We start from the raw sequence: 72,089 nt of genomic DNA on the forward strand, positions 1-72,089 counted from the left end.
CATCGAAAAGTCTATATTCTTATTTACTTAATTATAACTTTAACAATTAACCGATACTTATGATGTTGGTCTTCAGAGAACTGTGACAGGTTCATCAGAGGGCGGATGACATTAGGAACTAATTTAGTTTTGATATTTTTAGTAACTGATAAAGGGACAAACTTCATGAATCAACTTGAAATTTGACAAGCTTTAAATTTCAGGAGTTTTTTTTCAATCCCATGTTGGAGTTACACTTGTCAAATCTTCGAATTCGAACACCATGAGCTAGAGATTTTGTGAAGGAAATAAAATACGCAAAGGAAAAATATAAGCACAAGCAGAAGACTCAACAATGGCTATATAAAAGAAATTTATCAAACTAGAGAGAGAATGTAGGAGATTTTACTTAATAACTCAAAACTCTTGAATCTCACTACAATAAAAATATGTGACATAACATCCCTATTTATAATACTAGAAATCAAAATAGACTAGGACTAGAAAAACCTATTCCAATATGGATTTGATAAATAAATCCTAACTAAACATGAATTAAATAAACTAAATCCTAAACAACTTAGGTTCCTACTCTTGGTTTATTTCCTACATTTTATGTGTTTAGCTATAATTTTCGTCCAAATTTTATTCTGCCTTAAAAAGTGAGTATATCTACATTTGAAACAGTAACTAAATATTTACAAATAGTCTAAAAACTTATCATCCACCTAGAAAATGGATTTAATCCAAAATACAATTTGATTTTGAGAATTAGTCAAGCTGTTATCATCGATAGATAGAATAAGCACATCATTTTGGTATAGAAGTAGTTGAAAGTTCATTTTATGATCATTGAAGATTTCGCGCAATCAGTGTTTTAAAAGGCGTTTTCGGGGCGAGCCCTGGGGCGGGGCGTACCAAAAATGCCCCAGGGCGATGGGTCGGGGCGTAAGTCTCCAAAGGCGTACGCCCAGCAATTCGGGGCGTACGCCCGGGCGTTTGGGGCGAGTTTTTTTTGTTGGGGCGTAAGCCCAGAAAACTTCTTCAAACTAAAACGAAATTTGTTAAATAAGTCCTTAATATAATGCCCAAATTCTCAAAAGTCAACATGTAATTACTCAAATGTTTTAAAAAGGAACTGAAACATTAAATTTAAAAGTCAAGACCTTTTTTTATTGCTAGAAAGCCTAATATATATTCTTTTCCAATTATTTATCTTGTCTTCTACTATCTTAAAAAAGTAACGAGCAGTCACTTGTACTTGTAAGTAGCATATAATAGATTGTTCTAATTAGTTTTTTTGTAGGGGTGGAGCATATATATATATATATATATATATATATCACTTATTTATAATTTTCTTCAATTTTTTACGATATTTCACCTATTTAAAATTATTTATTGTAATTATATCATTTTATAAAATACTAAAAATTAAAACCCCATGGGACTTACGCCTTACTGAGGCAGACGTAAAACGCCTCGCCTTACGCCCTCGTCTTTTAAAACACTGCGCGCAATATAATATCTAGCCAATTAAACTATCCTATATCAATGTCGGCAATAAAATTTAGAAAATCTGACTTTTGTTCACTGCCGGCTGAACCATAAGGCAACCAAAGCAAGCGCTTGGGGCCAAACTTTTTGAGGGCCCCACTTTTTTCTACATTTATGCTATATATTATTTTTCAAAGAAAAAATAGTGTGTGTAAACTTGTTTCGGGTTAAATTTCTAAAGTAATTTTTGGGAAGAAAGTAAATAACTTTTTACCTTTTAATATGTGACTGTTGCACTAATTAGGTAATTTTAATATTCTTCCTTATGTGATACAACTAACATGGACCCACATTATTATTCTTATAGTTACCTGATTCGTTCACCCTATCACTATTCTTATTTTCAATATCCTGAAGTCTCCCAACTCTCAAATGACAGTGAAACTTATTGCGTCTGCTTACAAAATATCAAGATTGGGCTTTTGGTGTATTTTTCTAATTTCCAAGCATCAACAAGCAATTATTATATTGAAGCAACGCAATACTATTTCGATATCATTATATCAACTTATCAATTTTGAAGCTAGATTTTATTATTCTAACGTTTTATTTTATATATATATTAGAATTTATTTTAGTTTTTGAGCTAGATTTTATTATTCTTGTTTTAGTTATTATTAAAATTTATTCAATTTAAATATATCAATTAGAAAATATGAATCCAGTTATGCAAAAAGAGAAAAAATAGAAAATTTGAAGAACTAATTAATCAAGATTACGTATATTATCAATTGAAAAGAAATTGTTAGAACAGATATATTAGAAAACAGTAATTAATGACTTGATATCTAAAAAAATAGAGAAGCGGACTTCAAATAAAAATATATATATGACGATCTTTTTTTTTTTTTTTTTTTTTTAAGTTTGGCTTTAGGCCCCAAATATTGTTAAGTTTGAGGATTACTGTTGTACTATTAGGAGATCATATAATATTTTAATATAATATAGGTTACTTTTCAAAACATTGAAAATAAAAAAGAAAAGACGGAAGTTATAAAGACCAGACTGTTATGAAATATATTATGGATGTCCAATACACAAATATAATGCTTCTCCTCCACCATCTTAATGGTTCCTTCATTTTCCTCCACCATCTTAATGGTTCCTCCATTTTCCTCCACCATCTTAATGGTTACTCCATTTTCCTCCACCATCTTAATGGTTCCTCCATTTTCTCATATATTGAATGCATATGTAGCACTATAAATAGAGACATAAGTTTTCATATGAAATACACTTGTAACACATTTTGGAAGAATAGTAAAAATCTCTCCTCTTTTGTCATTCTATTTCTATGGTTTTCATCCTTTAATATTGTGACTCTTTTAGATTCATTTTATAACACGTTATCAGCACGAGACTCTGCCGTTCCGAGCAAATACTTTAAAGCCTCGAAGGTATTGATTTTCTATCTTTCTTTACTAATGGAAAATCTTACCAAACGTGAATTTGTAGCTTTAGATATATCCGGCAATACCTATATGTCTTGGATTCTTGACGCCGAAATTCACCTTAATGCGATGGGTCTGGCAGACACCATCAAAGATAAAAATGAGGCATCAAACCAAGACCGTGCCAAGGCTATGATATTCCTCCGCCATCACCTTGATGAGGACTTGAAAATGCAATATCTCACTGTTAAAGATCCTCTTACTCTGTGAAATAATTTAAAAGATAGATATGACCACCTGAAGATGGTCATACTTCCACAAGCACGTTTTGATTGGCTCCATTTAAGGCTACAAGATTTTAAATCTATTAAGGCATATAATTCCGCCATGTTTAAAATTATTTCTCAGTTGAAATTATGTGGTGAAAATATTACTGATCATGATATGCTGGAGAAAACATTCTCCACTTTTCCTGTCTCGAGTATGCTCCTGCAGCAGCAATACCGAGAGATGAAATTCAAGAAATATTCTGATTTAATAGCACATCTTTTAGTGGCTGAACAACATAATGAATTATTAATGAAAAATCATGAAAGCCGGCCCACTGGTACTGCCTCATTCCCTGAAGTGAATGAGGCAAATTTTCGTCATTCAAGGCGTGAAAGAGGTTGTGGCCCCAGTCGTGGTCATGGTCGTGGTCGAGGAAGGAATTTTAATCATGATTCTCGTCTTGCACCAAATAATATCCTTCACCACCAGCAGTGTAAAAGGAAGGATGAAAAGCATAAAGCTGTGCAAAAGAAAAATTCAGAAAATAAATGCTTCCGATGTGGAGGAAATGGGCACTGGTCACGTACCTGTCGTACGCCAAAGCACCTAGTTGGTTTGTATCAAGCCTCTCTCAAAAGGGCAGAAAAGGATGTCGAAGCAAATTTTATTTCTGAAGATAATGTTGAGCCCATGCATCTAGATGTGGCAAATTTCTTTGAACTCCCTGAAGGAAAAATAGATCATTTGATCGGTGATGGATCTGTAAAAACTTAGATATTTCATACGTGTCGTTTGTATGTGGTTATGTTTCCATGTTTATGTAAATGAAGTGTGTGTAATGCTTTGTTAAATAGTAATATATGTAATAAAATGTGTGTAATGCTTTGCCTAATCATAATATCTACTTTGATATTCACTTTATCTATTATTTCATTTTGAAGAATCTATGAAAATTCCTCAAATTTTATTTGGATCAATGACCAATCATGAAGATATTTGTGTGATTGATAGTGGAACAACACATGCCATATTCAAAGATGAGAAATATTTTTCTCACTTGCATAGAAAAAGGGGAAATATTAATACAATTTCTGGAAATTCAAAATTGATTAAAGGCTCCGGAAGAGCTACTATATTTCTGACTAAGGGGACGAAACTTGTTATAGAAGATGCATTATTCTCTTCTAAATCCCCAAGAAACTTGTTAAGTTTCAAAGATATCCACCGTAATGGATATCACGCTGAGACATTAAACGAAATAAATGATGAATATCTTGCCATTACAAAGAATGTCTCCGGCCAGAAATATGTTTTGGAGAAATTGCCAACTTTGTCTTCTGGTCTGTATTATGCAAAAATTAGTACAATTGAAGCACACTCGATCGTAAACCAGAAGTTTAATGATTCAAGTACTTTTATGCTTTGGCATGACCGAATAAGTCACCCTGGATCAATAATGATGAGACGAATTATTGAAAATTCAAATGGGCATCCACTTAAGAACCTGAAGATTCTTGAAAGTGGTGAATTTTCATGTGCTGCTTGTTATCAGGGTAAGTTGATAGCTAAGCCATCACCAATGAAAGTTGACATTGAATCCCCTGCTTTTCTAGAACGTATGCATGGGGATATATGTGGACCTATTCATCCACCTTGTGGGTCATTCAGATATTTTATGGTCCTAATAGACGCATCTTCAAGATGGTCTCATGTGTGCCTCCTATCGTCTCGAAACCTGTCGTTTTCAAAATTATTGGCACAAATAATACGCTTAAGGGCACAGTGTCCGGATTATCCCATTAAGGCTATACGCCTCGATAATGCCGGAGAATTTACGTCTCAATCTTTTGATGATTATTGTTTATCAGTTGGGATAAAAGTTGAACATCCTGTAGCACATGTTCATACCCAAAATGGCCTTGCTGAGTCATTTATTAAACGACTACAATTGATAGCAAGACCACTACTTATGAAAACACGGTTGCCCACTACCGTCTGGGGACATGCTATCTTACATGCAGCATCTCTTATTCGCCTTAGACCGACTCATTATAATAAATACTCCCCGTCACAATTAGTATTTGGTCATGAACCAAATATTGCTCATCTCCGAATCTTTGGTTGTGCTGTATATGTGCCTGTAGCACCACCACAGCGTACTAAGATGGGCCCCCAAAGAAGGTTAGGTATATATGTTGGGTTTGAATCACCCTCTATTATTCACTATCTTGAGCCATTGACGGGAGATTTATTCACTGCCCGATTTGCAGATTATCGATTTGATGAAACAAATTTTCCACAATTAGGGGGAGAGAGAAAAGAAATCAAAAGAGAAATTGTGTGGAAATTTCCATCACTATCTCATTTTGATCCACGTGCCCCCATATGTGAACAGGAGATCCAGAAGATCATTCACTTGCAAAAAATAGCAAATCAAATGCCAGACGCATTTACTGATTTGAAAAGGATAACTAAGTCACATATCTCTGCAGAGAATGTGTCTATCCGAATTGATGTCCCAAAGGAAAAATCTACTAGTGTCATAGCCTCTGAATCTCATGCACGCCTGAAGCGTGGTAGGCCATTGGGTTCTAAGGATAAAAATCCTAGAAAAAGAAACACGAAAAATGATCAAAATGACACTATGAAAGAATATCATGAAGATATTCAAGATCTGACTAATCCTGATACTCCTGAAGATATTAGGGAACCCGAGACTCAAGTAAATAAAGAACTATCATTGAGTTCTTCTGGTGATGGGACAAATTTGAATCGATCGAAGATTATGGTGGATAATGTTTTTGCATATAATGTTGCCCTAAATATTATGAAAGACATTGATGATCAGGAACCCCAATCTGTCGAAGAATGTCGACGAAGATATGATTGGCCAAAATGGCAAGAGGCAGTTCAATCAGAATTGAATTCACTTGCCAAACGTGAGGTTTTTGGACCTGTAGTCCAAACGCCTAATGGTGTAAAACCAATTGGCCATAAATGGGTTTTTGTGCAAAAAAGGAATGAGAGAAATGAAATTGTGAGATACAAGGCACGCCTTGTTGCACAAGAATTCTCTCAACGAAATCGACTATGAAGAAACATATTCACCAGTTATGGATGGTATAACATTTCGATATCTCATCAGTTTAGCTGTACATGAAAACCTTGAAATACATCTGATGGATGTGGTTACAGCTTACCTTTATGGCTCACTTGATAATGAAGTCTATATGAAAATTCCTGAAGGATTTAAAATGCCTGAAGCAATTAACTCAAAGTCTCGGGAGATGTATTCAATCAGATTACAAAGATCGTTGCATGGTCTAAAATAATCAGGGCGCATGTGGTACAATCGCCCCAGTGAGTACTTGGTAAAACAAGGTCATATAAATGATGCCATTTGTCCATGTGTTTTTATTAAGAAAGCAAAATCGGAGTTCGTTATAATCGCTGTTTATGTTGATGACATAAACCTAATTGGAACTCCAGAAGAGCTCCAAAAGGCGATTGAATATTTAAAGAAAGAATTTGAGATGAAAGATCTGGGAAAAGCAAAACTTTGTCTTGGTTTGCAGATTGAACATTTGACAGATGGGATCCTTATCCATCAATCTGCTTATACCGAAAAGGTTTTAAAAAGATTTTACATGGACAATGCGCATCCTTTAAGTACTCCAATGGTTGTTCGCTCACTTGAAGTGAGTAAAGATCCGTTCCGACCTCAAGAAGAAAATGAAGAGCTTCTTGGTCCTGAAGTACCATATCTTAGTGCAATTGGTGCACTTATGTATCTTGCTAACGCTACAAGACCTGACATAGCGTTCTCTGTTAATTTGCTAGCAAGATATAGCTCTTCTCCTACACGAAAACATTGGAACGGAGTTAAGCATATATTGCGATATCTGAAGGGAACTAGTGATATGGGTCTGTTTTATACTATCAAAGGTAGTACAGATCTTGTTGGTTATGCAGATGCAGGTTATTTATCTGATCCACATAAAGCTCGATCTCAAACAGGCTATCTGTTTACATGCGGAGGTACTGTTATATCATGGCTATCCACAAAGCAGTCCATTGTTGCTACTTCTTCGAATCATGCTGAGATAATAGCCATTCATGAAGCAAGTAGAGAATGTGTGTGGTTGAGATCAGTGATACATTTCATCAGAGAAAGATGTGGCTTGAAGTGTGATACAAAATTACCCACAGTATTATATGAAGATAATGCTGCATGCATAGCTCAATTAAAAGGAGGATTTATAAAAGGAGATAGAACGAAGCACATTTCACCAAAGTTATTTTTCACACATGATCTCCAGAAGAAAGGTGATATTGATGTGCAACAAATTCGTTCAAGTGATAATCCTGCAGATTTGTTCACCAAATCTTTGCCAACTTCAACTCTTGAGAAGATGATATTCAAGATTGGAATGTGAAGACTCCAACATCTGAATATTGGTCTTCGTCAGGGGGAGTGAAATACGCGTTGTACTCTTTTTTCCTTAACCAAGTTTTGTCCCATTGGGTTTCTTGGTAAGGTTTTTAATGAGGCAGCTCTCAAAGCGTATTACTAGATATGTGTACTCTTTTTTTCCTTCATTGAGGCTTTTTCCCACAGGGTTTTTCCCAATAAGGTTTTTAACGATGCACATCATCTATGGACATCCAAGGGGGAGTGTTATGAAATATATTATGGATGTCCAATACACAAATATAATGCTTCTCCTCCACCATCTTAATGGTTCCTCCATTTTCCTCCACCATCTTAATGGTTCCTCCATTTTCTCATATATTGAATGCATATGTAGCACTATAAATAGAGGCATAAGTTTTCATATGAAATACACTTGTAACACATTTTGGAAGAATAGTAAAAATCTCTCCTCTTTTGTCATTCTATTTCTATAGTTTTCATCCTTTAATATTGTGACTCTTTTAGCTTCATTTTATAACACAGACAAGTTTGTAGTGGACTGAGATAGCGACTAATTTGTTTTTCAGTTTCGAGTACTGAAAACATAATTTCAGTCCTTATAATTTAAAAATAAAAATAACAATAAAAAATAATAATAATAAAATAAAAAAAAAACAGAATCGTAATATTTCAGGTTTCATATAAGACAATCATTCTCGTATTTGTCGAAGTACAATTTAATTAAGTTTTATTTTAAGAGATTGGAAATCAATATCCTAGTTGAGAACAAAAATTCAAATATTCGACTTTCGTACTTCAAATCACGATTCATTATTCCTTTTTAAACAACAAAATGTAATAATTAAATAACTCAAAATATCATAAAATATCCAACATCCATGACTCACTATTTAATTTGAGTTTATTTTAAAAGATTGGAAATCAATATCCGAGTTGAGAACAAAATTTAAAAGATTCGACTTTCATACTTCAAACCATGACTCAGTATTTTTTTTTAAGAAATTAATAATTAAATAAACTCTAAATATCATAAAATATCCAACATCCATGACTCACTATTTAATTAGATTTTATTTTAAAAGATTGGAAATCAATATCCGAGTTGAGATTAAAAAAAAAATAAAAGATTCAACTTTCGTACTTCAAACCATGACTCAGTATTCTCTTTTTTAAGAAAGTGATAATTAAATAAACTCAAATATCATAAAATATCCAACATCCACGACAAACATATATGTAAAAATACAAACATGCAAGGAAGTTTGATAAGATTAAGGTTGTAGAACTGAAAGCAAGTCAGGGATCATAGCTACACTATACAAATTTGATACTTCTTCCCTTTCAAATTTAAAGTAAATTTATTTCTTTTTTAGTCCGTTTAAAATATTTTTTTAATTTAACAATAATTTAATTTGAACTTCTAGGAACCCGGAAGTTTATATTTGATGAGAAATCTATTACAGACAGAAGAGGATGTAATGTGTAAACCGCAAGTTAAATTGAACCTAGTTTTCTTAATAAGACAAGAGTATACATATTATACTATAAATAGAATATTTCATTTTGAACCTATAATTGTTAAACTATAATAAACTTAGCAGTAAATGTCTAAACTCTAAAGGTTGAATCCGTTAAAGAAATCCTAGATCCGCTTATATATATGTACAACCAAACAAGCATTGTGACATATTTAAGATAACAAATTTCAAAAGTTTTATAATGACACAAATGTTATGACATGTTTAAAATGACAAGATTCAAAAGAATTCTGATTTTATTAAAATTTTCCCGATCAAATAAATTTATATGAAATAAAACGGAAAAATATATATAGGGCAGGCAAGGCCTTATCATAATTTGGCCGTACATAACAAAGAATTGTAATTTCCATAGCAGTGAGGGTAATTGAGGTTACATCAGATGATATAATATATGCTTGTATGATACCGTAACTTTTTGTTTCGTACAACGTTTTGTGTGTGCCTAATTATCTCTGAACTCCAAACATTTTTCATTGATAATTCCCCAATGTTCTCATGCATCGACACGCACACGCTATAACCCACTGTGTTTTTAGGTCGGCAATATTATTACGTTCGATATTTATTAGCCTGACTAATAATTTGGATATGTGTCGCATAAGTTCATTAAAAGAAAAAATAGTATTATCAAGAATTGTTTTGTTCTTAAATCTCAAACACAAAATATTTGATTAATTAATTATGGATTGGTTCGTTTAATTTATCTCACAGCATATATGTGTGTGTGTAAAGGTAAATTTTAATTAAGTTTCTGATTTTACCATTGCGAAAATTTTCAGTTTGTTCACCCTGTATGGTCGACCCTCTGACTAGTCTTGTCTCATTTTCTCTTGGTGAATATTAATACTCAAAACTCTGCATTTATTTGTGTTCTCTACTGGTGCTCTTTAGATGTATCATTTCTGTAGCTCCTAGCCTCCTACCGTCGAGTTACTAGTTCTGGTCATTCAAGTTATATAAATGACCCAAGAAAGTCATTTTATCGTTTTATACCAATAAATTCATACATCATTTACTTCCTTAGATGGTTTTTCAAGTTATATAAATGACTCAAGAAAGTCATTTTATCGTTTTATACCAATAAATTCACTCATCATTTACTCATCATCACACAAAATAATTCTTACATGAAAACCATTAGAAATGACATAAAGATGCGACACTATTTGCATCTCAAAAAACTCGAAGTTTGGAGGATTCAATATTATTTCACGGAGGGCAATTGTGTTGCTGACAAGTGACAAGCTAGCTAACTGGGGTTTACAGTGCAATGGTACAATTCACTTTTTCAGATATCAAGACCTGCCTAAAGATATCAGTGGAAGTATAAACCTGGACAGAATGCATCTAACCTCTTTTAGGATTAGCATACGCAAATGATCCTTCTTTTTGGATAGCTAGGGACATGCATAGACAATACAACTTTGATGTTCCTTGATTGTATATGCTTTCGTATAGGAGAGTTAGATGTTTCCTTCTCACTTTTCACCAGTTTTTCTGAGCTTACACGGAAATCCTACTGTCTAAGACGAATAGAGCCTGTTCCAATTCTTAGTAGGTTCAGGGAATTTTCTCTCCTTTGTTTTGTAATCTAATTTGGATTATAACACAAGTCCATCTCATTGAGATGGATAATTGATAAAATAGAAAAAAAAAAAAAAAGGGTCTCTTAAGTTTGAGAGTAAATCTAAATTTGTCCTATAAATATAACTTTTGTACATATTAAATCCTTTAAATTTATCAGAACTACTACGCATCTTTGGTCTCCTATTAATTAAAACCAAAAAATAAATAATAAAAGGACAATCACCTGAGAAAATACTTTGTACAATTCTATGTAAATTAGTAGTTTGAGGGGAAACACAAATGGATAGAAACAAGTGCCAAAGTATATAGGCATCTATATAAACATATATATTGAACAGTTTGCGTGCATGTGAGATTTTCACGCTCACCAATTTACTATTACTTGGGGCTAATTTGCACATGTGCAGTTGCAGTGCGACTGATAGTACTAAGAAAATAATCCAGTATTAACATAGATACTATTTCGTTTTGACTTAAGTGATTACTTGGCATATTTGACATTATAAATCATGCGAAGCTACTGTCATGAATAGAATGACAAAAAATATCTAATAGTAGCATATATTCTGTTGTCGATCATCAGCAATTGACATTTCAAATTTGGATTTGACTTCAAAACAGACCATATTAACTTTCTTCCAAAAGTCATTCCCACTTTGTGTCATAATCTCATAATATAAATTGTCATGATTTTTATTAATGTCACAACATCACCAGAATTTGCATAGAATTTTATTAGGTAATTGTCCGTTAATTTGAACTAACAGTGTTAACAAGAGATCAAAGTCCTTAATTATGATAATTTTAAAGGATTTAATATGTGTACAGGTATATTTATCGGATGATATTAGACCTACTCTCAAACTTAAGGGACCATTTATGTCATCTTCTAGTGCTTTTCATGTGGGAGTTATTCTGTAGAATAATAAGTTAAACATGACTAATTCTTTTAAATAAAACAAATAAAATTAACTTTATAATTGCGATGATCATCCAATATTATATTTAAGAATGTTTCGCACATGCTAGCTAGTTGAGACATTTCTAGGAACTCATTGGTCAATGGCCTTGTAAGCTCTAAGTCCTAAGTTCTGATATCATTACATTACATTTGGAAAAGTATGAGGTATAATTAAGATTTAAGGTAGAATACATCAATAATCTTTTAAATTTGTCAGTAAATTTTATTCAGACATTTAAGCTATAGTCCTAATTGAGCATATGAACACATGATAAGTACTCCTATTAGATACTTTTGGCTCAAAATTTGAAAAAAGCTTTTGCACGTGTTTTTAAACGTATATTACGTAGATAAGTTAACAACTTAATGCATGTCATTTCATTTGATTATATATATTAGCCTCAATAAGCTGTAAAACCTAAGGCCTATTCCAATTGAGGCTGAGATATGTATAATTAAAGAAGGTTGCATATTATATGTGGTTAACTTATCTATATAGTTAGCGCTTGAGAACATGCGCGGCAGCCTTTAAAAAATTTGAGTTGGAATTGTCTAATAGGAACACTTTGTCATGTGTTCAGATGCTAATTGAACATGTCGCAGTTTGAATATTGGAGAGGTTATTGATATATTCCGCCTATAAGTAAATTTTAAGAATTTTCAAACACATTTGGAATTTCTTTTCCAAAGGAAAAAAAGGAGAGAAACATATTGTTTAATTCCTCGAATAGTAGTTGTGTCCATGTGAGATTGTATCCCTAATTAGGATAAAGCGGTTTCATGAACTGAATGGTGTCTCACTAGGCAAAAGCTAGCTATTTCTAGTCCACCCCTTGTACCCAAATGCATGCGCTTAATGTCTTCTCTGCAATATCTCTAACACACAAAAAAGATTTTGAGCTCTCAGCTTTGATTATTCCAAACTATTTAATTAATCGTGTATCTGGACAAATAAGAATTTTAGTACCTAAATTAAGGTGCATGAATCCTTCTAGCGTGTTTACCTAAACGAGTAAGCCACAATATTAATCTGTAGTATTAGGTTCTTAATCATTGTTATTTCATGTAGCTAGGGCAAGATCTGATTAGCTTCGTGTACTTTCATTGATCACAGGCTTATAATAAAGTTGTATTAAGTATGGCTTCTATTTCAAAATGTCCGATAGTCAGTGGCGTATGCAAGAATATCTCATATAAGCAGTGTCGGCCTATTGTCACAATTCAGTTATAACTTGTACTAATTAAGTGGATTTGAGCCTGCAATTGTTTGCTCTTGAGGCTTTACGTTCGTGATCCAAATTAATATGAGGCCTTTTTTAAAAAATCATTTTTTTCTTCAAAAATGTTAATCACACATATATAGGAAGTTTCTGCGAAATGTTGTCGGATGATACCCTTGTTAAAGTACGTTTCCGCTAAGTGCCATTAATAGTGATTAATTAAGAGAAAGAACCAATTAAGTTAGAGAAAAAGATTTCGTAGTGAAGTGGAAAAAGGCTAAACAAGGAAGTCGAAAAATTAGTTTCAATATATAATTGGAAGTATAATTTTGTAGGACCTATAGTTCCAATTGACTGGTTTAAAAGGGACGTTTCATGGGTGAAATGAAAATTCATTCACATGCTTTGGTCTCCCCATATTTACGCCAAAGTCGGTCCAACTATGTCTTCTTTTCGACCTTATCACTAGCTATTCCTTTCTTTTTATAATAGTGGTGTCCAGTCAATCAATTTATGCGAATTTCAACTAATTTTGCAGGGTATCTAATATTTCTTACCAGCAGAAATATCGGATAGTTTTGTACACCAAAGCTTAGACATATGAGAAAAGAATCACCTAGTGTTTTTTTTACGCCTCTATTGAAATTTGAATCTGAGACCTCATGATTCTCAACAAGAGACAAATTTCATCCAAAAACATAAGTTTATGTGAACTCAATAGCTTTTACCTAAACCGTGTGTGTGTATATATAATTTTAATTGTATATTAATTTGAAATTATTGTAAGAATCCATAAACTTTAAATCCCGGATCCACCTTTATTCTAGCACACTTCATTAACGTAAAGTCACACCTTGGGTGCTATTTTTGAGCTATGCCTTCTTGCTCGCGCACTATATAAGCTGGGTGTAACATACTTAAAAGAAGCAAACCAAATTAGAAAACCCTACAAAAAGACCAAAAAAAACAAAACCCCTAGAGTCAAAAAAATCAAAAGAAAAAAAGACATTGTTTTATCAAAATGGCAAGAACCAATGCGAAGAAAAAGATGAACAAGATAGTGAATTTGAAAATTGTGGTGGAAAAGTTACAAAGGAGTCTTTCAATGGTGAGGAGATTGGCACCCGAATTCGATAACAATAAGCATCAGCATAACCAACAAGATCAAAACGACTCCTCGCATAGCGTGCCAGAGGACGTTAAGGAAGGGCATTTTGCTGTGATTGCTGTGGATGAGGATGAATTGAAGAGATTTGTGGTGCCATTGAAATGCTTAACACACCCTTCATTCTTGAAGCTCTTGGAACAAGCTGCTGAGGAGTATGGTTTTGATCATGACGGTGCACTTACAGTGCCATGCAGGCCAAGTAAATTTGAGGGAATTTTGGCTCATGAACAATGGCTTGAAGGGAATAAGATGGATCAATCAAGATTTGATGATAATGGTGTTAATTGGAGTTCAAGTATGGTGAAAAGTTGTTAAAATAATGGAGCAGAGAAAAAAACAAGCTAAGAAAATTTAATTAGCTTAAGTTTGCTTCTTCACTCCCATGAAACTTGGATTAACTAATCTTATTGAGTCTCTATTCAAGTTAAGCGACAGCGTTAATTGGTTTTCTCATCTTATCATCCTAAATTAGATATTCTAAAACTTGAGTATTGTAGCTGGTAGGGCATATTGCAATTTTTCGCCGAAGGTGTGGATCGGGCGAAGCGATTGCAGCGAAGAATTGAGCAGAAACGTAGTGCAATGTCTGTAAACATTGTTAAAAAGATCAATACAATATGACCTAATCGTTCTTGTCGAATCGCTCTATTGTTTGTTCTTGACTGTTAGACGAGGAGCTGGAGAGAGGGATAATAGATCCTCCCTTAGAATGGTAGCTTCTATTTCTTGATTGTTCTTCTTCCAAGGTCCTGAACATGGTTGAGTTGTTGCATGCATTACATGTACATTTCTTTATGTTGTTTTACTAGAGTATATAAGGAAAATTTAATTTCTTATAATTGGAAAGTTCTTAAATAATCAGTAATAAAATTAGTTACTGACTTGAGTGAGTCACTTCATCCTACTTTTACTTTTTTATTTATTTTATTTACTCTTGTTTTCTGCGTAATTGCGTGGTGGAAAATTGACATTGGAGTACAAGAGAAGGAGAAAGAGAGTAAGAACTCTCTAAATTATATAAATGCATTTGATTGGGTCGGATTCAAGCCCTAAAAATGGAAAAACTACTAATTATACTATCTATTAATTGTACTATTCCAAAGCCTAGCAAGTTTTTTCAAAGTGCTTAATAAATGTGTTTCTTCCCCCGGTCCCCACCCCCTCCTCACGTTAATCAATTATGAAATACGCAGTGAGCACATGCAGTTGACAATTCCCAACTTTAAACTTTTTGGTTTGAAGTTTTCAAACTTTAGCTCTTTGGATTTGAAGTTGGAGACTATTAAGCCCGGGGCGGACAGGGGCGGACCCACGTGTTGCCAAGTGGATTCAATTGAACCCACTTGGTCGGTAAATCTACTGTTTATGTAGGGAAAATCATCATCACATTTTAATATATGAAACCTTTTGAATCCACTAGACACAAAGCTTGGCTCTGGCGCAGCGGTCAAGTGGGTTCAAATACACCTTCAGAATGCGGGATCGAACCTCTTTAGACACGCTGCATGTTGTATTTTGTTACTTTTGGCCAATTTTCCTGCTATGCTACAAAGATCAAAGTATTGGCCAACAAAAGTCAGTTAATGTTGATTGGTGGTCAACTAGCTAGCCTTTATATTGTCTTTCTTTTTTTCCAATGTCACCTTTTATATTTTGTTTTCTTACTCAAATTCAATAAAAAATAATTATATAAAATCTATTTTACCTTAAAGAAATTAAAATTTTATAAAATGAATTTTGATACTCTCTTTTATAGTTTTTTTGCTAAAAGATGCAACTATATTTGTTGAAATTATATATAGTTTATTTTAATATAGTTAATCAGTTTATATTAGTTTTTTAGTTTACAACTTTTTTGTATCGTCTTTTGTTCGTAAATAACAAAATTGGTCATTATGAATGAATTTTGTTAAATTACATAGAGTTAATAGATTTTTTAATTCTTGTTGAAGTAAAACTCTTTTAATTAGATAGTTTTTCTTAAAAAAAAAAGTAATAGGTTCTTTGTAATTTTTTTTTCTCAAGTTGTTTTAAAAAAAATTGAGGGTTGAGTTTAAAATAAGTCTATTTTGAGATTACATTATTAACCAAAAAAGGGCGGGGGGGGGGGGGGGGGGGGGGGGGGGATTGTTCTGCTTAAACTATTGGTTATCAATCCTCATTTATTACGTCGTAATTGAACCCGCTTGTGTAAAATCCTGGGTCCGCCACTGGGGGCGGATGTACCAAGAGTCCAGGGTGTTCGGGTAAAGTTGGAGACTATTAAGCCCAGGGGCGGATGTACCAAGAGCCCAGGGTGTTCACCCGAACACCCTGGACAAAAAATTACAGTGTATATTTAGGATAAATTTTATGTGTTTATGTACATATATTAACTTTTGAACACCCTGAACGAGAAAAGGCCATAAATAGTCCCTTATCTATGGGAGTAGGTCTAAAATGGTCCCTTAACTATACACTTACCGGTTTTAGTCCTTTAACTATCCAAAAACTTATCAAATTTGGTCTCCGTTTATTTTTTTATACAAACAGTGTACAAACTCATAAACCTTCGTCAGATTAATCATTAAATCATTCCTCAGGCCTATATTTCTCTCTCCTTGCTTTTTTTTCCTCAAGCTCCTCTTGTTTAGAAAAAAAAAACTGGTAAAAACTGGTAAAAACTGGTAAAAAACTGGTAAAAATCGACAGAAAAAAAATCGATGGAAAAAACCGATGGAAAGACCGACAGACTCTGTCGGCTTTTTCAATAATATTTTTAAATATTTTTTTTTAAGAAAACTGACGGACTGCGTCGATTATTTTTTGCACAAAAATGAGCGAAAAAATATAATTATTTGTTATATTATTTTCTAAAATAAACTGATGGAGTCCGTCAGTTTTTTTTTTATTTTTTATTTTTTATAAAAAATCGACAGAGACGGAGTCCGTCGGTTTTTAGAGCGAAAAAACAGTATAAATTAAATCAATGTAAGTATATGAACAAAAAATATCAGTGGTCTAGTGGTAAAGCCCTTTAATGCCAAGGAACAGCCCTTTAATGCCAAGGAACATAGCCGGGTTTGACTTCAAGTTCCTACATTTCATTCTTTAATTTTCAAAAAAAAAAAAACAACGTGAGACCTTTAGTTTTTTTAATTTTTTTTAACAAAACCGACGGGCTGGGTCGGTTTTAACCGACGCTGTTCGTCGGTTACGAAACGCTAGAGAGAACTTGAGGAAAAAAGTTGATGTTAAAGAATGAACTTAAGGAAAAAGAAGCAGGGAGAGAGAAATATAGGTCTGAAGAATGGTTTAACGATTAATCTCACGAAGATTTATGAGTTTGTACGCTGTTTGTATAAAAAAATAGATGGAGACCAAATTTGATAAGTTTTTGAATAGTTAAAGGACTAAAACCGGTAAGTATATAGTTAAGGGACCATTTTAGACCTACTCCTATAGATAAGGGACTATTTATGACCTTTTCTCCACCTTAAACATATATTACAGTGTATATTTTTAAATAATTGAACCTAAATATAATTGAACCTAAAGTGAGGCTAAGTCTCGGTGGACAGACTAAAGTGATACTTGTGCTGACAAGAGGCAATAAATAACAAGTAGCTAGAATTGTTGAGGTAAGTGTAAGTTGGCAAATTATATTTAGGTTCAATTATTTAAAAATTATTAAATGAGGCCATGTGGTGTGTGTAGGATGATTAACAAATTATATTTAGGTTCAATTATTTAAAAATTATTAAATGAAGCCATGTGGTGTTGAAAATAACGACAATGTCATTAGTCAAGATCAGTTATCTTTAAAATATCTTGTTAAAACTAATTTTCTAAACACAAAAAAAAATTGAAGCGGACGGAGTTAAATTGTCAACTACGAATTTGACCGGATTCTGTAACGCTTCAATTCAAACTCTTTATTTGTCTTAAAATTTCACTAAATACGTACTAAATTATTAATTTAGACTAAAGAACTTTAAAAAATAGAATTCAAGACTCATAAATTTCAAGTTTTGACTCCACATCTGATTTGAAGTAAATAATCTCACCAAATTGAAAGTTTTTTTTTTTTTTTTGTTCCGTCATCAAACTGAAAGTTAAAGTATTAAAGAAGTGAAAAGAAAATTTTGCTTGACACGGACTTAGCACGTGCCTTACAGAACAAGTTCTGGAGTAAAGAGGATATTTCATTATTTTCTTCCTCAGAGAAATTGTTCCCTCAGTTTTACTCCATAGTGTGATGAGCAAGACAATGGCGTAACAACCTCCTATTTTACTTACAGCACGGCTTGACATGACCCACTATTCACATTGCAGTACTATTCACATTGCATTCAATCATTTGTATAGACCATTTTGTGCACACAGCGGGCAAACATAATTTCAACAATTATACTAAAGAAACAGATATACTGGCCTTAAAATGGTTCAAAGAATCCATAATAGCTTTCAGAATCCCAAAATCTGAAGTACAATATAGCAATAATATAGCAATAGAAACAATGATGACATAAACATAAGGGATACGCTACAGTGTATGCTCTCCAAAACCTAAGAGAATATGTAATGAGAGTCAACAAAAATAGTGGACTAAGCCCGAACAATAACAACCAGAGTTCAAACGGTGGGTGACCATGGTTCAATCACTTCCTCTCTCTAGCACCAGGCTCTAGGCATGGTCTTAGCTAACATTACTAGGTCTTACTGGCGATCAAGAACTTTCACTTTCTTCCATTCAGCCCGTGATGGGCCGTGCTGATTTCACCATTGCCCTTGGCACTAAAAAACCAAGCGGAAACAGTGATACCATCACATTCTAATATAACACAATCTCTCACTTTACTCGCCCAATCCGGCCCTTTTCTTCAAATGTTTCTTGAAGTCCATGATGTCACCCTTCCACTGTGTCACAGCCTGGTTTTCACATACCCATATCTCATGGGCAACCTGGTTTATGAGCCTAAAATCGTGACTAACTAGAACCATCCCACCATCCCATGCGTTCAACGCCTCTGCAAGTGAGTCAATCGTCTCAATATCGAGATGGTTAGTAGGCTCATCCAACAGCAGCATGTGAGGGCACCTATAAGCCAACCATGCAAAAATCACCCGACTACGTTGACCATCTGACAAGTTCTTCATAGCCATTACTTGAGCTTTACCTGTGAGGCCAAACCTCCCAATTGCTGCTCTCATCTTCTCCTCTTCATTCCCAGGATACTCTCTCATCATGTATGTCAAAGCTGACACTTCCATGTCTAGCTTCTCAGCCAAGTGCTGGTGGTACTGCGCGATTTTTAGGTGATTATGCCGCTTAACCATGCCATCAGTGGGAAATAAATCTCCTATCATCAGCTTAAGCAGTGTACTCTTTCCAGCTCCATTGGGGCCCACAAGTGCTACCCTCGAGTCGAGATCTACACCAAAATCAAGGTTCTTGTAGATGAGGTTATCAGGAGTGTAGCCAAAAGAGACTTCCGAAAACTGTAGAACTGGAGGAGGAAGTTTGCCAACATCAGTAAACCGGAAAACCAGGACGCTGTCCCTACCGACCTTCTCAGTGAGCCCACCACGCTCCATCTTAGCCAATGTCTTCTCTTTACTCTGTGCTTGACGGGCTAGTTTAGCTGAACCGTGACCAAAGCGAGCAATATATTCCTTCATTCCAGCAATCTGCTCCTGCTCCCACTTGTACTGTTTCATCTGGTTCTCTTCCAGCTCTGAACGGGTTTGCACATATTGGTCGTAGTTTCCTGTATAGAATTTCAACTTCTTGTTTTGCATGTGGATGATATTGGTACAAACACCATTAAGAAAATCCTGCGAGTGTGAAATCACAACCAGAATACGCTCGAAATTTTTCAAGGATTCTTCTAACCACACACAGGCCTCTAGATCTGCATTCAGGAAGAATAAACACATGTCAACCCTAAAAGAGACGTGAATGAACTAATGTTTTCCATCAGTCTAAAAGTAAGCAGACTTTTCCTTTCCAATTTAAATGATTTTTTTTAATAAATTAACACTAAGGAAGCATAAAAACAGTCAGGAGAGCTGCTGAAATCGGACTGCAACGATGCATAAAGGTGTCGACTGGTATCTTTATGTGTAAACTGTGAGAGAACAGAGTGTCTAACCCAAAATCTCAAGAAAATTTGAAGAGTACTGATACTGAGATCTTTATAGACTCCTTTTGATGCCCTTCTATAACCAATATAAGATATTATACGAAACATCACCCTCCCACACATATAACCCGATTATGTGGTTCACACTTGGACGTCATGTGTGTGAAAGTTGGACTAACAACAGATTAGTTCTGATTGGTTGTGACACTATGTGAAAAATCCAAGACTTCATGAACCTCTTTAGATGCCATTTATATTCAATTTAGGACACTACATAACTGATAAATCAACATGTAAGACTGCACATCGTCCATATATATATCTAGCACGAGCAAACCCTAGTAATTTGTGAAAGATCTACTCTACTAGAATTAGAAAAAGGCAAGAGAAGATTACCAAGATGGTTTGTGGGTTCATCAAGCAACAAAATTGTTGGATTCATAAATAGGGCACGCGCAAGAGCAATCCTCATTCTCCAACCACCAGAAAAATCACGTGTTTTCTTTGCTTGCATTTGCTTATCAAATCCAAGACCAAACAAGATCTCAGCAGCACGTTTTTCAGCAGTGGCTGCATCCATAGCTTCTAAACGCTCATAGATCCGTTCAAGTTGCTCTCCGCCGCCAGCGTCCTACAATAAAGATGAAATTAGTCTATTATCCAAAAGGAAAACCAAGATCAAACAACAACATAGCCAATATAATCCCACAAGTGGGGTCAGGGGAGGGTGGGTGTAAACAGACCATACCCCTACCTTTGTGGTGTAGAGAGGTTGTTTCCGATAAGACCATGGGCTCAAGAAAATCATTTTTCAGAACAGTTTTGAAAGAAATGCCACAAAGCTACGATGAAAATAATGAAGAAAGACAAGTACCAACAGTAAAAATAATAAAATAACCAAAGTCAAGAAACAACAGTAGTGATAAAATTGAGAATAGGATAATGCCAGCATAATTTAATGTAAACAGCATCAGACCTGCGCAACCAAAGCTTCAACTTCTCTCTCCAATTGCAACCTCTCTTCATCACAATTAATGACGGCCTCGAGAGAGGACATATCAGAGGCTTCAATCTCCCGGGAAAGATGAAAAATATCCATGTGCTCTGGTATGGGAAGTTCCCGAAGTCCTATAGCAGTAAGAAGAGTAGACTTCCCACAGCCATTCAGTCCCAGCAAACCATAACGTCTGCGAAAATAAGAGGTCAGAACTTGAACATCAGGCAAGCAGAGGTACACAGAAATACAAGAAAATAACAAGTTTTACCTGCCATAGTTGAGCTCCAGTTCAGAATCAACTATGAGATCGTGTCCGTGGAAAGTGACTGTTAAAGATTCTATCTGTAACACAAATAATACCAAAACAAACCAATGATATTCCCAAATGAAAAGGTAGAATGCAAAAGTACTGCATCTTAATCTTCAGCTTCTTTTTTTTTTTTTTGATTAGCGCCGGGTGTCCGAGTCTCTTTGAGCCCCGACTAATCCCAGGGGTGCACAGGCCATCGGCAAGGAGTTTCCCGCAAGTGCACCACGGGTAATTCAGGGTTTCCCCAGTCCAATGGCCATCAGAAATTGTTTGCACCCAGGGGGTTTCGAACTTGAGACCTTCAGCTTCTTCTAAGTTATATGACTTATTACACTTTATAATAAGTACATGCTACAAATGTGTACGCCTCTTGACAACAATATGCAACTTCTTTATGACTGTATTTCTTTTACAGCATGGTGATTAAAACAATGTTGGAATATCACTCAACAAGACCATGGAAAGCCGCCATTAGGATGCAGTGATGGCAAAAAAAATGAAAAAAATATAAGCCTAAGAAATCACGAAATATTTTGAACAGTCAACCACATATAATGAAAAATTTGAGACTATGAAAGGATAAGAACCATAACACTTGATTCCCTATGCATATGCAAGCAAAAACAATATATAGCTCCACATGATCAGACAGATAGGAATGGATCCAAATAGAGAAGAACAATTATTGTAGACTCATATAGCCAACCCAAACTACTTAGGATTTTATATGTAGTTGCTATTATTGTCATATATAAAAATATACAAAAACATTTATCCAAAATAGGCATTTTTCTGGAAAAACATTTACCCAAAATAAGCATTTTTCTGAATCTTAGCAATTTGTTTAACAAAGACACATGTAGTAAAACTTTGAGCAGCAAAATAATATGCAACCAGATACTGAACCCAAAAAAAAAAAGAGCTAATGGTCAAAAACACACCTGAACTATCATTTTTTTCGCGAGTTTCATACCCCAACTATCAGTTGTTCGTTGTTCCTTTTTTCCTAACTGAAGAAGTATCACCATCTATGTATTAAAAACAAACCCCGAGTTTAGGTATACATTAAAACACACCTCGATATTTCCTAAACTCGAGGTGTATTTTAATACACAGGTGCGAAACCGCGAAAAAGTGATAGTTAAAGCGTCTTTTTGACCATTAACCCAAAACAAAACATCAAATATCTAAAAAATCTAACCAATCAAAAATAGCAAAACCCCAACAAGTATCAGAAGCACCTATTAACAACAACAATAGATACAATAACAAACCCAAAACAACAGATATGGAGAAATCACACAGTAAATATCAGATCCAAACACAAAAAACTGACCCGAATATCCCTTGAAAGAGGATGCGAACACAAAACACCCGTACAATTCCGATCAGATATCTTAAGATCCCCTATTCCGTTACTCAAACTATTAACCCCGTTACTTTCCGCTGCTGCCTTGGAAGCCGCCACCGCCGCCTTTGACGATGCAGCAGCACCTTTACCTCCTCTCTTAGCAGCCGCTGCCGCCTTCTTCTGAGCCTCTCTCTTCTTCGCCGCATCTGACCCCATCTACCAAATCAAAAATATACAATTTTGAATCAAAATCAAAATCAAAAAAAAAAAAAAAAAAACACCAACAAACCCAGTGTAATCCCACAAGTAAGGTCTTATTTTTTATTTTATCAACTAGTTTACGAAAGACCTTCATCTACTCAAACTTTATGAAGCACTATTAGATGCAACAAGATACTGAACCAACAAAAATAAAAACAACATCAGATATCTTAAATCTAACCAATCAAAATACAACAACAAGCCCAGTATAATCCCACCATGTGGGGTCTGGGGAGGGTAGAGTATACGCAGACCTAACCCCCACCTTGAAAAGTAGGGCGGCTGTTTCCGAAAAACCAATCAAAATAGCAAATATGAAATAAGCCACAAATATACGATTTCTAATCCCAAAAAAAATAGAATAAACAACAACAACAACAACAATAAACCCGGGTCGGGTCAGGGGAGGGTAGTGTGTACGTACAACCTTAACCCTAAAGAGATTGTTTCCGATAGACCCTCGGATCGATTAAAAATGTAAAGGAGGCAGTAACAAAACAAGCATCAACAATACCAAGATAAAAAAAAAAGGTAAAAACAAACAACAGGTAATAATAGAGATCTAAGAATAATAAGAAAATACAAGACTAGTAAAAAATTGAAATAGAAATAGAATCGGGAAACAATAGATACCTTTAAAATCGATAGATCTACGGTTAGTAATAAGATGTAGCTTCGATTTTTATTTCGTGGGATTAGGGCTGTAGAGAAAAGAGAGGAACGAGGGTTTTTAAAAAGAGGGGAATGAGAACAAGTTGCAAGTAAAGTATATATACGAGGTGTGTGGGAAAGAGAGAGTGCACGTTGACGGTTAAATGGAGGTCCTAAGGATAATCTGAACGGTGATCCTTTCTTCAAGTTGGCATTGGCAATAAAGTGAAATGAAATCTATGACGTCGGTGCTTTTTGATTTCTCAGTTTTTGGTTTGGGCTGACCTAATTTCTTCTAATCTTTTTGGGCTTTACACTTTTGACAAAAAGGAGTCCGTTTGGCCCATTGCTCAACAAGACACTCTAAGGGTCATTTGGTACCTGGTTAGAGTTACGTAGGTATTGAGAATGCATGGATTCGTTCTAAGGGAATCTATAAAATAGTTTATGCAGAGATTAGTTATGAATGGTTTATGAATGGTTTAGTTATTACACCTTCTATCCTGCATAAAATAGCGCATAGACTACCTCATAACTTAGACATGTATTAGTTATAGGAGTTTCTGAATCGCAAACCAAACACCATATTGATTTTACATTTGAATAACTTACCTCGTTACAAGTTACCAAACATGGCACTCCCTCTCGTTCAAAAAGAGTGTCTACTTAGCCATTTGCACACCTGTGATGAGTATAAATTATTCATGTACTTTCATGACTAAAAATATAATATTTTCACAAAATCACATGAATATTATATTCAATTTCCACATATTTCTAACAGAACTTGCAGGAAGAAGAATGACCGGATAACAAGACAACAAGAAAGGAAAGTAGAGAAAGAATAAATTGAAGGAAAGATGACACAAGATCAAAAGCTAGATGCATTTAGCTTCCACTTTGAAGATGTATTTCCACCTCATCTTAGATGCATCTACACCTCATCCTATATGCATTTAGAATTCACTTTGAAGATGCATTTCCACCTCGTCTTAGATGCATCAACACCTCATCCTATATGCATCTAGACTTTCATGTGTATAAATAAGATGACAAAGTTTGCAAGAAATCATCAATCAATCCGGAAGAAACACATCTTGGTTTCTCTCTCTCTTTATTCTAGCTTGTTTTAGAATTTTAATTGTAAAAGTTTCTTTGTTCTCTTTTATATTTTGGGATTGGAATACTCCACTTCATGGAGTAATCTTTTACTGTTGGGATAGTTGAAGAAGCTTGATATATTATTATATTATTTATCTCAATTGTAACACATGTTTGTCCCGAAACGCTTCATATTCATATCTAGTTTGCTAGAATGGTAGAATTCAATTAATTGTTACTATCACCTCTATATACTTTACTCTTAATTATTTATATATTAATTTTGTAATTCTCATAAAGCAAAATTAATATATTATAACTAATGAACAAATATGTAGAGGAAAAGTAATTTTTAGTTATCTACCATTAAAAAAGCATAATATTGCTTTCGTCAGTTTCAATTCTCAAGAAGGAATTGTCGTAGGCAATATTAAAGATCTTAGGTAAAAATAATCTCAAGAGGTTTTTACTATTCTTCGGCACAAATCGGGCAAGATTATTTCGTTTTTCATCTTCACTAGCTATCAATCAATTAATATATATAACATCAAGGAATGTTATTAATTGATGATTTTTAAGTGAACAATATACAACTATATTAGTAATAAGCAATTATTCTTTATGTGAAATACATGTAGAAATTGAGATTGTATTATGATAACAATATCAAGTAAATTCAATGATTCCCAACTCTTTTTAACTTAAAAGTTTTTCGAAAGTTGTTTTTCTTTTGTTTAAGAAGTTTACAAATATAAGACACTACCCTCTTTTCATCAATTTGATTCTCTCACAGGGTAGTCAAATACTACAAGTCTGTAGTTTATATTTTTCAATCTCCGTCGGACGATATCATAAACTATATTAGAATTTGACAGAGTCCGAGCATATAATTCTATACACTTTAGTCTCGTCAAATTTTTGGCTCCGTTGCCAGGAATTGGCACAGATCTACTTTAGATTAAATATTTTATTACTAATTTGAGAACCTATTATTATAATTGTTATTTTTTTTTCCTGCTACTATAATTATTGCTATTATTAGTACTAACGTTTCTAAAATAGTATTATAATTTTTCTTTTCCTTTTTAAGTACTACTTCATAATACTTATTACTAAAAGTCTCTTCAGTACTCTCATATTATTATTATTATATACTACTACGTGTACCTACGGTTTACATATAATAATAACATTATATCTTTTTTTTTAATCATTTGCATTAATAGTCAACCTGTATCATTATTATATTATCAGTATTATTTTTAGTACTCTCCCTTGCAATATCATTGTAAATTTCTTACTATTTTTATCTCTATAAGATTATATTTTTTTTTTGTTAGTTACTAAATATTGCTTAAGTTAATTAAGTCTCTTTATTGTTAGCTTAATTACTAGTAATTTGTTTATAAATTCCCCCCCCCCCCCCAAAAAAAAAGATATATCATCATACTAGTTTAACCATTTGTATTATCTTTGTAATTTTCTTTATTAACTTTTACTACTTTGGAACTAATTTTAGTTTTCTTTACTTTTGTAGTTTCAGATAATTTATGACCCGCTCTTCTAAAAAAGAGTTAGCAAATTATGATGCTGAAATTGAAAGATCTTTACGACTTTGCAGGAAAGAACAGACATCATCTTCTCAAAGCTTAATTTGAGATAGAATGGAGCAACAATTAGGAAATGAAAATAATCCACCAGGAATCCCACCACTTGTTTTAGAAGATCAGTTTGATGAAGTGGCGCCAAGACCAGCAAATAGAATCCTAATAGATTATGCTAGACCAGACCACTTCAACTATGAATCTAGTGTGAGAAATCCACCAGTGGCAGCTAACAATTTTAAAATCAGGACTGGTTTAATTCAAACAATTCAACAATCTTGTACTTTCACCAGTGATCTAAGTGAAGATCTACATAGTCATTTCATAGATTTCTTAAAACTAGTTGAAACTGCAAAATATAACGGAGTATCTCCTGAAGAAATTAAGTTAAGGTTATTTCCTTTTTCTTTGAAATGAGATGCCAAGACTTGGTTACAAAGTCTTCCTCGGGGGTCTATTTCTACATAGGACCAGATGACTCAAAGAAATTAAATAAATATTTTCCCCCTGCTAAAACAACAAAGCTAAGACAAGATATTTCTAATTTCTTGTATACTGACATTGAGTCGGTTTATCAAGCTCGGGAAAGATTAAAAACAATGCTAAGAAAATGTCCACATCATGACATCCCTGAACATATGCAATTGTATATTTTTTTATCACGGGTTAAAACCTTTCTCTAGGAATGTAATAGATGCAGCTGCACGAGGTTCCATTATGGAAAAAACTACAGAAGAAGCATTGGAAATGATGAATGAAATTTCTGAAAATGCCATTCAATGGCCATCTGACCATGTAATCATCAAGAAGACTGCTACTATTAATCAGACATATGTTTTAAATGCACTAACTCAACAAATTGCTTCCTTGGCACACAAGTTTGAATCTTTTCAGGTAAACACACAACAGGTGAACCAATCTGAGGCTTGTGACATGTATGGAGAAAACCATCTAAACCAGGAATGCTGAGCAACCATTCAAAATGATGAACAAGTAAATGCCATAGGATATAAGCCATACACTTTTGGTAGTCCATTGGCACAAAAACATCCAGGCTTCCAATGGAGCAATCGAAATGGTGCTGAAAACTCTCAAAGCCTTCAAAAGCAACAAGTTCAGGGTCCACCTGGATACCAGAATCAAAATCATGGGCAATCAAATTTCAGATCTTACCAACAAGCAATTCCATATCAGCAAAGGCCTCAACAAGCTCATCCAAGTATTGATGACCTTTTGTACAAGTTCATTAAGTCTATTGATGAAAAAATGAAAAGTTAAAATTCAGCTTTAAAGAATCTGGAAATTCAGTTAAGTCAACTCGCAACTCTTGTATCAAAAAAGATTCAAGGTCCCTTACCAGGTAACACGGAGAAAAATGCAAAGGAGCACATTAAGGCCATCGCCTTAAGGTCAGGTAAGAACCTTGATGAGCCATATACAAATGGACATGAAAAGAATCAGCCAGAACAAAAGGTAGACGAAGGTAAAAATGTTGAAACACCCCCTAAACAGTTAGATGAAAATGAAAAGAAAAAAGAAGAAAAAAATATTGAAAAGATGACTCCTCTTCCTGAAGCAATTCCTTTTCCACAAAAAATGAAAAGAGAGAGATGCTTGATAACCAATTTGCAAAGTTTTTGGATATTTTAAAGCAAATTCACATTAATATTCCTTTCATTAATGCTTTATTACAAATGCCTTCATATGCTAAGTTTCTAAAAGAAATTTTATCAAGCAAAAGGAAATTGGAAAAAGTTTATGTGGTAGTACTTACTGAAAAATGCAGTGCTATAATTCAAAATAAGCTACCACAAAAGCTTAGAGACCCAGATAGTTTTACAATTCCTTGTACTTTGGGAGGAGTATTGATGGATATAAACTATTCATGCTATTTTATATACTACTCTCTACAAATGTGCAGTTGCACGTTAATCCAAGACAATCTCAATTATTGTAAAAAATATTATGCGCGAATAAATTTATTTATTTTAGGAGAAATGTGCAAATATACCTCATAATTTTGCGATTTATAGCAGATATATCTCTCGTTAAAAAAAGGTGCAGTATACTCTTTCGTTACACAAACGGTGCAGATATACTTTTTTCGTTGACGGAATTTTATAAAAAATTATTTAGCTTATTTTTAATTAAAAAAATATCACGTTGCCTTTAAAAAAATATACCCTTTTTTAGTAGACATATTTTTTTATAGCGACGTGACAATTATTTTCTAGTGGATCGTCTGGTTCGTTTAAAAAGATGTCTCTGTAGCTTTGAAAAAACAAGTCTATCCATTTTTTAAATGAATAAGACCCGACTCACCAAAAAAAATTACCACTTGATATTAGAAAAATAAGTCTACTAAAAAAATTGTATAAACTTATTTTATTAAGTTACGTGGTATTTTTTAATCTTTTTAATCCACTCAGTGTCCACATGTACTTTAATTTTTCCTTCAAAACTTTAGTCAAATAACGTCTTATGTAGCAACTTCTAGATTTTCTTTCGTCTTTCTATATCTTTAGCAGCAACCCAAAAGGTCTTCTTTAATCTTCTATGTCCATCTTTACCTAGATCTCCTACCATTAAACTAAATATTTCTCTCAAGCTAACAGTTTTTAACCTTAGAGAAACAAACAAATTTCAACAATCAATTTAAGAACTAAAAATATAAATAAAAAAATGAGAAATCAAATAGCCATACCTTCAACCCGTCTTCTAATTAACCCAAACCTTCGGAACCTCACAATAATTGATACTCTCCAAGTTAAATACGTTTTGGGTGTACAGAATTGAATTTTTGCGTTTATTAATAGTATCAATTACAATTATTATTGTATAACCTTGTGCGTCTTCCAAAGACAAACAATACTACTAAACCCATAAACAATAGCAGTTTTCCTAAAATATGATACTAGCAACACTTAGATATTGTGTGAGTCTTAGTAGAAAATAGAGTAATTGAACAATATGAATCCTTGCAGGTATGCAATACGAATCCTTGCAGGTATGCAATACGAATTCTAAATTTTACAATTTTATCCAACATGAAATTGTCTCCTTAAAAAGTATTTCAATTTTAAAGGGCATAAAAGTCGTTCAATATTTAAAGGATATTTGGTCAACCAACATTTATATTCATGCTTTTAAAATAACATAGATAAAAAAATAAGTTATTAAATAAAATATGAATTAGTATATCTTATTCTAGCATATTTTTTGACAAATTCTATAGGAAGAAGAATACTACCGAAGAATAAAGAAGAAACAAATTGTCAAAGAATTAAGTAGATGCAACCACGAATTCATAAGTCACAACCGTGGAGCTTTAAATGTGGGAGTTACACAAAGACAACACTGGGAGTGATTTTAAAATCCACGGGTATGACCACCATTCTCATACTCACACCCGTCAAGTATTGGCATCAAGAAAGAAGTTACAAAATTTACGGGTGTGACCACCACTTTCATACTCACACCCGTCAAGTGTTGACAACAAGAAAGAAGTTGCAAAATTCACGGGTGTGACCACCACTTTCGTACTCACACCCGTCAAGTGTTGCCATCAAGAGAGAAGTTATAAAGGTCACGGATGTGAGCACTACTTCAAGGAATGCATTCGTAGGGGGAGACTCTACATTTTCCTATAAATAGAAGCATCACTTTGCTTACAAATCATCCAACAATTTACAAGACAATGTGTTAATCTTGGTCTATTTCTCTTTTCTTTCCCTTGTAGTGAAAATATTTCTCCAAGTTTTTCAATATTTCTAGTTTCTTAAATTCATATTTTCTCTTTAACTCCATAATGGAGTAATCTCTTTTTGTTGGGATAGTTGAAGAAATTTGGTGTAATGTTGTATTATCTTATTTTAGTTATTCCTCGTCTTGATATTATTTAAGTGCCATACTTTGTGTTGGAATGATATATTTTGCTAATCATTACCATTACTTAGTATATTTTGTGTTATGATTATAGTTATATTAATTTGTAATTCTAACAAGGAGGGAAATTAACATACTATAATAATAGCATAAAATATATATGTAATAATAATTTTCAGTCATCTATTATTCCACAACTTTGAACTTGTTTCTTTTAATCCTAATTCTCACGGAGAGGTTATTTCAAGTTAGTTCTTAGGTTTAAATCTTTATCTTATTTCTTTCCGTCCTAATTCTCACGGAGGGACAGTCTCAATTAAATTTATTGATTTGAAGGATCTCTATCTTATTTCTTTCAATTCTAATTCTCGCGGAGAGATTGTTTCAAATAAGTTTATTGATTTAAGGACTAATCGCAAGAGATCCTTATTCCTCATAACACAAATAAAGCCTAGGAACTATTTCTACTGTTTTGTGGAATTTACTGAAAAAGATTTTATTGCCAAATCACAAGCACCGTCCACTAATTTTCGACGTCATAGATTTCATTCCACTTTATTGCCAACTTGAAGAAAGGATCACCATCTATATATTATATAGGGGTGTCAATGGGACGGTTCGGTCAGTTATTTTAAAAAAAATTATACCATTCCAATTTTTCGGTTATTTTATTTTGTATAATCAAAATTAGACTTTTTGAGACCGTCCCATCATCTTGATTTTTCTTCGGTATCGGTTCGGTTCGGTTAATTTTCGGTTATTTTAGTTTTAAAGTGTCACCTAAGAATACACCACCGTTAAAATGTAACGTCACAGATTTCCACAAACCTATTTGTAGTACATCATCAAATAAAGCTTCTATTTGTTTCTTATGAAATATTTAATGTAAAAGCTATTAAAGAAACTACACAAAGTAATTAAACTAAAATGTGTTATATCAAGTAGCAAGACAACAACGATGGCATCATCGCAATGTGAATCCTCACAGATCGACTAGGGAGAATAATAACTTACCAAAGACAACAATGTTGAATTGAGCCAAAACAAACATTAGCTTATAGGCCACAAAAATCACAGCTTGAATTTGGTACATGTACATCAAGCAACATAGTAGAGGAGACCAAGAGAGAGGTAAACTTCTGTTAGTGCTAACTATAACCAAAAATGCCTACTTAAATCATCTAAATCTATGACCGTATGACTATGTATATGAGGTATTCTTTTGAAACTAAATCCAATCAACTAAAGGCTCAAAATTTAGTGGCCAAAATTCTTTTTTTATATTTGAAACAGAACTTATAAAATATATTTTATTTATTCAATTTAACATATTTATAATATATAAAATATATTTCATACATGTAAGGCTATTCGGTTCGGTTCGGGAATTTTTTGGTTTTTGTATAAATTAAAAAGACCGCCCTAATCGTTTGGGACGGTTATAAGCTTAAATAAAAATTCACGATTTTATTGAAAAAACACTATAAATCGGTTATGTATGGTTAGGTTCGGTCGGTTTTTCATATTTTTTCGACACCCCTGTATATATATTTACTTGCAACTTTTTTTCATTCCCCTCTTTTAAAAAACCCTCGTTCCTCTTTTCTCTTCTACAACCCTACTCCGAGGAAGAAAAAAATCGAAGCTACATCTGATAACTAACCGTAGATGTATCGATTTCAAAGGTATGGATTGTTTCTCCATTCAATTTTAATTTCCTTATTTTTTTCCATCCTGGGGTTATTAGTACTTTTCTTGTATTTAAAAGTATACTTAGGCAGGATTTAATACAATTTTTTTTTTTTTTTTTTTTAGTGAGGGATGGCTCAGTGGTTAAGCACCTCCACCCACGACCGGTAGGTCCTGGGTTCGAGTCACACTGAAGGGGAAGTGTGGAAACACTATAAATCCTCCTAAAATGGAAGGGAAAAAAGAATACAATTTTTTTTTTAAATTGGTAAAACATGTTGGGCTATTTCAGTGGAATGGGGCTGAGATCATATTTCAGTAGGTTTGGGCTTTAAACAAAACGGAACCCAGCCCACGAGCCCATAGTGAGGACTCATCGTAGCTGCCAATTCCCTTTTTTCTGCAACCCTGACCAAAACAATTGCTCTAAGTCCAAAATTACATCAGCTACTATTCTTAATTCTCAAAAACTCCTTCTTGAGCTTGGAATCAATTCTGAACTGGTAAATCTCTATTCAATTCCTTTTTTTTTTTAAAAAAAAAAAAAACTCATTGACCTTATATGCATTTGATTCAGATAACAAAATTAAAGCTCTGTCTTTTATGAAAAGATTTGGGTAGTAAAGTAGTGATTTTTCTTATTATTGTTTGGTAATTATTTTATGTTGTGTCACTTTTGTGTCATGTGAAAGAGTTAAGATATTTGGAGAGGAAACTAATATTACGAACTGCGTTGTTAATGTGTGATTAAATAACTCGTTGCTAACAGATAGTTAAATAGGATTATTGACGTGTTTTGCTGTTTAGTTAGAGAATTTGTCCGTCGTTAATTTATGTTTTTTCTAGTAGTATCGATCGATCATTATTGCAAGGAACCTTAGTTTTATTTTCCTGATTACCATTGAGAATATTGGTCCAGTAAGAAGTTATTGACATTTCCATACTGGTGTTTCCCTGAACAACTTCGGGGATATAGGTGTATAGTTCTATAGAATTACCCTATTGTCAATTAGACCATTCTGAAAACAGTGGTGATTAGTTCCGTGGCTTTAGCTCCTGCCGATAGATGCTTAAAATATGTATAGATTAAGTTTTTTTTTGTTAGACCCTTGCTACAGCAACTGTAGAGGGAGAAATAGATTTTCAGCTTTGGCTTCGGACAAGGTTTAATGCTTGCATTAGTATTTCAAAATTGCTGCCCCATGAAATCTATAAGTTGTGTGAATTTGCTCGACCTTTCAGTGGTGATGGCGAGCATCTTTGTAGCCTCTAATGTCTATATGCATGGATATTTTGGTCGAAATACGTCTCAGGGGTGGAAACATCATTGCAATCATGTAATAGTAATACACTTTTTTTCCCTTTTGCCTTCTCTTTCCTGGAACCCTTCTGGTAATTGGTTTTCGTTTGGTGTTATTTCTCTTTTCTGAAAGTTTAACTGATGATATAATCCCAATCATGGGAGAAATCTTAATTTAGGATTTAAGTTTACTTGGTATTGGAAAGATCTGGATAGAGCATATGGATTTTTCGTCGTGATTCAAGTTGAAGCTACAGATTTAGAGATCTTGCTTTCTATTTATGGATCATTGACATTAAATTTATGTTATTGCTAATAAATCTCTCTCTTAACAGATCGGATTTTTGAAATATGACATTGATGAAAAGGTACATGTTGAGATTATTCATATCACTGAAGTACATCACAGCAAATGTGGTAGACAGAAACAACGGACGAATAGTTGCCACGTCATCGACGGTCGAACATTCAATGAAACAATCATTGGAGTGCGGTAGAACTTGCAACGCCAAGGCTGCAGCGATCGTAGGAGAAGTGTTGGCAATGCGTCTCAAAGTCGAAGGTCTTGATCAGGGACAAGGAAACGGGATCCATGTCAACGTAAATAAGGAGGTCGAGAAGAAAGGTTTCAAGAATCGCACAAAAGTTTGGGCTATAGTCAATGGACTTAAGAACAATGGAGTGAAACTTATTTTGGATGACAATGAAAATGATAGTTCTCATCCTAGCTTCCGCTAGAATAGTGCGTCGATCCTCCTCTCGCACACCCACAAGGTACAAAAAGTGAATTTTATCTCATCTCTGTAAACAAAAATTTATACTCAATATGTAGTTTACTCTAAAGTTAACATAGTACTCTTGCAAAATTTTGTTACACGATTATTTTTCAGGTCTATTAACTACTACCTCTGTTACAATTTGTTTGTGTTACTTTCCTTTTTATTTTGTTTAAAAAAGAATGCCACTTTCTATATTTAGTAACTCTTTACGCCTAATATCCTACATGGCATATTTAAGACCACAAGATTCAAAGGGCATTTTGGTACATTACACACATCTTAAGTTTAAGACCACAAATTCAAAATTATTCTTGATTTTTTAAAATTTTTTGCTGAGTCAAATTAACAAAGAAATTGAAACGGAGGGAGTATATCATAAGTGAGTCCAATGTACGGACACAGTTTGCAGTTGCCATAAGTTTGTACAGGAGATAGATCATAGATGTTCTGTTCTTATATGGAGGAGAATTTTGCTGTAGCGTCAAAATAAATCTTTTGTCTTAAATCCTTTTCCAAGCATTCTCTTTACATCTTTGATTATATTGAAGCGTTTTAAGTGAGATGCAAGAGGAGCATAGTCATATTTCAGCTCTCATACATGCGAGCATAGTCATATTTCAGCTCTCATACATGCTGCTGTTATGGTAGAGTTGGAGATTTTCTCGTAACACGGCTTCTTTAAAGAGGCAATCTAAGAAATGCTTGTTATCAAAGGCGAGACTTGTGATGAGCTAGATAGTACAAATTTGCATTTCTTAAATCCCTATGAAGCCAATGTCCTTCGAGCAAGTAAAAAAACGATAGGTTCTATTTTGCACTTTCTATATGCTTTATTCCACTAGATACCTTTTGCACTTTTGCTGACTTTAGATCTTACTACCAGAGCTGAAGAAGACGGAGTGATAGTCTAGCCTGGTTGCAGAAGCTAGTGACTCTGGGTAACGTGATGGGAAAGAATGAGATTAACAGGTGTTCAAAATGGTTAGCTTCAAACAGATTTGAGGCTAAACTTGCATCATATTATGCTGGCTTAAGTTGGGAAAAGATTGCATATTATGCAGGGCTTATGTTGGGAAAAGATTGCATATTATGCAGGGCTTATGTTGGGAACATATGGACTTGAAGTCAGGATAGCTCATCTTTCTCTTTTTCATTGTACTATTTAGATCAGTTTGTTCACAGCCTCTATCTGAAGTTCTAGCTTAACAGAACTAAACCAAATTGTTGTATCCAGTTTTATATTGTAAATGATTATTGCAATCAATACGATTGATGAATTCCTGCATAGATTTGGTGTAATAGATCAAGTGTTTATACATGATTCTGGTTAATGTGAGGCTGTCAAGAATTTGAAAATGAGATCCGTTGCAATAGTGCAGGCTAGCCACATTTCATCTGTGTAAGTGAAAAAATACCCATTGTCCTAAGGTTTTACTTGTATAAGTTAAAATTCTAGAGGCTGTTTCTCAGTTACAGGAGTTGAAAAATAGCTAGTTGTGTTTTTTTTTTTTTTTTTTACCCGAAACATCCCAGGAAGAGGTATATTTGTGAATTTGCTCACAAAATGGAAGTAAATCATCAATATTCAACTAAGAGAGTCTTCAGTACACCTTTGACTGTCTTATCAGTTCTTGGTTACCTCCTCTTCTTTGAGGGACCCTTAAAAATCTTGATGTTTATCTTACAAGTAGACTTGGGGTTGTTGACACCCAATTTTGGCCCTCCTTTTTCGTTTAATTAATTTCACTATGCTTCTCAGTCCTGAAATTTCGCCAGAATGAGCTTGGAATATTTTCATTAATTATTACGCTATTTTTCGAGATTTATTTCTCTAAAGTTAAGAATATTTTTTATTTGTTTCTTAAAATTTACCGAACGATCATATTTGTAATTAAAAATAAAAATAAAAAAATTTACTAAACATCATTCTTTACAATTAAACCACTCAGAAATTTACTAAAAATTTACTCAGAAAAAAATCTTCTTTTAACTTTGAGTTTCTTTTTGGCTGTCAAAATCTCTTTTCAAGTTCTCAGCTGAGACAACAAGCTTTCGAGTGGATTCGGAAACTCGACGACGACAATAGCCTCAGTTCGCTGTCACGGAGAAGGTAATCACATTCGTCCTATCTTCGTCTTTAATTTTATTAAAGTAGAAATGTAGTCGTCAAGTGTTTTCTCGTCGTTTGTTTGGTTTGGTTGGCTGGAATGTGTCCTCTCCTCGTTTGTGGTAAATTAGTGTAAGTCGACTATTTTCGTCGAATATGTGTTCAACCCCGTTCGTTGCTCGACCAAAAAGATAATTTTCTTTCTCGTCTTAGCATTGTTCTTCAATTATGTATATTTCCAGTTTTAGGTAGATTAGATTAGCGTTAGTCCTGTTTAATTAAGATGTTTAGTTTCCTCTTAAAATATTTCTTATTTTTGCGATTCTGTTTAGCGTCATGTAATTCAGTTGAGTTTCAATCTCGTTAAATTAGATAACTAAGCTTTCTTTCCCAAAACTCTCCGGAGGGTGCAAAGCACAAATTCATGCTCCTTTGGTTAAAATCATGATTTTCCCTTAGATAATATGACCTGTGGAGTAGACTTGTAGCCATGTGTCTTTAATATTAATAAATGCATTGTTAATTTTGGGGATTCATGAGAATTAAGTTACTTTCAACTTCGTTTGATTTAGGTTCCACAGAATTGTTTATACTTCGTGTAGATTGGTTTGGTTTTTCAATTCTAGTTAAACTAAAATGCTAGCCTTTCTTTTCAAGTTCTTTGTGTATTCCAAATGTCGACTAGTTGTTTGATTCTGTGTTGGTTCCATATGGATCGAGTGGGAGCTTTCTTCTTCTTAAATGGTTATCCTTAAGCTAGATAAGCTAACTTGTTTTTTCCTAACTTCATGATATGTTTTTCTCTTTGGAATCAATATGAGAATGAGTAAAAGAATTGCTAGTGCTTTAGTCCTTTATACTTATTGCTACCATGACTCATTACATGCTAATGAATTAACCATTGCAACTAATTTGGAAAAAAGGCCAAATGTAGCTTGAGAGTAAGCATAGGTTGATCAAAGATTAACAAAAACATGCTAAATATATCCTCTGAAGATTCTGCAGTTGTTAATATCTTGTACAATTAGCCTCTTGTGATCATTTTCTGAATAATTATGGCTGCATATTACACCAGTAAACCTTGCATTTAAGTACTGCTTCACTTAGGATAGTTTCAGCAGTTTTTGTCAAACATTAGTTGGGTTCTAGCCCATGTATTGCTATTGTTTGTTATGGCTTCATTCAAGGAAAACCTGTGAAATAAGGCCATCTGCAAGGATGTGCCTGCTGTTTTGGGTTGGATTGAAGTTTGGAATGGCATTTGGTGCTTATGACGGATGAAAGCTAGGGAAAGTCATGAGATTAGTTTAGCCCCTTTCAATAGCCTGTCATGCCAAGGTTCTAGAAACCTTTGGATCTTGTACGGCATTGGAAATCAAGGGTAGTAACCCCCTAAGTTGCCTTATTCCTTAAACCTTTGCAGACATAGTTGACCACACTTTGAAAGCTGATGCTATATCTGGCTTAGCATTGTTACACCTTGATGTGCTATCCTGCTCACTACATTGTGATGCTGTTATGCTTGTCCTTTGGGGCAGTTGATATTTGTCTTTTCAAGGCTGTTATTAAGTTTGTTCTTGGAGGCTGTTGTTGCTGTTTGTGGTGGCTGCCTGTTGTTGTTACTGGTTACTATAATACGTCATTATATTTATAAGAAACAAAGGCTACACTTGAGAAGAAAAAAATAAATTGTGGCTGCACTTGGCTGCACTTTGCTACAAATTATTACCCTTTTGAAGCAAGACATTGCTGTGAATAGCTAATGCCTTTGAGGGTTTGGTCCATTGTATTTGAATCTGTATTCTAGGACACCTTTGACTTAGAAATATTGTCATTACTGCCTATTGTTATATTTGCCATCTGGGTTGCTTTATTTGGACAATGTTGTACTGTCTTCGAGACCTCTCATATTGATGTCTTTTAGAAGGCTAAACTGCTACCATTTATTGCACTGCTTTGCTGCTATGTTTCTGGCTTGTTGTGGTTACTTATTCCTGCCTTCAAAGGCACACTACCACTGCTCTCAAACTCTGGTTGTTTGCTTCTTGTTTGGCTGAATTGTTGCTGCCATTTGACTATTCACTGCTACATTAATAGCCATCTGCTGTTACATCTTGGTCAAAATAGTTTTCTGCTGGGTTTTAAACCTTCTAAGCTGTTGTTGGGCATGTGTTACTGCTGCTGTTGGCTATTACCTGCTGTGACCAGATGTCATTTAGTGGATCTGTTTATTACACTCTTGGGCCCTTTAAAGGCAGCCTGTTGTTACAGCATTTTCCATTCATGAAATATGTCATGCATTAATTGGTTCCTAAAATATATATATAGTATGTGAAATGTTAGTTTTTTTGTTTTAGACGTTAAGATTTGTTTTTTTTTTAGGCCACTAGGCTTTTGGTCATGCTGTCTTTTCTAAATTATGCCTTTGTCTGCTCATAGTTTAGTTTGAGAGTAGTATTTCATATTGTATTACGTTTGCATCAAATGATTTCTTTTTCATATGTGCTTAACAGTATGTTGTTGTTATGTTTAGGAGTTACCTGAAGATCTATTTGAGTTGTCAACTTTATTGCTAAGCTAATGAAACCATGCTACATTTAGTTCCCTATATTTCACTCTCGTCTATTTTTTGAGGGCTTCATGTTGGTACTGTACGCTTGAAATGCTCGTTAATATATTATATTAGCCAAGTTTAGTTTAACATCAATCTCCTTTTTTCTCAAAACTATCTGTTGCCATACATGCTTTAACTGAATGAAATGTTCAAAATTGGCTACTGATTTTTTTTCAAATAATTGGTTCAACTCTAGTAGTCCTTATATCTTTGAGAAATATTTTGAATGATCCGATCTAACTCTTTAAAGTTGGTTTAAGTTCACGAGTTTGCTAAATATGTCATCTTCTAGTTTTGCGTCTTTGAAGCTCCATTTGTTTAGAAATATGACTACAAGATTCCAGATGAACAGTGGTTACTCTAAATCAGTGGCTGCATTTACTGCTGCATTTTCGCTAAAAGTTGGCTGCCATAAACATGGTATTTTAAGCAAAATTAGAAGTTAAATAATTGCTGTATTTGAGGCCAACGCTGCTGCGTTTTTTGGCCATTTTCTACTGTGTTTTAGGCCATTTTCACCCCATTTTGGGACTGATTTTACTGCTGCGTTTTAGGCCATTTTACAGCCGCGTTTTTGGCAATTCGCTGCTGAACTTTGGGCCTGAACATTGCTGTATTTTCTACCATATAACTGCTGCGTGAGCTGCTGCCTTCGTAAAAATAAAATAAAAAATGAACATATGCTACACTTGATAAATGGTTCTAGTCATATTTTGACGAGTTGCTGAACCTCTGTCAAAAGAACAGATTGTTGTACTTGTGAAAGGTTCACTGATTCGAATATGATACTAAGGTCAAGAGAGCCAACTGAAAAACATGAACAATTCATAGCTTTGTTTCATTTGCCGAGGGACTTAAACCAGTTAAAATTTTTAAGTTCATTTGAATGTTCTTAAGTTTCTTTCCTTAACGCTTGAGAGATTGATACGAGAGAGAAATCCCGTTGAGTAGCTTGTTTGTATTTTATTACCTTGGTTCATAAAGTATGATGTTATCTTTGTGCTTTGCTTTGTTCATCACCTTTAACAGACATGGGAATTTTGACTCCTGGTGTTTTTTTTTAGCATGGTTACTGATTTTACATCATCCCTATCACTCAGTTGTATCATTCAAACATTAAATGATCAGGCTTCTAATCCTTTCTTCTCTTTTGTTTTCTTTGCATATGCACTCCGGAGAAACATTTGGAGTTATGGCATGACTCTATTTTTGCCTGGAATTAGAGAGCAACCTGTGGCAGCTCGTTGGCTCACATTAGGCAGTCCTTAGCCTTCGTCTTGAGTCTCCGTTCCTCTTTCCTCTCTTAAAATTTTATATCTTTTGTATTACTATATGCTATCCGCCCTTTGACTAATATCTTTTATGGGTTTGTATTTGTAGTATGTTGTTTCTTGCTTGTTTGTGGACTCGTGAATGGCCGAGCCTTGTCATTGGCCACTTTTCCTTAGATATAAATCTTGTTTTAAGGATAGCTTAGGACAAAGAAGTGACAAACGCCCCTTTAACTTTGTGTATTTCACAGGTTGTAAACATTTTCTAACTAATAGATAAGGCTGATTTTTTTTTCTTTTCTTTAAAAGTTAATTAACGTTTCTATTTAAATCCGTTTTAACAAAAATTAGCGATCTAAATAGGGGTTTTAAAAGGGTAAGATGTATATTTCATGGACAATCATTTTTATTTAATGCTAACATATGGAGTAGGTCAAATTCTTTGAGTTTAATTAAGAACTTCATATTAGGCTTATGTATAGTGGCCAAGTTATTTTACAAGAAGTACAAGGTACGTACTTATTTTAATACACATATACTATCTTATTTTTTTTTAATCAATCTTTTCATTATGCGTGTACTTACCTATATCACGGTATTTATACATATTATTATATTTTTCATGGCTATTTCTAAAAGTATACCTTTTACACTATATTTTCTTTTATACGATAAATATACTTCATGTGTATATTATTTTCTCATAAAAAAATATACATTTTCATACTCTACATTATATATACTGTCCTTATATACAACAATCATATTATACCTCATCTTCTAAAATATACATACGTACTCTTTTGAAAATAATATATATATTCCTATTACATATAATTTTACATCTTATCTTAATTGCTTTCCTTTATTACGGGTGTACCAACATACTATATTTCATACGCGCATACCATACCTGTATTATCTTATTTTTTAATTCCCTTAGTCGTATTTTCATTATATGTACACATATAGTACTAACATGGCATCAATAACTGTTTTTTTTTTTTTTTTATTACCCATGATATACATATCACGTATATACGTTATTATATATATATACATATCCTCTTATCCTATATTATACATACCACTCTTATATGAAATAAATGTCATACATATTTTTCTCATGCACACATTAGCATTAACTACTTCCTTTATATATATACATTTACTCATATAGTTACAATTACATTTAAAAAAACCCTTTTTTTTATTTCAAATAGTTTTGAGAGAGTAGTTTCTTTTCCGCAGTTCTTTAAATAGGTGATAATAAATAATAAATAATCCCCCTCTAGTGTTAATTAAACAAAGTTTAAAGACTGTCTTCGGATAGGCTCTGAGGGATGCCTAATACCTTCCCCTCGGAGTAAATAAAACCCTTACCTAGAATCTCACAGGTTTCAAAGATTAAAAAAAACGGAGTTTACATTTTTACAATTGGTTTCCTAATATTTCCTAAAATTAGGTGGCGATTCTGAAAATTTACAAAACCAGAGGAAACATAGTCATAAGTTGTGAACTAGTTTTAATCCGTTAAAAATAGGGCATGACAGGGGTTACCACAAATTCTCAATAGTGTTTGAATTCAAGAAAAATCTCTATGTTATTACATATTTTCTTGTTCAGAAACTTTGCCAATAACAAAAATTTAGCTTTTTTTTAGTGATGGAAATAAGCAAACCAAGTCCAAGAATCTCTGTTTGGTCATCACTAACAAACCGTCCACCTGGTTTACTTCTTTAACAACAAAAGCTGTGTAAATTGGTGTTTTTTTGCTCCAAAAAAAGATGGAATTTTTCAATTCTTTTAATGGATTTAAGGAGGACTATATGGGGTTTCAAGGTATAATGGGAAATGGTTCAACTTCATCTTCATCATTGATTTTGGATAATGAAAGAGGAGAGCTTGTTAAGGCTTTGGTTAAACCAGGACAAAAAGGGGTTAATCCAGAAAAAGCATTGATTGCATTGAAGAATGTCATAGTGAAGCTGAAAGGAGGCGGAGAGAAAGAATTAATGGTCATTTGGGTACTCTTAGGAACCTTATACCTGGTACTAATAAGATGGACAAGGCCGATTTACCTGCCAAAGTCATCGACCACATAAAAGAATTGAGAGTGAATGCAGCAGAAGCTACAAAAGGTGTTCTAGTTCCAACAGACATCGATGAAGTAAAAGTTGAACAACAAGCAGAGGGATCTGACGGAGCCACTTAAGGCATCTTTGTGCTGTGACTATAAGCACGAGCTTGTTTCTGATCTGGGCAGAGATGGCTACATTGGTTAGCGTTTTCGTGGTTACTGAGGGCAATGAAGGGAATATTGAGGATACTGAAAGGTGCCAGCTTCTTGTAACTTCTGTTCGTCAGGCTTTGAGGTCAGTGCTTGATAAATTTTATGCATTTGAGGAGTTCTCTTCGAGAAGTACGTTATCAAGCCAGAGACGAAGAGTTTCACTCCTCAATTCTTCGACCTCATCTTCTTTAGGGGATTTCTGGTGAATAATGTGTCTTATTTACTGCTTTTCTTGACCAACTATATAATGATGTAGTGATCACAGGTTAACCGCATATGTATTAGCATACATATCCTCTCTGATAAAGCGGATGTGCATGCTATACATATGCCTGCCTTTGTAAATGGAAATTGTGTTGCAACCAGTAAAAATATAAGAATATTATTCCGATGTAATCCATGATTATAGTTCCTTGTCTTTTCTGACGTTGCTGGACAGAAAATTTATATACAAATGTTGCACATTCCTTAAAAAAAAACAAAAAAAAACTAAGAGAAGTCTTCCTTCTCCCCTGGTATAAAATAAACATGGTGAGATATAGAGCTTTTTTATTGTTGTTAATTTAAAGACTTGTAGTAGAGGATGCAACTGAAAGAAGCAAATCTCAGCCAAAATTTGAAAGAGTTCTGAAATTTCGTTTTTTCAATTTCGTTTTCTTTCCTTTTTGGTTCTTCTGATATAATGACGGGCTGGTGTTCAAAAGTGAAATCAAATTTTGTCCAACCCAAGGCCTTATTCAGATTAGGCCCATTTCTCAAAGAATCAGAACGGTAAGGTGATTGCTTATGCTTCACGTCAGTTGAAGAAGCATGAGAAGAATCATCCGACTCATGACTTGGAGTTAGTTGCTGTGGTATTTGCTTTAAAAATTTGGTGTCATTATCTGTATGGTGAGCATTGTGATGTTTTTACTGATCATAAGAGTCTACAATATATCTTCAAGCAGAGAGAATTGAACCTCAAGCAGAGGAGGTTGTTGGAGTTGTTAAAAGACTACGACTTGAATATTCTGTATTATCCTGGTAAGGCTAATGTGGTTGCTGATGCTTTGAGTAGGAAATCTATGGGCACGTTGGCTTATTTGCTTGCTCATGACATGCCCATGGGGAAGGAGATTCGAAGGCTTGCCATTCTTGGGGTTAGGCTTGATGAAACTGAAGATAGAGAGTTTGTGGGAATCACTCCATCACGGTCTGACATTGTAGAAAGGATTAAATCCAAGCAATATGATGATGAACTTTTGGCAAAGCTAAGAGATGGAGTGGAAAGGGGTGAGTACACTTCCTTTACTGTGGGTACTGGTGATAGCGTTCTACCGTTGCAAGGACGATTGTGTTTTCCTGATTTTGATGGTCTTCGACAAGAATTAATGATGAAAGCTCATAGTTCCAAGTATTCGGTTCATCCGGGATCCACCAAAATGTATAAGGATTTGAAACAACACTACTGGTGGAAGAGCATGAAGGTTGATATTTCTAACTTTGTGGCTAAGTGTTTGAACTGTCAACAGGTGAAGGCTGAACATCAAAGGCCTGGAGATAGAAACATTTTTTTGCAGGCATTGTCCTTCAAAGGCGCTGGTCTTTAATTTTTGTCCCTCAAATTGCTGGTCTTTAATTTTTGTCTTTCACTTAAAAAAGTAGCTGAAAATACCTCGAGGTTTTCGATTCGAACCCCCGCTCAGTAAAAAAAAATAAAAAAAATTCGCAAGGCAAGGCTTCGCAAAATTCTGCCTTAAGGCAAAAGTTTGCCTTAAGTCATTTTTTTTTTTTTATTTTTTTTTTATTTTTTTTTTACAATTCTACAAAAGTTAGGCCTTGCACAAATAGGCCTAATTTGCTACTAAAAGGCAGATTTTTTTTTTCACTGAGCTGGAATTAGTACACAGAGGGATAAAAATTAAAGACCACCTTGAATAAGGAAAATCATGCAAAATAGAAATGAACCTTCAGTCCTGCACTAAGCCCATCGGGCCTAAAAATCACAATCTACATACAGAAGGTAAGGTTAAACCTTAAGCTAGAAATTATCAAGCTACAATATTAAAAAAATGACTTAAAGTATATAATTGAATATGTAATTTTTTTACAGTGTTGCAATTTAAACCGTTATAATAGGTTATCAATTAATTTTTTCAAATTGACATATCAGACTTGTCTTGAAAAGTTGCTTGATGATATAAATATTTTTTACGACGTTACTATATAGAACATAAACTCTAAATAAAAATGTAGGTTGCTTACTCATTGTGTTTAGACTTATAATCACTTGTGACACTCTATTCGAGTTTTGTGGAGTAGTGACCCTTAGTCATTTAGCTTATATAAGTACAAGTTTGATACTTTGATTCGAAACTGAAAGTTTTGAGGAAAATAAACACTTAACATCATTATTTTGGCAGTTGAGTCGCGTAATAAAACCTGGCCATTCAGAAAAAAGAAAATATTGTTTGTAAAAACATTTTTAAATCATAATGGCTTTACATCTGGTTGGACTTATTTCACAGCGAAAATAATTAATCATATAAATGGCGTTTAGCTCTAAATATTGAAAGTAATTAATTAACATTAGTTGCTAAGAAAACACTTTTAAGTGTTTAATTAGAGATCTTGAGTTCGAGTTTTGAGAATAAAAGAAGTTCTGATAACAGAAGTTAATATATCTAGCCCCAAACGATGTCAAGGAATACAGTATATCTAGCCCCAAACGATGTCAAGGAATACAGCTTCATCGAGAAACTTTTACTAGATATACACACAGTCATACACACACATTGATATAAACAAAATTAACAGCTTGTTTGGATGATTGTTACCTATTTATTGTATTGTGTTGTTCGTTTAAATATAATATTTGTTTTGATTTTTTCTTAAATTTTAATGTATCGTATCGTTAAATCTATCGTTATGTAATGATGAAAAGTCTCATTTTATGTAACGACCGATTTGGTGTTATCGCGTCGTTACCTTAGCCTTTTCATTTTCATTATCTCAAAATTTTATTCTATCATTTACCCTACCTTTTTATGGTAGCTCTATCCCGTACTCTACTTTTCTTATAGGTTTATCCTTCAAATCGCTGATGTATGAGATGTAACGACGAGAAACGATACAATCTATCCAAACGTTGTGTTAATCAAAACAATACAATTCGATACAATACAACACATTACAATACGATAACAATATATAACAACCATCTAAACAAAGTATAAATATAGAAATGATATCACTTATTTCTTCAAATATTGACACCAATTACGAAACAATCATAAAAATCTCATGGGACATTGCATTTTGATACCTCCTTTAACATGTACCCGCCTTTTAAATCCTTTTATACATCCACATCAGACATGTGGTATCTAAAGTTAAACTTGACAAAACACAAATACCAGGCATTATGTTTGAAGTTACATATGGCTGAAGTTCAAGCAAAAATGGTTGGACTTCAGTCATATTTGTTTGACTTCAGCCATTTCTGTACGAAGTTCATGCACATATGAGTGAAATTCAAGCAAAAATAACTGAAGTCAAGCAAAAATAATTGAACTTTAGTCATATATGACTGAAATTCAGGCAAATATGACTGAAGTGAGACAAAAATGACTGCACTTATGTCATGCATTTAAACTTCAGCTATATGGAACTTCAGCTAATGTTTGAAGTTGTCATGAAGTGGATACACGTGCAAAAATTTTTTGTGTATGTCGAAATTGAGTATCGGTGCACTTTACCCAAAAAACTTGCATACACCACCAGCTGATAGGGAGTTCTTTAATGGGTCTTACACGATCGGAATTTGGATTAATCGGAAGGTCAGAACCCTAAAATATGTGCGGGACACTGAATGAGAAATGAGAAATCAAAAGAAGTTGTGGACTTCTCCTTGTGTTTTGGTACTGGAAACGCGTTTATTTTGAAGTACTTCACTCATCCTAAGTCCTCTTAGATGGCTAGCTATTTGATTCATGATTGAATGGCAACACCACAGACCCTACAGCAACTTTTGTATAGTACCCATTTTCAACAATGAAAGTTGTGAATGTGGGGGAAACTACATTTTCAATAATGAAAGTTGTAAATGTGGGGGAAACTACATTTTCAACATTGAGGTGGACAATAAATCATGCATGTAAGACTAAAATGCTACTCAAGTCAATTGATATCAATTTTGTCTTTTCAGCTTCTATCAGTTACTACTACATCTTTTTGAAAACCTTATCCATCCATTTTAAATGCTCAAGTTGTCAATTATTTGATTCATCATCAACCATGACACAAGAAGTTCGTTAAAAAGACATTACATAAACGGAAGATTTAAAATATCAAGGGGTGAAAAAGACATTACATAAGATAAGAGGAAGAATGTCTATTATTTAAAGTTGAGCGGAGAGTTTGATTTTTATAACAAAGTTGTGGAGTGTAAATGATTTTCACCCTATTTGGAACCCGAACCAATATGATTTTTGAGTTTAAATATAATAAACATTTAGCAATGACGGTAGAAAATAGCCACTATCATAAAGTTTCAAATCCCATAAATATGAAAATAAAATTTTATGAAAGTTATTATTTTAAAAAGATTGAATCGAAAAGTATGGAATTTGAAAGAATGGCTCGTTTAACAATTGTATAATTAGCACATTTTTACTCATCACATGCTTTTACCTTACTCATCACCTGCTTTTACCTTTGGGAAACTTTTTCTTTGCTATCCTTTTTCTTTTCTTCCCTCTTTTCCTTTTTTTTTTTTCCTTCTTTTCTTCTCTTTTTCTTCTCTTTGTAAAGGTGACTTTAGGATAATTGAGAGGCTCATAATTTTTCATGCCTTTTCATGCTTGCCTTCAAATCTTCATTATTCAAATACTATGATTTCCTTCCAAATCTTGAAAATAAAGAAAGCACACATGGGCCTGGCCTCAAGTAATCATCACGTCTAAAAATGCAAAGCCCCACATTCATACTCCACATGGCTATGGAATCTAATCAAAGTATACCATCTTTGAATTGAAATGTCCAAGTACTGAGGGTGCGTTTCATTTTTCAATTTTCTTATATTTGATAGGTAGATATTTTATATTTCATTTTTAGAAAAATAAGTTTATGAAAAATTAGAAAAATGATTTCAATTGTGAAAGTAAAGAAAACAAGTATATCAGTGCCATTCTACACTAATTGTCTCTTACCCCCACTCCTTTCTCACTCCCACCCTCACACTCCATCCCGCACCCCCGACACCCACCTCCTCACCCATAGTATCTGTCTAAATTATATACTATGAAATATTTTGGGATAATATTTTCTTGCTTATCAAACACTAAAATATAAGTAAGAACACTATTTATTGTTTAAGAATATATTTTTTGAAAAACAATTTTCTCATACCAAGCACACCTTAAATGGAGTACATTTTTTAAAATGAACTAAAAGGACACCCCTTCATTACTTTCTTTTTCTAGTCATCTGCAAAAGAGATTGATTGGATTTGGAGGTTGTTCCATGAAGATTTGTTATATTAAATAATTAGCTTGGAAAGTACCAACCAAGTGAAGTATAAGTTTTGAGTTGGTAGAATATTCATGGCATTTGTTTTTATTCACCCAACTCATCATAAGAATGTAGTTCGCCCAACTAAAAAAGGAATATACAAAATATAGTTACATGAAAATATCAAATTAAGCTCTTATTTGAGCATCTTACCCCGTGGGGTGCTCGAAATGCAAAAGTTTTTTTTTTTTTCTTTTTGTTTGCAAATGCACAAGTTCAATTTTACCGGTTTATTATATAGTATCGTGTTTATCATCGAAGAATACGGAGATGAAATTCTTTTATCTTTAATCAAAATTTCAAGTTACGTGCTTGCATAATGAAGTTTTCTTCGATATGGAGCGTTAATGAAACCTCACAATGAGAATTTTTACTGTTCAAATTAGGCTTGTGCACGAATCGGTTTGATTCGGTTTTGGCCATCATCGAGTTGAAATTTCGAATTTCAACTCTCTAATATTCTCAACCATGCTCAATCCATTCTAGGTTCAATTTGATTTGTTTTTTATTATTTCAATTCGGTTACATAAATCGATTTGTTCGAAATTTAACCAAGCAACTATTTTCGGTTCAATTTTAGAGCAAATATAATCGAAAGCAATAAGATCCTAAGTTTGCAATCTTATAACCAAGACATTAACCAAGAAAAATCAATAAACTTGCAAGCATAATGACATATAAATAGCAAACAATAGCATGACAAGTTGAGAATAGAAGACGTGTATTAGGATTTAGGAGCCCCTGAGAGAGTGAGTTTGAGAAGAGAAGAATGAAGACAGCACTGAAAGAGAGTGAGTGTATTTCTATATTAGAATATTACGTCTAGGAAATAGTGGGATTTGGGCCTGAGGGAAAAAATATAAAGTATTAACTATTAAGCGCATTAGAGTTAGACTATTAGTCATTAGTGATATATACCAAATTCTGTTCGTTCGGTTTATAAATGAATCCAATCGTTTTCCAACTGAGAAATCATAATATTTGACAATTGAATTTGTAAGCCAAAATTGAATTGTATTATCCGAATTGGTTAGAATCGGTTTGAAAATTTGGATTGAATCGATTTGTGCACGGGCCTAGTTCAAATTCGAATAAGTCTCATTAATGATATTTACGTTTCCCCTATTCAATTGAAAAAAAAATCTCAAACCAAACTCTTCAAAAAAAAAATATGACAAATAGGTACTAAAATCAGAATTGTTGCTTTATCATAAATTACTTATATATGGTCCATTTGGTAGGTACTTATTTATTTATTTATTTTGTACATATTGGAAGGTACTTATTTAATGTTTTGAGAAAAGGAGAGAGAGAACTTTGCATGGCACTGATATTTGTAAGGTGTATGATGATGATCATCATATAATGTCATGTGACACATCATGAAGGATACGTCTTTCCTACTAGGCTGCCACTACTACTACGTTATTATCGTACTGCATACAACGTGGGACAATGGATGGGCTCATCGATATTTAGCTTAGTAAAGTAGTAGTGGTTCTATCATTGTCATCATCTTTTTTTATTGGGTTAATGCCTACGCGCCCCCTAAATTTGTTCTTTTTTCTTTTACATTTTGATATCTGTTTATATTGAACACCTGACATTGTTATCAATTATATCTATTAAACTACTCAAATTTAATTTTTATTAAAAGCAGAAATTAAATTGGAGAAATGAAAGTGGAGTAATATTTTAGACATGTGATAAGCTATTCTTTAGGTCATGAATATGTCGGTTCTGTTCTTCCATTACCAGCTTAATTAAGAGCTACTTTTTTCCCCCTCTTAATTGTTGCTAATCTTAGCCAAAAGAAGGTATAATTAAACTAGAATATATATTAGCATGTTGCTACATTGAAGATGAAATACTATGTAAGTCGGATTGTGTTCTGATAGACACATTTGAGGACGAGTTTAGGGGTTCAATAGGAACAATACTTAGTTGAGGTGCCAAAATGAAAAAAAGGAGCAAGTTTAGGGGGCCGCATATGCATTAAGCATTTTTTATTTTTTACCCGATGTCCTCATAAATTGAATTCAAATTTGTGCCGGAAAGTCTCATATTGGGAGGTAAAATGCTTTTAAACAAAGGCGATTCTGTACTAAAAAAAACTCAAATTCGAGACTTCTAATTAAAAACGAAACAATATTTAACACTTCACAACAAGTCTCGTTGGCCATCGTTGTCATCACCACCTTCACACAAAATAAAAGGCAAAAAACAAAGATATCCTATTAAATTGACACTATTATATATTGTGTTTGAATCAGAAAATATAAATAAGATATATTTTGGATCGTAAAATTTATTGTATATCCTTAGAGAATTAACCTAATTCCCTCACAATATTTAAGTAAAGAATTATTTTCTCTCATAATAGAAGGAAATTAACTTGTTGGAATAGAGATACTTAAATTCCAACACACCTGTTGGCCGTCAATATGGCAACAAATCATACGAATAGATGAAAAAAATGTATGAGGCAAGACCTTTGTATCTATAGAAAATGAACAAGTGTTTCTTTATGGAAAAAGGGTGGAATAAAATGAAAAAAGATTTATTTGTTCCAAAGATCAATCAATCGTATCAGGTCATTTCATTACGAGAAGAATTGCCTTCTTTACACTCTTTAAGCTAGTGTAGAAGTATTTTTCTAGTTATACCAACAAAACTCTTCTCTTTTCTCCAAATTGGCACCAACATTTAGATATACCTTTTAGATTGGCACCAACACATTAACTCTGGTAGGAAACAAAGAGTTTGACACGAGCATGGTTTCATGGACAGTAAAAGCTTACCTGTATCGAATGTTTATATTAGGTTAATTTAACTTATTATAGTTACTGATTTAATAAAGTGAAAATATAAATTAATTAATCATGATTAAGTATTAGAAGTATATATACAAACACATTTATGAATCTATTGCTTTAGTGTAAAGCGTCGGACGTTGAGATTTTAAAATTTGATATGAAATATAGGATTGTGTTTACCTAATATTTGATGATTGTATTAACTAATATCAATTAAAAAAAGTTACGAAATCACATCTTGAATAACTTTTTTTTAGAGGTATTAAATAAATTTTCTCAAACTTAATGTAACTTTCAATTTTTCAAGAAAATACTATTTCAATAAAAAGGAAATATTAGGCGTTCCAAAAGTAGATTAGGACGTAAATGTCCGACTTAAGATTAATAAAAAAGCTTGATTCTTTCCTAGGCCGACATAATTATTCTCCTGCCGACCTCCCATATTCAAGGCTGACCAAATTTCATCTAATGTACAGTCAATGTTATAATTACTAAACAGAAATCTCAATTATTAACGTAAGTGACTGTTACTTTCATCATGTATGATATCTCGTCTTTTCTGTTTTTATTTTTAGTTTGTTTTTAGAAATTTTCAATTTATTTTTGAGGATGTTAATAAACTTTTTTTTTTCAGGATGACAATGAATGACGAGAGTTGAATTCATAAAGTTTGTTTCAATATAACGATTTTATGTTCAGGTGCTTGGTTGTATGCCATCTCGATATTTATGATTTTAATTAAGTCTAATTAGCTCAACCAGAAAAAGATTAATTAACTTAAATGCTTACATTAATGAGTGCATTGAATAGGGCAATTTGCACGATTTCCCTTCTTTAGGGGTGGCCTTTTATTTTTGCCCCTTAAATTGTCACTCTTTAATTTTTACTCTTCATCTAAAATACACCGATATTGCTGATAATTGATTGAGACAAAAGTGTAAATGCACGAGCATTACAATTGAATTCATTAACAACAACTTTGAGTGGAGTCTGCTGTACGGTGATGAGTCATTTATTAAAATGGAGAGGTACACTTAGCCTTATGGTTAGTAGGCAGTAGGCACAAGCAAAAGGTTGCAAGTACAAGAAAGGTGGGTGTCAATGCCATAGCCTATATAGGCTGCAATTTACAGAGTGTCAATTGCCTTCAAAACTTTCTTTATGTCTCTGTCTACTTGGCCTCTCATTCTTTATCACTATTCCACTTTTTTTGCGCCGTACGCAATGGGGCAAACACCCAGGCTTGATTTTCTTAGTAGATGTTTGTGTATATAAATTTTAAGAAAGAATAATATTCGACAAAAAGCTAAAAAGTTATGTTTGGTGGGCGGAGGTACCCAACATCTCTTTACAGAAAAATTACATTATATAGATAAATAGGCATGTATATCAGTGTTGATATTCTTTTAATACAAACTAAAGATTTAGTACAGTGATTAAGGGATTACAGAAATTCTCTAAGGTCGTGTGTTTGAACCTGGGCAGCGACATATCTATATTTTTTTATACTCCTTAATATCAATACTGGCTCCACCACAATATTTCATACTAAAAAAAAAAGGCAAATCATTGAAAAATGGTCAAAATTTTGTTTTCAAACTTGAAACTCAGTTTTACTAAGAATACCAAAAAATTTATCGAATGTATACCCAAACACAGTTTTGATTTTTTTTTTTTCTCTTCTTAAAAAAGGAGAAAGAACAGTACAAGCAGGCCCTTAATTACTTACTGAATTTGGTTTGCATCTCAATTAAAGAATCCACTAAAATAGCCATTCTGTTATAAAATATATATATATAAATGTCCATATAGTCTAGGTTTTTCACATGTCCTAAATAAGAGTAGGTACATGTACATTTGGTGGCATGTATGAAATGAAGAAAATGAAGCAACACAAGTTTGATTTTAACTCTTGGTGTTGTCATTGATGACTTCATCAAGAGATTTACCATCTCTATAAATAGATGGTTAAGTTCTCAATTTGTTACGAGATATCAACAAGAAGTGAAATACAATCTCTCCCTCCTTTCTACAAAGTTATTAGTTTGCTTCTCTTGTTTATTTCCAATTATATAGTTTTATAACACGTTATCAGCACGAGTCTCTAATCTTTTATTTGAGTTTAGCCCATATCGGTACTACCGTCTTTGTGTCATCCATGCCTTACAGAAAATCAAGGTATTGTCCTACCCATCTAAAATAATATACTTATGTAGAAGTTTTTGTTATTTAAGGGGTTGCAATTATAAATCATCCGGGAAACGGTTCACGACGGTGTATGTAATCAAGTATTGTTTGCAATTCTTCATGAGGTTTGGATATCTAGTAAGTTATACTTGTATCTTATAATAAAAACAGTTTCCATCACAGGTAAAGTGATTTGAGCCTTTTTGCTTATTATTGTTGGTTTAATATTTTTAATTCACTTCTAATGTTACATGCTATGTTTATATATGCGTATATCGTGATTAATTTGGTACTTGTTTTTAGAATGATCCCAGAAGTGACATTCATACTTCACAAGTCTAAAGTATCACTAAATTTATTTATATTTATGGATCACGATCATTGGAAGTGATGATTCATATATAGGCCTCCATATTGTGATTTATATTGAAAATATGTTAGAGAAAAATCTCTACATTATATGCATATCTCGATTTGCTCCTGAACTAGCAATATCTTAAAAGAAATTTTAAGCTATCACAATTTGATATGCTTAAGGCCTGCTCGTTCAGATGATTGTGTTCCATTTTTGAAGAATGAGAACTTTTGATATAAGCTATAAATATAGATCCATTCCCTGAAGTGAATGCGATAATATGTAGTAAAACCTATAAATATAAAACGTGCATTTGATTGTGAAAATATCATGATCCATCTCCAGAAGAGATAATTATTTATTTACAAGTATCATGACACTAGCAATGTCCAAATAATATCTGATTATGATAAATAAATTGAAGTCTCTTGAAGATGTTATATATGATAATACCATTCATCGTAGATCGTAATTGGTACGATCGGAATACTGTAGTAGACCTGAAGTTTACTATAATAAAAAATGGTTATCATATTGAGACTACAAATGATCGGAATATTAAATATCTTCAAGTTACTATGGGTAAGAAATACACAAGGGAAATGTTACCCGAGCATGATGAGATCACATATCACGATAAACCAGAAGTTTATTGATATACAATTTCATGCAATACTAAACCAGAAGTTTATTAAAAGAAATAGCACTCGTCATAGTAAACTTGAAGTTTACTGGTACAGATAATTTTATCAGTTGACAAGACCATTTTGATCGTCCTGATTTAAATCTGATGTGCTAATTGAGTATTAAAAACATATTGAAGAACTAGAAGATTCTTTAAGAATTTGTTTGTGTTGCTAGTTCTCATGATAAGTTGATTACACCAGCTAATGTTGGGACTGAATCCCCAAAATTCTGAAAAATATAAAAGGTGAATGTGGGCCCCTTCACCTGTAATGTAATGTCTTAAATAGATGCATCTATGAGACGGTCTCATGTATGTTTATTGTCAACTGGCAGTTTGACATTTACGAAGTTGCTTGCTCAAAATGATTGAGTTGGAAGCACAATTTTCAGAATATGTAATCAAGACAATCATCTTGATAATGCTGGTTTATATCTAAGTTGGTTTGGCATTAGATGCCTCCATAATACAGTCAAACCATTGCTTATGAGAACAGAGTTTCAGATGTTGGTCTGAGATATGATATATTGCATACAACAACACTTGTGGGCTTCAGATCAATAAATTTTGATAAATTCTCCCCTCATATTTGGTTCAGGGTCAGGAACTAGATATTTTCATCTTTTAGCATTTGATGTGCGGTACATGATTAATGGATATACCATGATGCACACAAATGAATTTTTCCAAAGACAATGGGGACATATGTCACTAAAATAAATGGGAGAGAATAAGCAGCTAAGAAATATGTTGTGAATTATCATCAGTATGATCCTCAGATAATTCAAGTCAAATGCTGGAAGCATTTGCTGACCCAACTATTTCATATTTCATCTGCAAAATGCTCCTAATGTCCCTGAAGGACAGAGTCTACAACATGCATGGAGCATGGTAGACCAATCGGTTCCAAATATAATAATCCTTGAAAAAAGGGAGGAGCAAATGATCATAATAAGGAGGCAAAGTGCTCTTGAAGAGCCGACGACATAACACTTCATGAAACCTTATGCGAGGTTCAGGTACCTGAAAATAATGAAGTGATGAGATTTCAGTAAGTTATGTCGAATTGCGAACCGATACAACATGATATCTTGTCGACAATATTTTGATACAATATAGCGCAATATTGTAAAAGATTGTGAGAATCTAAATTCTACGTCTATTAAAGCATGCTGACTTAGAAATTATTATCAAGTGAAATGACGCATCTTGGTAAGCATAAAGCTTATTTGACCTGCTGTCCAGACACCAGAAGATGTCATATCATTTAAATAGAAATAAATGTTTTCACATCCTATATGAATTACTTGACAAAATTTATATGAAAATTTCTGAAGGATTCAAAATGCCTGAAGCATATACAAATTCTTGGGAAACTTGTTTATAAATCCTTAAATGGATTAAATGAATCAAGGCTGATGTACTGAAATCGCGTTAATGAATATTTATTGACGAAGGGTACCAATAAGATCATGTTTACCCTTGTCTCTATATGATAATTAGAACCTTTCATATTATTATGCAAGTTGATGACTTGAATATTATTGGAGCTCTTGAAGAGTTTCCAAAAGCACTTGATTATATCTGCTGAAATGAGAAAATTGAAATGGTCCTGAAGTACCATATATTTGTGCAGTTGATGCATTTATATATCTTGCTATAACTACAGGCATGATATAATTTACTCCAACATGGAGTTATTGAAATAGATCAACTGCACATTGCAAATGAAATCCCTGATATGAATGTATTTGTCCTAACCAATACTGTCAAGTGTTTTGGACATACAGGGTATTCATCTGATCGACATAAGAATTCAATCCAGATGCTTTATCTATTTTCATGAAGGATTATTGTCATGACAGTCAAATCATAGAAAGACAACAAGAGATTATGAAGAAAGTCATGATGTACTTGTCCTAATTGCAACAATATTATACGGCGATGATGCAACTCTATCTGAGAAAGGAAGATGCAGATCATCAACCAGTTCGTCAAATGATCATTTGACAGATCTGATAAAAACTCTGTCAATCTCAAGATATGATAAGTTGGTATACAAGATTTGTTACATCATCGTCAAGAATTATGTGATGCTTTAATCAGGGGGAGAAAATACGCACTGTACTCTTTTTCCCTTGACCAAGGTTTTGTTCCATTTGGGTTTTCCTGGCAAGGTTTTTAATGAGGCAGCTCTCAAAGCGTATTATTAGATATGTGTACTCTTTTTCCTTCATTAGGACTTTTTCCCACGGGGTTTTTTCCTAATAAGGTTTTAACGAGGCACGCCATCTATTAATGGTTTGAAGCAATCCGGGCGCATGTGGTATAACTGCCTTAGTGAATATTTGTTAAAGGAAGGCTATACAAATGATGCAATTTGCCCATGTGTTTTTATAAAGAAAGTAAGATCGGAGTTTGTTGTACTTGTTGTATATGTTGACGACATAAACCTTATTGGAACTCCTGGAGAGTTCAAAAAGGCAATTGATTATTTAAAGAAGGAATCTGAGATGAAAGATCTTGGAAAGACAAAATTATGCCTTGGTTTGCAAATTGAACATTTGACAAATGACATTTTTGTCCATCAATCTGCCTATACAGAGAAAGTGTTGAAACGATTTTATATGGATGAAGCACATCCATTAAGTACTCTGATGGTTGTTCGATCACTTGATGCGAATAAAGATCCGTTCCGACCTCAAGAAAAGAATGAGGAAATTCTTGGTCCAGAAGTACCATATCTTAGTGCAATTGGTGCACTAATGTATCTAGGCAATACCACAAGGCCTGACATAGCATTTTCAGTTAATGTGTTAGCGAGACATAGTTGTGCTCCTACAAAGAGACACTGGAACGGAATTAAACACATATTGAGGTATCTAAAGAGAACTATCGATTTGGGCTTATTTTATTCTAGCAATTGCAGTCCCGATCTTGTTGGTTATGCCGATGCAGGGTATTTATCTGACCCACACAAAGCTAAATCTCAAACATGATATGTATTTATTTGTGGGGGCGCTGCCATATCTTGGCGATCTACAAAGAAGTCTATTGTGGCTACCTCATCAAATCATGCTGAGATAATAACTATTCATGAAGCGAGCCATGAAGTTGTGTGGCTAAGGTCAATGATACATCTCATTCGAGAAAAGTGTGGTTTGAAATGTGATAAAATACCTACAATCTTATATGAAGATAATGCAACATGCATTGCCCAATTGAAAGGAGGATTCATAAAAGGAGATAGGACAAAGCACATTTCACCAAAGTTGTTCTTCACACACGAGCTCCAAAAGAATAGTGATATCAACGTGCAACAGATTCGTTCAAGTGATAATATGGCTGATTTGTTCACCAAGTCTCTACCAACCGCAACTTTCGAGAAGATAGTGCACAAGATTGGATTGCGAAGACTCAAATATTTGGACTGAAGTTCTCATCAGGGGGAGTTAATACATGTTGTACTCTTTTTTCCATACAAGGTTTCGTCCCACTGGGTTTTTCTTGTAAGGTTTTTTATGAGGCAACCAAAATGTATATTATTAGAAATATGTACTCTTTTTCTTTCACTAGAATTTTTCCCACTGGGTGTTTTTCTAGTAAGGTTTTAACGAGGCATATTATCTATCAATGGACATCCAAGGGGGAGTGTTATAAAATATATATATATATATATATATATAGTCTAGGTTTTCCACATGTCCTAAATAAGAGTAGGTACATGTACATTTGGTGGCATGTATGAAATGAAGAAAATGAAGCAACACAAGTTTGATTTTAACTCTTGGTGTTGTCATTGATGACTTTATCAAGAGATTTACCATCTCTATAAATAGATGGTTAAGTTCTCAATTTGTTAAGAGATATCAACAAAAAGTGAAATACAATCTCTCTCTCCTTTCTACAAAGTTATTAGTTTGCTTCTCTTGTTTATTTCTAATTATATAGTTTTATAACACATTCATTTTTATGCTCTAAAAAATAATGCGGAAGCTGTTAATAGACCTATGTCTTTGTCATTATAAGCAGTGATTACAATAGGAGAGATCATTTTACCACAGAAAAAAAGAAGGAAAGAATGAAAAGAGAACTCACCCTTATATTTGGGGTCATGAAAGTTTATAGGAACTCATAAATTAATACTTCATCCGTCCATTTTTACATGTTCTCTATATTAAAAATAGATTGTTAGTTTTATTTGTTTAGTTTCAAAAATTAAAAGATAATATACCATTCCATACTTGTTTTATCCTTATTACTCCCTCCGTTTAATTTATGCGAACTTATTTCCTTATTAGTCCGTGCTAAAAAGAATGCCCTCTTTCTATATTTGAAAACAATTTAACCTTATGCAATGATTTATAGTCACACAAAATATATGTGACTAATTTAACACCAAAAGTTTAAATTCTTTTTTTTTTTCTTAAACTCCATGCCCAGTTAAATGGGTTCGCATAAATTAAAACAGAGTGTGTATTAATTATTGGGTTGAAACCTTCAATTAATTGTTAGTGACTACATAACTTTTTAAGTATCTTTGATTGATTTTAATCATTAAATGACTTAGTAATAATTAATTGTGATATAGTAAAATTGTCATTCTATTTATGAGTCTTTAAGGAGTGTCTGAATCAATACATGACAAGTAAAAATGAAGGGACGGAGTATATAAGAGAAGTGGGTGCCATATAGTGATATAGCCCTATATAAGACTCTTCATTATTGCACTTTTTTTGCGCCGTAGACATTGGGGCAAAAACCCATGCTTGATTTTCTCAATTTGGTTTGCATCTCCATCAAAGAATCCCCTTAAATAGCCATTTATGTTTACTTATCACTCTCTAAAATAATGTGGCAGCCGTTTATAGACCTATACCCTGTCATTATGAGCATTAAGCAGTGATTACAATATGAGCATTTTTTAAACCACAAAAAGGAATGAATAAAAAGTGGATTCACCGGTTTCTTTGAGGTTATATAATTAAGTTATAGGAACTCAGGAATGAGTTTAATTTTAAGACGGATAAATGAAGAATAATCTGTTTGGCCAGGCATTTGGAAGTCAAAATTATTATTTGAGAAAATTGAGGTACTTACTAAAACTTTCATATTGATTTTTTGAAAGTAAACCTTTAATAAAAAAATATTAAAAAGTAAGTATTTTTAACTAGTAGCAAAAGGAATTTTTCAAAAGCTAAGAAAATTTATTTTCCCAAATACACTTTGGTAACTTGACCAAGCATTGCTAGTCTCCCAAATTACTTTTTAAATATGTAAGTTTCGAAATAAACAAATTTCATAAGCTTAGTCAAAAAAGCAATCTATAAGTAGCCTTTTGGAGTATCAAATAAATCCACCACTTTAACTTTTGTCATCTCCCTTCTGTGGAATAATTGAATCACATCCTAAAATCTCATTAACCCTACACGAATCATCTTTAAACGAATCATACAAGAATATTCTGAGTAAACCATGAGTGCCTTACTTTTCCGATTGTATTATTAATCATAGTCATAAAGTATTTGGAGTGCTAGTTTGATCAGTTTGCCTTTTTACCAATGAAATGAAACAGATAACATTACTAGCAGACATTGCTCGTCCTAATTTAGTACCCCACAAAAAAGAGTTTACCAACTTCAAATGCAAGACAAATGGCTTCAACTGAACCTTAGAGAGTCATTCACTAAATTAACATACAAAATCTGAAACAACAAAAGAAATTCTACGAGTTCAGAACTAAGCCACAACTAGCAGTGGAAAGGCCTCTTAAAAGCTACTAACAATCATTATCTAATTTTAGAACATTTGACCCATATTTAGAACCTAATTACATACATATTAGAATTAATACTACTAGAGCAATAGTTATCACCATCCCCTCTCTTTATCTACAAGTTTCAGCTTTAATTTCTCTAATACTATCTTAATCTTCCAGCAAAAAGAGTCCTGATTATTTTCCATTCTCATCATCACATAACACTGCAAGCATTTGGATTCTCATCACTAAAGAGCTGAGGGGCATGAACTGATACCGGGTACGGGTTTTGAAACTGGTCACCCGGATAAACCGGTCCAACAGGCCCAACCGGCACGTACATATTCGGGTATGGATACCCGAATTGGACTTGTTGCTGCATCATCTGCATCCCATTACCTACATCACCACGCATTATCATCTCTCCACCACCAAACCCGCCATCGCCTACTACCTCATCCTTCACCTTCCCTTTCCCTTCGCCACCTCCTTCCCCGCCCTTTCCCTTTCCTTTTCCTTTGCCTCCACCGCCACCTTTTCCGGTTTCACCACCACCATCACCACCGCCTTTCTCTTTCTTATCCCCGCCTTCCTTCTTTTGTGGCACAATTTCAACTTCCTTCTTCAAATGCTTCTTCAATGTCTCAGCCAACTCCTTCATGTCAACTGACCCTGTCACAGTGACCAAATCCTTTTGCCTGTCTATTTTCATCTCCTTGTACCCTGCACAATCAACCACCAGACATCAATTTTCCATTATTTAATTTACAAAATATATTTATACTCCCTCTGTCCCATTTATATGACATATTTCGAATTTTGAGTCAAACAAGAAATTTTGACCGCGATTTTTTTTTTTTTCCCTTCCATTTTAGGAGGATTTATAGTGTTTCCACACTTCCCCTCCAGTGTGACTCGAACCCAAGACCTACCGGTCGTGGGTGGAGGTGCTTAACCACTGAGCCATCCCTCACTTGTCTGACCGCGATTTATTTGTTAAACTATGTCATATATATTGTGACACGGAGTACTAAAAAAACTTGTAGCAAAATATAGTAAGGATTTTAGATAGTTCAAATCTAACCTTTGAATTTGGTAACAACTTTTTGGATCTTCTGGATACATCCTTGACAATGAAGATGCACCTTCAGGACAGCCGTAGTGACCGGAGGCTGTAGAACAAATTGCGAAATTAAAAATGTCGTAAGCACGAATTAAATGAATAATAAACCACAGAATATTCAGTAATAATTGACTCACTTATCAGTTTGACTAATTGTTAACAAACTGTGAAATTAATCGGAAATAAAAAATGGATAAATTTAATAATATATACAATCAAGCATAGAATATTACATCCACGAAGCCATATTTTTAATTTACATCCGCATAGCCAACATTTTTTTCAACAGTGTTTATACACACGATATACAACATTATACACTTACTGTAGACAATATATATACCTTGTATAAAAGGGCCATTTCGGGTAAATATTTTCTCCAAATTGACATAAAGTGTTATTTTCCCAATTAAAAATCCTTAAGTACGAATTACATTAAATGAATAATAAACCTTAGAATATTCAGTAATTAATCACTTGTCAGTATGACTAATCATGCGCTAGTAACTGATAAACGTGAGAGGCACGTAATAATTTGAAAATTGAAATTTAGATATTTTTAATTTTAAATGATGAATAGTATAGTGATGTGAAATGGGGGGAACAGTTAACTGACTGGCAATAAAATGCGCTAATACAGGAAGAAACCGCTAACATACGCATGTGACAATTTGGTGCACATGATTTGTAGCCGCTTATTCCGGAGACAAATGAATCAGAAAAATGAATATACTGGGAATTGAAAAGTAGACCAATTTGAAGATTGAATGAGACACTAGAAAACGCTAAAATGCGCCAGGTGCGTAAATAGGACAAAAGAGAATCAGAATAACAATGGAAGTATGAAACAGAAATGAAAACGACGAGTAAAAGGACGCAATAACAGAGTAGTGCTGCATAGAAAGAACAGTTAGTCAGTACTTCCTTTTGTCCCAATTTATGTAAAACACAATTGAAATTTGGAGATTCAAATCTCTAAAAATTCGGATAGAGAAGGTTTAAGTTTTTTGAATTATAATTTTTTATAGTATGTGTTTAAAAACCTCTCTCCGACCCAAAATAAGTGCAAAGAAATAGTTGGCACGTGTAGCATCAAAGAAATAATCCTCTTTCACATGCTCAAATCTAAAAAAAAAAAATTTAATAAATAGTGGTAGTTTAGTGAATTCCGCATTATATTTATTAATTTCTTAATGAGTGTAATTTTTACTAGGATGACACTTGACACTTATTTTGAGAAGGAGGTAGCAGTTTAATTCACAATATTTAACAACTTAAAACGTATTTAAAAGACATGAAGAAATTTTGGTCAAAGAAAAATTTGGGCGACTCTTGAAATTCCAAGATAAATTCTGATAGAGAAAGTAGATTGTGGCTTATTTTTGTTATTTTGCAGCACTTTTTTTTTTTTTTTAAAATCTTTAACCAAACACTACAACAACAAAAAAATTTAAAAGCACCTAAAACAAGCTCAATTCAACAGGCTCTTATAGTCAGTAAAATTTTACAGTACCTCTTTCTCTTTAGTCTTTTTGTCTTCTCCTTTGTTTTCCTTTTTTGAATCATTTTCCTTGTTGTTCTGTTTCTTCTTCTCTTCTCCTCCTCCACCACCACCGCCGCCACCGTCTTTTCCCTTGCCGTCCTTTTTCGGTATCGGCGAGACAAGTTCAACATGCTTGTGTGTTTTCTGTTCAACTTTCTCCCTTAACATCACTGGATCAACTTTTCCAATTACTGTCAACTTCTTCGAATCCGCATCACACGTAACTTTCTCCACACCTTTTAAAATTTAAGAAAACAAATACACAATTAAGTAAAAATATGCAATCAACAACACAAGTGAAGCAGAAACACAACAATTATGAAAACATTAAGCAGTAACATACAAACAATTCTGAGTGCACTAAACTCCAGCTATGTGGAGGATTCGGAGAAGGGTCGGACCACAAAGGTCTATTGTAAGCAGCCTTACCTTGCATTTCTGTAAAAGATTATTTTTCACGGCTCGAACCTGTGACCTCAAAATCAATTTCTCAGAAATTGAAAAGCCTTGTACGCAGCCTTACCTTGCATTTCTGCAAGAGGCTGTTTCCACGGCTTCGAGCCTTGTACGCAGTCTTACTTTGCATTTCTACAAAAGGCTGTTTTCACTGCTTGAACCCATAACCTCCGGATCACATAGAGGTAATTTTACCAGTTACGCCACGACACCCCTTCTAACAGTATACGATCAATTTCTCAGAAATTGAAAAGCACAAACGAATATAACTTTCTCCACACCTTTTTTTTGAGTGTCAAAACACAAAATACACAAATAAGTAAAAAATATAGTGAGAGAAAAACAAATCAACATCAATTCTGAGAAATTGAAAAAGCAAAAGTGCAGTAATTAATTACTCACAACTGTCAATTTTTCTTTCAATTAAAGCAAAAATACAGAAACCATTGAAACAGAGCACTAACAAAAAAGAAGAGCAACAACAATAACAAACCACAAATGTGTAATTAATTTATTGATAATCCGACAGAATACGCCATTAAAGTATACATTCATAACTTTAAAGAACAATAACAAACACAATTATTAATCATTGTTTTTTGATAATCAAACGGAATATGCCAATATAATATACCTTCAAAACTTCGAATTGCTTTAACAACTTTAGTAACACAGCCTTCACAATGAAAATCAGATTTCAAAACAATTAAGTTGCCATTTCCTCCTTCCTTTTTCTGCACTACTTCTCCACTCTTCTTCTTCTCTCCTCCTTCATTATTCTTCTTACTCTTCTTCTACAAATAGCCAAAAAAAAAAAAAAAAAAACCGCAAATGTTAACAAAATTAGCTATAGATTTTGAAAATTTATCTTCAAATATCTGTTTGGCAAATGAAATTTGATTAGATTTTGAAGATTTATCTTCAAATATATGCTTGGCCATGAAATTTGCCAGATTTTGAAGATTTGGCCATGAAATTTGATCAGATTCTAAACATTTATCTTCAAATTATTTTCAATGAACCAGTTTTCGGAAGAATTTTTTTTTTTTTTTTTTTTTTGCAAATAAAAATGGATATACAAACACAACTTCAAATATACAACTTTTAAAGCTATCTGTTTGGCCATGAAATTTTATCAGATTTTGAGAATTTATCTTCGAAATATTTTCAAGTTCTAAGAAAACTAACTCAGACTAGAGTAGTTTATAAGAGATATTTCACTTCCAATCAGAAAACTTCAAATTTTTTCCAGATAAAATGCATGACCAAACAAACCTTTAAAAACTCAAATTTTCACTTCAAAATTTATGAAAAAGTCACTAGAAAATAAAATACTGTACAAAATAACTAACAAAAACGTTACTAGAAATGAAATTTGGGAATACAGTGGTAGTGAATTCAATTTTTTCCAAGTAAAATGCAAAAACTCAAATTTTCAAATTTCAACTTCAAAATCTATGGCTAAAAGTGACTGAAAAACAAAACACTGTAGAAAATAACTAACAAAAAAGCCATTAGAAAAAACAATTTTTTTTTTTTTTTTTGTTACCTCGCCCATTTTGTGATGATATTTTGAGAACACTCTAGAAACTATAAGGAATGAAATTTGGTTAAAACTGAAAGAGGGAGTGTGAATTTATATAGTGGTTATAGGGCAGTTGTGACTCTTATGTGTATGTGCGAGAGAAGTGGAGAGTGGACCGTGTGGTACAGTGAGCTGTCATGGGAATGTGTGTGAGATGTCATGATGTTGTAAGCATACATGCATGTTATGTTTATCATCATGATACTACTTTTTGCATGGACGAGAAAATTCAACAGATTAATTGTGGCTTAATGCATTTGCGGCATTGATTTGTCCTTTTTTATTTTTTTTACACCTTAATTAAGTATTGTTCCTATTGAATTCCTGAATGTCTATCAAATTCTTTAAATTTAATTTTAGTCAGAGGCAAAAATTAAATTGGGGAAATAAAGATAAAGTAATATTTTAGACATGTAGTAAGCTATTCTTTAGGTCCATGGATTGTCGGTTTCTGTTAGTTCTGTTCTTCCACTGTCAGCTTAATTAAGAGATGCTCCTTTTTTCCCTCGCAATTGCTGCTAATCTTAGTTAAAAGATGACATAATTAAATTAGAATATATATTAGCATGTTGCTACATTGAAGATGGAATACGATGTAAGTCGGATTGTGTTTGATAGACACACTTGAGGACGAGTTCAGGGATTCAATAGAGACAGCACTTAATTGAGATGCCAAAATGAAAAAAAGGCAAGTTTTGGGGGCCGCATATGCATTAATCCTTAAATTTGTGATATCATATTAATTACTTAATATTTTTTTATCTGAATAGCTATTAATTTTTTGTGTAATTATAATATAATTGAATATGGCTTAATATATTGACGGCCCCTTAACCTTGTCAGCAAATTTCATTTAAAAACTTGAACCGTGTTCCAATTAAGCATCTGAAAACATGATTAAGTGTTACTATTTGACATTTTCGGTTCAAATTTTAGATTTTTTTTTTATATGTTCTCAAATGCTCATTACGTAAATAAGTTAATCACCTAAAATATGTCACATTTGCTTCAATAAGCCGTATAACCTCATATGTTTTCTGATTGAGACTGATGTGTATAATTAGAGAAGATGACACATTTTATGTGGTTAATTTAACTACCTAATAGACATTTGAGAAAACGTGCAAAAAAAAAATCAAAATTTGATTAGAAAAACAAATGATTCTTGATTGATATTATGATTGTTCAAATACTAATTAGATTAGCTTAGCCTTGTTCTAAAATGCAATGCATATTTATTGAGGTAAGATAGGAATAATTTTTTTTTAAAATTATTTATAATTTCTTAAGAAGCGTGAAAAAAAAAACATATCAATAAAGAACACAGGGAATACTTAAGATGATGTATGAATAATAATCTAAAGTTCGAGAGGTCTCTCAAGAATTTATCTTTCTACATGTATGTAATTTGAATCTGGTAAGTTTTGCATTCTCTTAATCAATTTAGTACTCATTATATCCCAATTTGTATGTCATGTTTGTTTAGTCTGTTTTAAGTATATTCAGATTTATAATAGACCTCAATTTTAATTCTTTTTAATGTATGATAAAAAACATTGGGATATTTTATAATTAAAATGGATGAAGTTGATAAAGTAGCTAGTTAATTTAGGCCAAAAAGAAAGTGCCTGTGCTTTTAGGACAATTGGGCTTTGGGTAGTTGGCAGGAAACTTCGGTCTGATAAGGGGAGCAAGGTATTGTTTGTGTGGGCCTGTGAGATTAGTGGAAGTCTTTTCTGGCCTTTTGGGCCTTTTTAGGTTTATCACTTTTTGTACTTTTGTGTCCATGTTAGCTGTAAAGCATTAGCCTACCAAAGTCGTTTCTTAAAGTCCACCTTTAAATTAACCTTAATTAAAATTTTGTTACATTTTCAATGGTAGAATAGAAGAGGTTTCTTTGTTCTTTGTTTTATTTTTGATTTTGGGTGCTTCGTCATTCTTTCTTTATCTATCAAAAGGAATGATGAATTCTTTTTCTTAGCACGTTGACTTAGTTCTATAGCAAGTGTGTTGACGAATAATGGTTCATAAAGAAAAGGAAATTAAAGGGAAAAGAGAAAGAACAAGAAAGAGAATGCTAGCTATAAAGTGAATAATGTTTTTTTACACATTGGCGTAACCTCGTTAGTAATGAAATCAAGAATTTTACTAAGAGTAGTTAAGATATAATTTAGGGTTTAAGTTTTATATATCGGTCATTTAAATAATTATTTATATTATCAGTTTATTCAAAGGATATCTAGAGGTAAGTATTCTTAATTAATTGTAGAGTTTAATATCATAAATATGAGATATGTTACCTGCTACACATGTAAAGATGACCTGATAATATATAAAATACTTGCACTGACAGAGTACATATAAAAATAATTTTAATGTGTATAAACAATATAACTTTCTTTTTGATAAAGGATATCCAATTAATAATCGGCTCAGTTACTAATCTGCGTTGGCGGAGGAAGGAGTCTGTCGGACTACTTTTACATAAGATAATATTAAATATATCATTACAAGGATACAAACAAGGAGAAGCACCAAGCCAATTTTTTTTTTTAATAAGTGACTAAAACAAGAAAGGGAGTTTCGTATTATTTTCATCAAAATCATTTGGAGTTCTATGAATCAGTTTATCTATCATTGGCATTAATCAGTAGGCCTCTGGACATGAATTTAATTTGGGAATATATTTGAAAAAGTATTAGTGTTTAAAGTTAAATTAAAAAAGGACATTCGAACATTAATGTACTTATAAGTGTTTTAAAAGGCGTTTTCGGGGCGTACCAAAAATGCTCCGGGGCGAAAGTCTCCAAAGGCGTATAACCAGCAATTCGGGGCGTACGCCCGGGCGTTTGGGACGAGTTTTTTTTGTTGGGGCGTGTTGGAGCGTAAGCCCAGAAAACTTCTTCAAACTAAAACGAAAATTGTTAAATAAGTCCTTAATATAATGCCCAAATTCTCAAAAGTCAACATGTAATTACTCAAATGTTTTAAAAAGGAACTGAAACATTAAATTTAAAAGTCAAGACTTTTTTTTATTGCTAGAATGTCTAATATATATTCTTTTCCAATTATTTATCTTGTCTTCTAATATCTCAAAAAAGTAACGAGCAGTCACTTGTACTTATAAGTAGCATATAATAGATTGCACTAATTAATTTTTTTGTGGGGGTGGAGCGCATATATATATATATATATATATATATATATATATATATATATATATCACTTATTTATAGTTTTCTTCAAATTTTTACGCTATTTCACCTATTTAAAAGTATTTATTATAATTATATTATTTTATAAAATACTAAAAATTAAAATCCCATGGGGCTTACGCCTCACTTAGGCAGACGTAAAACGCCCCGCCTTACGCCCTCGCCTTTTAAAACACTGGTACTTATACACACATTTCACTTGAAATAATACTAATATTTCTTAAGAAAAATACGAAAAACTATAATTTTTAAGTTGAGTGAAACATTGACTGTAATGTATTATTAAATATTTTTTTGATCCTTTTTAAAAAGATTTTTTTTTTATATCCAAACGAGCCCTTACTAAGAAGAGTTCAAGGGGAATTAGTGCTGGGGTCAGCCCCATGTGAAGCAAATAAACATGCGCAACTTTACTTGGTTGGAAATTGTCCTTGGGCACCAAGTTTGTTATGTGGAGCAAAATTAAAACTCCTCTTCTAGCATTCTTGGAGGCCAAGTTCAGCTTTTCTACAAATGAACACGTTTTCTCTTCATTTTGAATCACACCAAACAAAGAGAGAAAGAGAGTGACAGATAAAAAAATAGACTGCGAAGAAAAATAGAGAGTGTGAGCGATATTGTAGTGAGGTGGGAAAATCTTAAAAGAGAGTTATTTTTTTTTAGTGTGTAGTGATCTTTAGAGTATTGACTCAGACCTATAAAGTGTAAATTTTTTGTTATAGTGATATCAGTTGCTCCTCTCAGTCCGTGATTTTTTTTCCCTTTTGGGTTTTCATGTATAAATTTTGGTGTCATTATCGCTCTTTTCATTCTTGTTAATTAATCATATCAAAGTGCTACATTATTATTTCGCTGTAAATATCGTGAATATTATTTCTGTGGCGGATTTATTCTCAACAACAATTAGAATAAGAACGATAAGAAAACAAAGACGGAGAAGGATAGAGTAAAGTAAATAAATCAAAAAAGTGAATTACACAAGAAAGTGAGTTTCGTGTTGCTCTCTTTGAAAAGCATTTAGAATCCTAGGAAAAACTTTAATCGTTTAATATGACTGCAGCAAGACCATTTTTATTACGTACATGCACGCTACATAAATGCTTATGTATGTTTCCGCATCATTATAGTTGACTTCCAAGAAGACTTTTATTAATTGAGAACAAAAAAAGAGTACTTAAAAGTTTATGTTTTAAAAAAAGCTTTTGAAAATAAATACTTCCGAGTTCCATATGGCGTGATCAAGCAATGAATCAATTGCCATCGAGTTGAAACAGTTACCCAGGGGCGAATCCATGTGTAAAATATGAGTCACGTGAACACATGGTCACCCGACTAAACTCGGTATATTATGTATATAATTCTTAAAATAAATATTAACTGAAGGAACACATGGTCAAGCTAGACTAAGTGGAGCACTGGTAAAGTGCTGGGTTTAATCTCTTAAGGTTGCAGGATTGAACCCTACTAAATGCACTTTTGCATCTTTTTTTTTTAAAAAAAAATCTAAGGTGAACTCATCCTCCTGAAATCCTAGATTCGCCTCTGCAGTTACCCCATTAAGTTGTAGCAAACAGTATTTTGTGTAGTGGCATTAAAATACCAATCATTAACCTATGGTAAGTTGCAGTCCCAGCACACGATTATAAACTACTTATAATATATTGCCTAATAATCCTTAAATCCGTCTCAATGCATTTATGCATGGCAATGTGAGGGTGGGCGGGTCTTGTCCCGTCTTATAAGATGTTAATTCATATACACAGATGCTGTAAATAATTTTACTATACAATAAATCTATTTTATTTTAAAAATTACAAATTTCACTTTTTCTGCATTTTTCACGATTCCTAAATGAGCATACGAAAGAGACCAGCTCATTATTTGGTAGCAAAGGGAAATGATGTTTGCTATTCTCGTTCTTTTTGTCTTTATTCTGAAGCAAATGAAATTCAGAATAATAATATTCCAATTCTATTGTACTTTGTAAGGAATCCCCAACTCGGGCTCATATTTAGAATCGACCGTTTGCTTGCTTTCCTGTTGGCACAAAACCTAGTGCTTTTGTATTGTTGAATGAATTGAATTAGTTAGTGGATATTCGAACTATATACCCTATCACTTTGTGCACCAAAAAAGAACACGAAAAGGTTAAGTAAGTTGTTTTGTTGAATGAATTGAATTAGACAAACATCAGTGGTTCTGGTGCTTTACAAGACGTGGTTCATATTGTTGTCTTTGGCAATGATAGAGAATGGGCTTTTCAAAGAATATTGTTCATCCGGAAAAATGCTAAAAAATATCGAAAGCCCATTATAGTATCAGTTTTTATTTTGGGTCATCTGGGAAACTTTATACTTTTAACACATTTGGCCTCTCGATAAAATGTAATTACATCATTAGCCAAAGTTGGCTATTAATTTGGAACGCAGCTATATTGTATAAAACTCCCAAACTTTTTATTTTACACCATTTGTGTCCTCCTAGTACAAACCATTAAAAGGAAAAGAAAAAGATCCATTTTTTCTCGATCACGGAAAAATTTCTTGAAATCCTATTTTCCTTCTCCTATGTATCCATGGACTAGATTTCCTTTTTATAAATTAACTGACATGAATTAAACCCTTATATATAAGAGGTTGAAACTTGCAACTAGCTTAACATGCTCCTACGCTTCTTTCAATCAACCATGTAATATGACCTTCATTTTGATATAGGCATAAGCCTATTAGCAAGAATCCAAGTGGAAGATTGAACTTGGGCACCAAGTTTTAATATGTGTGGTGGATACATTTGTTCATGACATTACATGGCATCAAACTTGGAGACCAAGTACTTCTTGCTATAAATAGAAGAGCTTCCCATAGTTGAAGACACACACACACACAAAAAAAAAAAAACAATTTGAAGAGCTTCTCTTTCTCTCTGTCTTCTTCTCTTCTCTTAGAGTATTATTGTAAGAGAGTTGTGTGTTGGGAAACACTTGCGTGAACCCTTCTTTGGAGTGATCTTGTGAGGTTATTCTCTTGGGATACTTTTTGGGGTAATTAGAGTATTTACTCTAATTTTGTACTCTCTATTGTACTCTTGTTGATATAGTGAAATTGCTCCTCTTCGCTTGTGGACGTAGATCACACTGACCGAACCACGTTAAATTTGTGCCTCATTTATTTTCTTTGCTTGCCGTTGTTATCAACTTACTATTGTCTTTGTTATTGTCATTATAACGTTATTTGGATAAATTCCGCATTATCCGGGTTCTCGATCCTAACAAATTGGTATCAGAGCCGGGTTAATTTTAGTAGCCAAAGATGACTGTAACAAAGACTTACGTTGAAAAATTTGACCGAAGTGCAAACTTCGGGATGTGGCAATTGAAGATGCAAGCTATCCTAATTCAGGACGGCTTAGATATGGCATTGTAAGGAAAGGAGAAGAAACCAGAAAGTATGACAGACCCCGAGTTTGCCGTCATAGACAAAAAGGCAAAATCAGGTATCATTTTAAATCTCTCAAATGAGGTTTTACGTGAAGTATCTCCAGAAACCACAGCCAAAGGCATATGGGAAAAAATTAAAAACCCTGTATATGAAGAGGACAGTGGTAAATAGACTTTACCTGAAGAAAAACTTTACACATTTCGTATAGTTGAAGGTATTTCTATACTCTCACATCTTGATGCAATTGATTCCATTCTTATGGATTTGAGCAATATTGATGCTGAAGTTAAAGATGAGGATCAAGCCGTGTCATTGCTTATTTCCCTTCCCCAGTCATTTAAACATATAAGAGATACTGTGCTTTATGGAAAGGATAATATATCTTATAGAGATATCATATCTATCTTAAAATCAAAAGAACAGATAGATAGAGATATTACTGGGGAAACTAGTACACCCCTTGGGGAAGGCTTGTTTGTAAGAGGTAGATCTGATTAGAAAGAATCAAGTAGTGAGAGGTCTAAATCAAGGTCAAAGTCTAGATACAGACATGTTGTGTGCAAATATTGTCATAAGAAAGGTCATATTATTTTCGAATGCTATAAGTTGAAAAACAGAGAAAAGCATAAGGAAAAGAAAAATGAGCACCAAAATACTAACACCGCTGAAGCAAGTGTAGCTGCAGATGAGATCGTGGGAACAATATTTTTAGCTACTAACAATAGCTTGAAATCTAATGATGAGTGGATTTTAGATTCTGGTTGCTCTTATCATATGTGTCCCAATAGGGATTTGTTTACCACATACGAATCTGTTGGAGGTGGAGTTGTCTTGATGGACAACAATGCTCCATGCAAAGTTATTGGTAAAGCTACAATCCGAATCAGAATGCACGATGGCGTGGTGAGAACTCTCACCGATGTTAGATATGT

The 72,089-nt window shown here is 33.3% G+C and overlaps 4 protein-coding genes, 1 non-coding gene and 1 pseudogene across 6 annotated transcripts; 3 read left to right on the forward strand and 3 right to left on the reverse strand.

Annotated features, from left to right (window-relative positions):
• Positions 1 to 13,785: 13,785 nt before the first annotated feature.
• On the forward strand, positions 13,786 to 14,582 carry LOC132599456 (protein SMALL AUXIN UP-REGULATED RNA 51-like). Its single transcript, XM_060312831.1, has one exon. It carries the CDS (start codon positions 13,963 to 13,965, stop codon positions 14,422 to 14,424), a length of 462 nt encoding a protein of 153 aa, XP_060168814.1. The 5' UTR covers positions 13,786 to 13,962; the 3' UTR covers positions 14,425 to 14,582.
• Positions 14,583 to 18,519: 3,937 nt separating this feature from the next.
• Positions 18,520 to 23,946, reverse strand: LOC132600445 (ABC transporter F family member 1). Its single transcript, XM_060313619.1, has 6 exons — positions 23,787 to 23,946; positions 22,878 to 23,108; positions 21,500 to 21,573; positions 21,211 to 21,421; positions 20,631 to 20,865; positions 18,520 to 20,003 (listed from the first exon to the last, which is right to left on the reverse strand). Exons 2-6 carry the CDS (start codon positions 23,106 to 23,108, stop codon positions 18,946 to 18,948), a joined length of 1,809 nt encoding a protein of 602 aa, XP_060169602.1. The 5' UTR covers positions 23,787 to 23,946; the 3' UTR covers positions 18,520 to 18,945.
• Positions 23,947 to 27,030: 3,084 nt separating this feature from the next.
• Positions 27,031 to 27,137, reverse strand: LOC132601013 (small nucleolar RNA R71). The gene has a single exon (XR_009567465.1). It is a non-coding gene; the product is annotated as a small nucleolar RNA R71 (small nucleolar RNA).
• Positions 27,138 to 32,004: 4,867 nt separating this feature from the next.
• LOC132600446 (uncharacterized) lies at positions 32,005 to 35,521 on the forward strand. 2 transcript variants are annotated; one of them, XM_060313621.1, is made up of 3 exons: positions 32,005 to 32,079; positions 33,719 to 34,157; positions 35,046 to 35,521. In XM_060313621.1, exon 2 carries the CDS (start codon positions 33,735 to 33,737, stop codon positions 34,119 to 34,121), a length of 387 nt encoding a protein of 128 aa, XP_060169604.1. In that variant the 5' UTR covers positions 32,005 to 32,079; positions 33,719 to 33,734; the 3' UTR covers positions 34,122 to 34,157; positions 35,046 to 35,521. The 2 variants fall into 2 exon arrangements, with proteins under 2 accessions (XP_060169604.1, XP_060169603.1); XM_060313620.1 differs by lacking the exon at positions 32,005 to 32,079 and adding an exon at positions 32,440 to 32,586.
• A 5,393-nt stretch (positions 35,522 to 40,914) lies between these two features.
• LOC132599457 (transcription factor bHLH30-like) lies at positions 40,915 to 42,988 on the forward strand (annotated as a pseudogene).
• Positions 42,989 to 59,699: 16,711 nt separating this feature from the next.
• On the reverse strand, positions 59,700 to 64,620 carry LOC132600447 (heavy metal-associated isoprenylated plant protein 3-like). The gene is made up of 5 exons (XM_060313622.1): positions 64,470 to 64,620; positions 63,555 to 63,714; positions 62,435 to 62,700; positions 60,883 to 60,970; positions 59,700 to 60,521 (listed from the first exon to the last, which is right to left on the reverse strand). The coding sequence occupies exons 1-5, from the start codon at positions 64,476 to 64,478 to the stop codon at positions 60,013 to 60,015; spliced, it is 1,032 nt and encodes a 343-aa protein (XP_060169605.1). The 5' UTR covers positions 64,479 to 64,620; the 3' UTR covers positions 59,700 to 60,012.
• Positions 64,621 to 72,089: the final 7,469 nt, after the last annotated feature.

The sequence above is a fragment of the Lycium barbarum genome, chromosome 6, assembly GCF_019175385.1.
Source record: "Lycium barbarum isolate Lr01 chromosome 6, ASM1917538v2, whole genome shotgun sequence".
Classification (NCBI taxonomy): Eukaryota; Viridiplantae; Streptophyta; class Magnoliopsida; order Solanales; family Solanaceae; genus Lycium; species Lycium barbarum.

Excerpts from the sequence above, each read along its gene's own strand:
- LOC132599456 (XM_060312831.1), top strand. The coding sequence starts at position 13,963 with ATGGCAAGAACCAATGCGAAGAAAAAGATGAACAAGATAGTGAATTTG.
- LOC132600445 (XM_060313619.1), bottom strand. The coding sequence starts at position 23,108 with ATGGGGTCAGATGCGGCGAAGAAGAGAGAGGCTCAGAAGAAGGCGGCA. Across the intron at positions 21,422-21,499 it reads CTGGAGCTCAACTATGGCAG|ACGTTATGGTTTGCTGGGAC; the intron begins GTAAAACTTGTT and ends TTATTTTCGCAG. Across the intron at positions 20,004-20,630 it reads TGAACCCACAAACCATCTTG|ATCTAGAGGCCTGTGTGTGG; the intron begins GTAATCTTCTCT and ends TCCTGAATGCAG.
- LOC132600446 (XM_060313621.1), top strand. The coding sequence starts at position 33,735 with ATGACATTGATGAAAAGGTACATGTTGAGATTATTCATATCACTGAAG.
- LOC132600447 (XM_060313622.1), bottom strand. Across the intron at positions 60,971-62,434 it reads AAAAGACTAAAGAGAAAGAG|CCTCCGGTCACTACGGCTGT; the intron begins GTACTGTAAAAT and ends TTTGTTCTACAG. Across the intron at positions 60,522-60,882 it reads AGTTGTTACCAAATTCAAAG|GGTACAAGGAGATGAAAATA; the intron begins GTTAGATTTGAA and ends TTGATTGTGCAG.